This window comes from Archocentrus centrarchus, chromosome 16 (assembly GCF_007364275.1).
Source record: "Archocentrus centrarchus isolate MPI-CPG fArcCen1 chromosome 16, fArcCen1, whole genome shotgun sequence".
In the NCBI taxonomy this organism is placed as follows: domain Eukaryota; kingdom Metazoa; phylum Chordata; class Actinopteri; order Cichliformes; family Cichlidae; genus Archocentrus; species Archocentrus centrarchus.
The window spans coordinates 34157073-34218020 of record NC_044361.1 but is presented as its reverse complement, the minus strand read 5'-3'; the positions used below and the strand labels follow the sequence as shown (position 1 = coordinate 34218020).

At 41.3% G+C, this 60948-nt stretch overlaps 3 protein-coding genes and 1 long non-coding RNA gene across 5 annotated transcripts in view; 2 read left to right on the top strand and 2 right to left on the bottom strand.

The window, feature by feature from the left end:
* Positions 1-443: 443 nt before the first annotated feature.
* On the bottom strand, positions 444-15482 carry LOC115794159 (von Willebrand factor A domain-containing protein 8-like). Of its 2 annotated transcripts, XM_030749483.1 has the most exons (4): positions 15455-15482; positions 7491-7599; positions 901-1027; positions 444-762 (listed from the first exon to the last, which is right to left on the bottom strand). In XM_030749483.1, exons 1-4 carry the CDS (start codon positions 15478-15480, stop codon positions 740-742), a joined length of 285 nt encoding a protein of 94 aa, XP_030605343.1. In that variant the 5' UTR covers positions 15481-15482; the 3' UTR covers positions 444-739. The 2 variants fall into 2 exon arrangements, 1 of the variants encoding a protein (XP_030605343.1); XR_004021162.1 differs by lacking the exon at positions 15455-15482 and adding an exon at positions 14845-14939 and having other exon boundaries at positions 444-1027.
* Positions 15483-22583: 7101 nt separating this feature from the next.
* On the bottom strand, positions 22584-23077 carry LOC115794160 (uncharacterized). Its single transcript, XR_004021163.1, has 3 exons — positions 23029-23077; positions 22753-22817; positions 22584-22674 (listed from the first exon to the last, which is right to left on the bottom strand). It is a non-coding gene; the product is annotated as an uncharacterized LOC115794160 (long non-coding RNA).
* A 20006-nt stretch (positions 23078-43083) lies between these two features.
* cmtm7 (CKLF-like MARVEL transmembrane domain containing 7) lies at positions 43084-55923 on the top strand. The gene is made up of 5 exons (XM_030749482.1): positions 43084-43302; positions 44928-45104; positions 47401-47499; positions 47800-47878; positions 48398-55923. The coding sequence occupies exons 1-5, from the start codon at positions 43189-43191 to the stop codon at positions 48403-48405; spliced, it is 477 nt and encodes a 158-aa protein (XP_030605342.1). The 5' UTR covers positions 43084-43188; the 3' UTR covers positions 48406-55923.
* A 4993-nt stretch (positions 55924-60916) lies between these two features.
* The window catches only part of LOC115794234 (HEPACAM family member 2-like), a 3349-nt gene continuing 3317 nt past the window's right edge, over positions 60917-60948 (top strand). Inside the window, exon 1 of the mRNA XM_030749609.1 lies at positions 60917-60948. This exon is cut by the window's right edge and continues 91 nt beyond it. The gene's annotated coding sequence lies outside the window, so the exon portion shown is untranslated.

The following is a 60948-nucleotide window of genomic DNA, read 5'->3' as shown; positions in this document are numbered from 1 at the left end:
AAGTCATCACAAGGACAGTGAAGTCAAAACAGGAACCAGGAACTCAAATGACGCGAGGATGGAGCAGAGGACCAGGACAGAAACACGGAGCTGGAAACGAGCGTCTCAGTGAGACAGCAAAGCTGTCACATGTTCAGGTTAGGCTCGAGTCAGTGATATCAGAGCATCGACTCACTGTGTGCACTGAGAGAGAGAAAAGCAGCTCCATCGCAGATGCAGGCTTTCATAAAGAGCTCGACAGTCCAAACAGCAAAAGTCCTGATTCAGGAAAACACAAAGATGATGTAGCACCTATGTCACTATAAGACAGATATGAGCTACTGAACCAGTTCTAGGTTCGAAGGAGCAGTGGAGCAAGGCACAGTGAAGAGACCAGAACCAGAAACCCTTAAATGGAACTTTTAATAAAACAAAAAGCATTTAACAAAAACATTCATAACTAATCTTAAGTAGGTCACACATTGCTTAGAATTCCTATTGAACATTAACAGAAGCCACTTTAATTTAAGATAATAACATGAGAACAGGACATCGTTCAAGGTTAAAATTCAGAATATCTCAGATTCATTTCAGTTCAGTTCAATAGTTCAATTCAGAAAAATGGAAAATCCTGAATCCTGTTGCCATAAAGCAGGAAAAAACAAAAGCACAGCAAATTGTTTCTCTATGAGCAATATCAAACCCTGTGCTGTTGATCCGGTTGCTGTAGTTGTCTAAGCTCCAGTCTCATGGGTCAGGCTCACCATCCGATATCCTGTGAGTCTGCAGCCACCACACAAAGAAGAGAGAGAGAAATCCAGGCCTTCCCAACATCTTCCCAACAATAAAACACACACACACACACACACACACACACACACACACACACACACACACACACACACACACACACACACACACCCTCTGGGTCCAGCTCTCCCCTGCGTTTATAGACAGCCTTCTCTCCAGTTAGTCCATCTATGATTTCAGTGTCGTCCAGTTCTCCCAGAGCCTGGTTCTTTAACCACTGCCGCTCCTTCCCTTTAGCCTGAAAACACACATGCACAAAATTAGAATAAACAAAATGTGTCTGTGGAAGATGATTTTGTCTTAATGGAGGTTTTTAAAGATGACAGACTGAGAGACAAGGCCATTACAAGAAGATCTTCTAGTAGATACAGAGTGATCACACTAAAAGGAGCTCAAAGTCTCTCAAATACCAACAGCTAGCACCTTTCCTCACACCCACACCCACCGAACAAAAGAGGCTAAGGTTTGCTTTGAACCTCTGGCCCCATTTCTTGGGATGGCACTCCACTTTTTACCGTGGTCACTGTGGAAGGAGGAAGGTGCGAGGAAGAACAACCTCACTCCCTGTCCTGTCCTCATCTTTCCCTCTGAGGAAGGAGAGCTCCTTTAGGGAGAAGACGTCTAACAAAAGAAGGGAGCCACCGTGCCTCTCCCCACTCTCTTTAGGTCACTCACACAGGCAGTAGTGTGTGAGGATATTTGGTTTCACGTCTTGAGATTTTCTTTACCTAGCGATTGACGTGCGAGCACACAAAGGAACAAAGATTTGCCAACACATGACACAGGTCTTATGACTTCACATCATTGATAAGCAGTGACAAATGTAACAACAGCTGTCACCTTTCTGTAGATAATCAGTTGTGTGCTAGTGAACCCAATGTACACATAACTTACTGTGTACAGCACAAACAAAGGCAACGTGAGCCAAGTGAGAAGAAATGCATGTCCTATATATGTAGTATTGTGGCAGCCAGTTAAAAGCTTTTCCCTCAGATCTGGCAACATACACAGCTTAGAGCTGTACATAAGTTTAAGGCAGTACTCATGAGGATGCTTCCATAAAGAAATGCCATTAAAAGGTTTGACTTATACCAGCCACACCATCTTGTCTCTGAGGACAGTTTTTTACAGTCCTTCTCGAGGCGAGCCTACACACTCAGAATCTTCAAAAGCCTCCTGCCACTTATTTGGGTAGTTATTTTGTAGCATTATTTAATTTCATTTTCATTTTAAAGCTCAATGAGACATAAGACTGCATGTATAGAATCACCATTTCAATCTGGTTAAGAAAAAAATGCTTTAAAAGTTTGTCTTTGTCCCAAAATAACATTTTAGTTTGTTTCATTTTACCGGCTGAACATTATACTTCATCCTCATGTTTGTGTGCGGTAGAATTCGGCCACATATCTGCCTCTCTCCTATGATGTCTCTGTCTGTTTTTTAAGATCTTATTAGGCCTTTGTGGTTTGGGGCTTTTATGATGATGTGCAAAAACAAAAGAAAGTCGTAAGTGCTTTTGAACAGTGTGTAGACACATATAAGAGTGTGTCTTTGCTAGTAATAATAACCTCTTATAGGACAATGAAGATCTGAGGATGTTCATGTATTCAATTCAATTTTATTTATATAGCGCGAGGGCTGCAACTAAAGATTATTCTGGTAGTCGAGTAATCTGTCATTTTTTTTTAACAATTAGTCGATTAGTCAACGATTATTTCAATCTTAACTCACCTTTAACTCACAATTAAAATAATGACCCATAAAAATACGAGTTTGAAACTAATCAAATGTATTTTTAACATTAACGTGACCATTACAATAAATATCAAATAAAAAATGCATATTAAAGTAAATGCAATTTTTATTTATTTTATTTTATTCTGTGCTTAATTGTTACATTTAGTGTTGATATGTGTGTGTGACAGACATGATTATTGGACATTTTTGAAAATACGGAACAAATCGCATCCTGTATCGGTTCAATACAGGACGTAACATTTAATTGCCAAATAAAGGACGATTCCATATTTTACGGGAAGGGTGGCAACCCTACTGATATTTGAACATATGGTTTTAGCAGGATTATGGATTATGCTTTTTACGTTCATGTTTTTGTTGGATTATGTTTTTGTTGTGTATGCTTTTTACGTGATTTCTGCAAACCCATTAGTGAATGGCACTCTATATGCATTAAATGCATGATATAGAAGTGTAACTTTTCTGGAATATATGCAAAACTTATCACTTATCGATCTAATAAGGCCTGGTTTAGCGTTCTGTGTTGGTCCTACATACATAACCAAAAATCCTCTCTGAACCTAATCTGACATGCACCTCGAGAAATGTAACTACAGGTTCACAAAGACTTTGATTAGGCTTCAGAGGTGCTTCCTGGTTACACAGGCCCCGTCACTCAATTAACAATGGGAGCAGCTTTTAGCTGTTAGCATTAGCTTGCTAATTAGCATTAGCATTTCTGCCTAGAACCCTGCTTGGGTTATTTGTTTGAATATTAATATGTTATGCTGTCTCTATGGTGATTGTGGCACCATAGAATCTCTGCACATTCTGTATAATGGTAAATTCTATTCCATTCTATTCTATACTGCACTGGATATGACAGTAAGAGGAACTCAAATCAGAATCAAAGAGATTCATTCTGCGACATCACAAGGAGATAATGTCACAGTGTTTGATCTGAGAGTGCATAAAGAGGTTCAACAGCCAGAATAAGTGATCTTCGACGGCAGAAACTCAGAGCAAAACAGACGCTTGAAAACATTGACGTAAACTCCAGAAGGTTATTACTCTGAAGCTTCAAGTATGTCAAACAAACAGGAGCAAACGGTTGTCAGACCTGAGACAACAAATATGCAGATGCATGAAAATGATGATGGATGGGAAAGTCTCGGCCCTGAAAACTGGGAAGATGATTATGACCCCGAACAGGACAGGCCCCTGTATGAAAGTCCAAGCGATGAGATGACAAATCTGAAACAACGGCTCCTGGACTCTCAGAAGCAGGTGGAACTTTTTCAGAAGAAATGGATAGCTGCCATTAATAGAGGGTCGAATATCCAGTCAGAGTTAGGCCTCCTCAAATGGTCACACAATAACTATGTAGAGGCTACAAACGAACAAACTAATGATCTTAAAAACAAACTTAAAGAATCTGAGAGTAAAGTCAAGGATCTTCAGAAGCGTTTCTTTGGAAAGAGAAATTTAGAGGATCAAACTGATGTGAGAAACCAACAGCAGGAATTAAAGAAACTTCAAATGGATTTCAAGAACCTTAAAACAAATTCAGAGGAGAGGATTGAAGACCTGAAAACCCAACTCCAGTACTCTGAAAATAAAGGCAAGGAACTTCATGAGAAATGGGAGGCTGCCTCTGACAAAGCTGAACAACACAAGTTTCAGTTGGATCAGCTTCAAAAGGAGTTCAAAACCAACCAAACAAATTCGGACAAAACCATTTGCGGCTTGAAAAAACAGCTGCAAATGCTTCAAAAGCAGCTCCAAAAAAACAAAGAAAATACAGAGAAAACTATTGATGACCTGAAAAAGCAGCTGGCAGAGGCTCGTGATAACAGGCCAGAGAACAACAGTGACACAGTCCCTGTTGTTCCCATAAATGCCAAACTGGGGGAGGTGAACAAAAACCTGCCGGAACAAAGTAGCCAACCTGCTGCAGAACTGTGTGCGGAGCCTTCCAACCAAGCCACAGACCTGAAATCTGCCAAAGAGGCTGACCTTGAAGTCAAGAGCAGCAAACAACAAGAGCAGATCCAGCAGAAGCTCCAGCAGCAGCTCCAGGAAGCTCAGAGAGAGCTGGAGGAACAGGCAACTCAACGCAGACAGGAGAGAGAGCAATTCCAGTCTGAGATGGAAGAGCTAAAGTTCCAGCTCGCTAGCTACAAGGACCTTCATGCTTCCTACCTCAAAATCATGAAGGAAGAGAAGGAAGAAAAGAGCCACATGGCAACTCAACTGGAAAAAGCAAAGGCAGAGAAGGAACTGCTGCAGGAGACCGTGGAGCGTCTGCAAGAGTCTGCCCAAGAAAAACACGGCACAGAGAAAGGCAAGGAAGAAAAAGGAGACTCACTGCTTGATAGTGTGAAATCTTTGCAGGAGTCTTTAAAAACAAAGCAAGAAAAAGAGAAGATCCTTACCACCAAGCTGGATGAGCCCGAGGCACATCCTACGATGGAGGCAGAGAAACCCAAAAAGAAGAAAAAGAAGCGCAATTGGTTCCTTCGGCTATTCACTAGAAACGCTTCATAATAATCTGATTTACTGTCCTAAAAATCACATTTATATACAGCTAAATATGTCAGTGAACTCCTCAGAGGTACGGTAAGAAATCATTCCTTTTTTCCATCACGCACCCCCCAACCGGCCGCAGCAGATGGCTGCCCCTCCCTGAGCCTGGTTCTGCTGGAGGTTTCTTCCTATTAAAGGGAGTTTTTCCTCCCCACTGTCGCCAAGGGCTTGCTCAGAGGGGATCTTCTGATTGTTGGGGGGCTCTTTAAACCAACCACTGATCAGTTCACTGGCATTAAATTTCAGACTCAACAAATATGTAAACGGAAGACTCCTCATATTTGCTGAGTCACCTTTGGTTGTATATGAATATGATTTTTAGGCCACTGAGACCAAATTTAAAATAAAAAAAAAAAAAAAAAATGAAAGTGTCTGTGTAAATGTTTTCATATATACTGTAAAAAAATACAAACATGTGAAAAAAGAAAAACATCCTCTTTCAATTCAAAGGTTTTACATGTCAGGATATTATAAAAAAAAAAAACCCTCTGGTCTTTTTTAGGTTGAAAACTTAAATCCAAGTTCAAATTAACAGCATGACATTACACTGTGTTGTTATTTATTAAACTACACTAAAATGCAGGGTCATAATAAGTATATCCTTATCATTTCCACGGCAATTAAGTGGAAAAGTGACAGCCAGGAGCTGATAGTCAAATGCACTTGATTAACTGCTCACCACAAATTGTGAGCACACCTATGAAAGTAGACCTTTATTGGCAGTTTGCTGCTCTGCGGCCTGCGGTCCATCACGCTGCAGTGAGAAAGATTATGTCTCCTCCTCATCCTGGCCACATTTAGTGTAGGTGTAGCATATTAAGAGTTAAGTCTCAAGAAATAATATAAGTAGGCGTCTTTGGCACAGTGGCATCTCAAAATTTTCAAATCTGGTCCAGAAGAAAACGTAATTGAATAGGCCTGAAACGGACTGTTATTACTGATCCAAGTCAGGACTTTTTCAAATCCAATTTTCCCCCATTACCACAAAGCGAGGATTAGACAACAAGCACTCATTTTATTCATGAAGAAACTGAGTTTTTCCCAAAAGCAGTCACAAAAATTGTCTCTCCAGAAATACAGTAGACTGCTGTTACTACTTTTTGGTGCTTTAGGGTCTTTGCTTCAGTGCACCTAATTTGAAATATAATATTGGACATGACAAAGTGTCAGTTTCAGTTTTTTGTATGTTAACTGAGACCTGCTGTGTGAGATTTGGCACTTAAATATGTCTCATTATTGGTCCTCCAAAAAAGGCCAGGATCCATTTGCCTCATTGATAACTTAAAAAATGATTTGATTCCTAAGACACTGAATCAGTCAGAGAATTTGTGGTGAGGTAGGACTGATTTCCTACTTTGAGAAGTTTCACAATACTGGCTGAGGCGTTTGTATCAGGCAAGCCAGTCTATTGTTAAGAGGTAAATGGAGAGGGTTTCCCCGAGGAAAGCTCCAGCAGATGGAAACAATACACTATCAGTTTATTGAACACTTGCCATCTACAGATGTGTGTGTGTGTGTGTGTGTGTGTGTGTGTCCTTAAATGACTCTTCAGGAATGGCAAAAAAGAAAAATTAGATGACTTCACAGCATCTCGCCTGCTGGGCTTTGATGTCATCTCCATCATCTTTCCAGTGAGAAACAAATCCAGGGCAACAAGGACAAACACAAACAACAACCAAACTCATGCTCAAAGCCCACCTGGATGGAAAACACACACACACACAAACACCACATGCAAAGAGAGCTTCACACCTGGATAGAAGAATAATGGAGCATGGCTCAGCGTCACCGCTCTGTAATCATCATTGCTGCATGATTCCCCTCTCGTCACGTGCCCACGAACGCACACAAACAAGCACACCAGTGCCGCTCAGCCCAAGACGCCCAAACAAAGGGTGGAAAGTGGAAACCTAAATAATGAAATGCAGACAATACCATGTCCTGGATTTTTTTTTAACCACCACTCCCTGTGATCTTAGTCCACATTCTCTTTAACAAATCAGCGGGCTCCTGGGGACAGCGCCCCCTCTGTCCTTGCACATAACCACATGTGAGGATATATGAGGTCAACCAATTGTCTTCCACCGACTTCACGACCCCATGACTTTTTTCAATGCCCAACAGAAAGTCTGAGCTGGTAAACTGACCTGACCAAGGAGGGCCTGCCATTACAAACAACTGTTTAAACCAGAAAATGGACACTTGGCTTTAAATATTTTAGTCATTTAATGATATTGGGACTGGGCAATAAACTGTTTAATGATAAAATTAAAAAAAGCTACAGGAGGCAAAATCTGTGATTAACCAGAAAGCTGCAAAATACTGATGCATCCAAAAAGGAATCTTGTGTAAAACACAGTGTTAAATGTGCTGCTGACCTGTAAACTGTCCAGGATGATGCGCAGTGACTGAACTTGTCTCCTCACGGCGCTGGAGAAGCGCTCGTATGTAGCGGCGTCGTATTCGCTCACATCAATCTCCTTCAACCTGAAATAAAAGGTCAGACAAACACAGAAGGGGGAAAAAGTTTTAACTAGGACTTCACCTGATATGTTTTAGACAAAGCTATTTAAGTCCACAACATGCTGGATATGTTTTGTTTTTCTGTTTCATAGCTCATTAACAGATGTGCACAGATGTGTCCTTTGTTTCATAATGGTGCACATAAGCACAGAGGACATAAGTTTATTTGTAATAGTTCTTACACTCTTCAGCTCACTAAGAGCATCTCTGTCAGACACCACCCCTCAGCTGGTGTGTGGACTGCCCGTGGAGCACTAATTTCGAGTTTTCTTGTGCAGTGATTTTGGCTGTGTGTTTTAGTATGAGTACCAAACCAAAGCAAGTAAAGTAGAAGTGTTCTGTTCACCCCCACGCTCTGAGATGTGGCTTCTCTTTTAATGAGAACAAGTTTAGCCAGGTTTAGCCTGAGCTAGTCTCTCACCAGAATGACGATGACATGCTGGACATCAGCCTTGGACGTTCATGGTTTGTCAAAGTATGAGCAGGAGGGTCTGCCGTCAGCCCAGTGCGCCACTGTTGCTGCACCAGCCGGTCAAGACGACACGTCGCTTTTTTTTCTCTGTTTTGCCACACAGCACAGAAGCTGCAGGTGGAGTGGCCCTCTCCTCTGCCAACTGTCACCGTTCATGGGGTTTTTCCTTCCCCCAGAGCCCACGATGGTCAAAAACCCATGTTTAAATATTTTGTCTCCAAGCTAACAGCTTCATGGAGCAAACCACTGTCTCCCTGAGGCACTGTGACCAGCTATCGACAGTATCTGGAGCTGGATGGTGTGGAGGAGACCGGCTTAGTCAACCCACCTCCTACAGAGCTGTCTGGAACCTGTCCCACTACTACAATGTAGGTGCCCCCTCAACTCTTCTGTCCAAGTGCTGCAGATTCTCTGTATTACAGCTGGACGAGATTTATCGGGTTCAGGTGGACACTGCCAAGAGCTCTGTTACTCTGCTCCAGACGTACCAGGTGATGTGCCTGTAGGAGCTCAGGTCACTGGTTCCCCGAGACAGCCCACTGGCACTGCTCCTTAATGAGGTCAGAGTGACTGAGGATTACACTCTCTGTGCATCCTGCTCTCCTTGGGTAGAGTGATGGCTTCAACAGTAGTGGCAAGGTGGCATCTCTGGCTGACCCTCTCTGGTGTCCAGACAGGGACAGGTCCATTTATTTGGATGAATCAGTGTCTGCTGACAGGCTATTTGGGCAATCTCTTAAAGCCAATGAGGCTAAATTTGAACTCCCCAGCTGTGATATGAAACCCAAGCTTGCAGCTAGCTCTTGCAGGCCTCCTCTGCCCTCCACCAAGAGAGTGGTGCCCACTGCTGCTGCAGGTGCTCTGCTAACGAGAGCACAGCTTCCAGGCCAAGTTCCACGCCAGTCAACTCCAACTGCGAGCCCAACAAACAGGAGGAAGAAGCCTCAGTCCTCCTATCTGTGGGACTGAGTAGGGAGGGGCTCCAACGGCAGGAAGATGCAGCATCCCCTCATCTGTTGCTGTCTAAATTCTGTTCAGGTTGTCAGTCCTTCAAGGTGTTTCCCAACAAAGTCTCCCAAGCACAAACCCCCTGCCTCAGGTTGTAAGTACCAGTCCAGGTGGGCTCATTCTCTATTTGGTAAAGACTTGTTGAATTTCAAACTATATATTTATACAATTTATTTTGTTCAAATCATTCAAAACATGGTGGGAGTTGTTAGTGAAGCGGTACAGGGGTTCATCTGACAGCCTGTGTGTCAAAATGCTCAGAATCACTGATAAAATGTAGTAAAATGTAACCTTCAGGAGCCTCTGTGACATCTTTGCAGAAGAAACTGATCAAGTGTTGTTTTTGTTTTATTAAACAAATGCCATTAAAAATAAGGTATATACATGAAAGGCTGAATACTTGCTGAATGTAGCAGAATAATGCCATTATCTCTTAACAAATTAACTGTTTAATACACTGCAAGAAGCCAGCGAGATAAAGAAAGAGTGAAAATAGAGACAGCCCCCCCCCCCCTCCCCCAAAAGCCATGCTTATCAGTATAATGCAGTGTGCAGGTACTTAAGTATCGCTGACACACACAGACAAAGAAGTGTGGTGAGGGTCCTGCATCCACCACGTCTGCAAAGCTGGTGTGTGTATGTACGTAGGAGAGAAAAGGTAGGGATGTGGGTGAAATCCTCTGCCACGCGTATGAAACTTTTGGTGGCAATTAGACCGTGAACGCCGCAGAGATTCAAAGCAGGGACTGGAAAACCAAGGCAGGGATGGTGGTACGCCCTTAACTTAAGTATCACAAGTTGCAACAAATCTGTGTGCGTGAGCAGATTCAGAAAAATACCGTTTAGACTGTAGTGGCATCAGCCATGCAATCGAAACACATCCTGAGTTCATGCACGAACACACACGAACACACGCACACACACACACACACACACATGCTCAGAAGACATTTATTCTTTTAATGAACGCAGTTTTAACATGCTCAGCATTTAGAAATGATCTGTGATCACTCATGTTGTTTGGTGAAACCTAGTAGTGAAAGTGTTGCTTATTAGAATATATTTAAATAAACAGGTATGCGAAAGCTTAGCCTTAACATGTGAATCCCTTAATTTTCCTTTAATTCACTCTGAGTCTCTTTCTACTCTTTTGGAAAATAATGGCAGAAATTATGATTATTTAGTTTAAAGGCCTTTATCACGTGTGTACACACCTGATCTGAGGCCATCATAAACTTGTTTGGAGAGTACAAAGAAAAGAAGGTAAGAAAAAAATGGATAAATCCTGGAATTTTTTAAAGAAAGCTCGGTTTATGCACAGGTATGCATGTCTGCTCTGTTTGTGAATAAGGTCCCAATGAAACAGTAATCAGCCTTCCTCCAATTATATAGAGAAATGATACTTAAACTCAGATCCTTCACGCCAGTCTAGTCTACCACTCTTAACTATGCAAATAAACGTAAATATACTAAAATAAATGTGATGTGCATTGTTTGCACCCAAGGGAAGATCATCCTAGAAACAATTCATTTAGCTGCCCTCGTGAATATAAACTGGCAGCTGATGATAATGTCAATAAGTTGCTCTTTTGAATATGCTTCAGTGTATTCTTGTCACATTGAGCTACACTTGATTTATACACACACAGCCTATTTGTTTGTCTCTTTGTATTCACACCACATCGAGTCAGCCCCAAAACAGGCACAGCGCCTTCCTCCACACATTCCTGCATGTGTGTGTGTATACGTGCATCAGTGTGAGGGCGCATGAAAGTGGATGTGGTGAGCAGACACTCTGGCCAGTGGCCGTAGCTATTTCCTGCAAATTCCTGAACCTTGACTTATACAGGAGAGAGTAAGGGAGCGTTTTTACTAAATACAGTGGAGACGGCACACTCAGAGTTCACACACAACAACAACAACGACCGTGAAAACAAAGACTTAAGGCTGCCACTCCCTGCAGCTACACAAGCTGGACAAACAGGAGGCCTCCATTCACAACACCTCCTGTTCCAAAGACCAAGAGCTTTATTTCCATATGTATATCCACTTTATTTTTGATTTAGTTTAATTAGAGAAAAGGAACAAGGTTACACTAGTGTTAAACAGCACAGCGTTTTATGGCTGCCTGGCTAACAACTGGCACATTTTGTGATTAAAAAAAAAAAAAGTATGAAATATAGTCCTTATGAAACAACTTGTTTAAATCTTGAGTGACCTTTTTTTTGTGGACTCTGATATTTAGGAAACCTCATTCTTGTGTATTTGCTTTAACTAAATTTAACTACAATGTAACTATTTGCAAATCAGTCTCATTGAAGCCGATGTAAAGCCAACACAGAGAATAACTGAGAAAGGGCCAGTTTGGAGCTCCCTTTGTTATATTTTTTGTTTCATAATGCAGCAAACATTTTGAGTGTATGGCTGCACCACAGACAGACCTGTCTGCAGGCCAGACCTGACATGCTGCGGTCTGATATCAGTGCTGTTGTAATACATGCAGAATGTGATTTGGCACAGTCTTGCTGAAATTTAAAAAAAGGATTGCCAAAAAGACATCTGGATGGCAACATCTGTTTCAGCATCAATGGTGCATTCACAAACATGCAAGTTCGTCATGCCAGGTGCACAAAATCCCACCAATACCTTCATGGATGCTGGCTTTGGACAGCAAGCGGTACAACCCCACACCTATTTAAGCCAAAGGATTCTTCTTCCATGATTTCCAAAAGGAAACTCAGATTTTGACACGATGGCTCGAAAAGTTTTGGATGAATTCTGATAAAACTTTGTAGGGGTGCAGAGTGGGGTCATGATAACAATCCATTCAAATCTGGCTTACATTCACCAAAGTCCTCATGGTCAACTTTATCGGTCCAAAATGGACAAAAAGCTCTTCTAACTTAGAAACTATGATTCTTACAAGTGTGGCGTGTATTGCCAACATACAGAACGTACCGTATAAAGATTTGAAATATGTCACATTTGACCTCTGACCTCTCCTTCAAGGTCAAATAAGGTCAAACTTTCATAAAACGCCTTTCATCTTTAAAACTCAGCTTAAAATTCTGCTGCCTTTGTTTGCTTTGGCAACATTTAGGAAATGAATATGGGGATCCTAATTATCACATTATAGTTTGCATATAAATGTCATGTCACGTTTGACCTCTGACCTCCCTTTTACATCTGCCTTTCTTTCAAGTTGATCCCCGTGGGGTTCCATCTTTAAAGAAATGATTGTCGACATACAGAGAATGAGCTGCATAGTTAGTTAGAAACATACTGAAGTATAATATTGTATAAGCTCAAGTTCTTCATGTCCACTAATTTACAAATCAGTACCCATTATCCACAACCTGCTCCTACATAATGTTGGTGTAATAAAAGTTAACATCTGCACTACAAACTTCTAAAAAAGTAAATAAATATATGTGAATATATAAAACACTATTTCCTTAAAAATAAATAGTGCCCAGAGAGTGAGCTGCCTTGGTGGAGGTTTTAGCTTTTCTTGCACTTGAGGAGGCAGCTATGAACTGTGCTTACAGACGGTGGTTTTCACTACAGAATCGTATACTCAATACTCCTGCTTTTGAACATGTCCCTGTGTACAGAGATGTATCTGAATTCTTTGAATCATTCAATTATATTATGCACTGTAGATGAGAAAATCCCTAAATTGGTATTAAATTGGTGAACTAATACTGCACTGTGAAACAATGCCCATCATTATTTCTGAAATAATCAAATTCTGTTTTTATTTATATTTCATGTAGTTTAAAAACTTTTTGGGGAAAGAGTTTTTTTCAAGCTCGTTTTTTTCCCCCTACCTACATTTGTTTTTGCTTGCTTGCACGCGTGTGTTACACCTTTAGGAACAACGATGGTCTGTTCTCTGGGCAACACACTTAATTGTTTATTTCCTGTGAAATACAACAGGACACAACAGTAAGCACCTGTGTTCATTGACATAGCTTACACTGACATCGGCTACAGAGCATCTTGTTCTGCTTATGCAAAAACAACTTATCCACGGGTTTCTGGAAGAGCACACGTAGGCTGCCATGACAGACTGCTACTTCTGCTGTTCGGTTTTATACTTCCGGTTACCCAAAGTTACAGCCAGAGTTAATGACAAAATTCGGTTACTTTGTGCTGTAACAGGCGGCTTTATTAGTTGGAACATGAGCTCGGATTCAACTTGTGCTGTTGTCGGTTGTCGCTACATCAGTCTGTACATTTTTTCAAATTATTTTATTCTGTAAATTTGTTCTTTTTCCCCCAAATTATACTACCCAGTTGCACATGCTATTACTGTATTTTCTCCATATGTTTTAAGTTTTCCTTTAATGTACAGCCTCTTTTTTTTTACGTTATTTTATTTATAGTGTGACACTACAGCACACAGCCTACACAAAGCTTAAACAATGCCTGCCTTCATGTAAACACGTAGCAGTTAGCAAGATGACAGCTGCGTGTCTCCCCGATCACGGCTTTCGGCCAGTCCAGTGTTTCTGTTTCAGTGATCTGAACACTCTGATATCCAGATAATTGATATACCTTCCACAGAATAGCTGCAGCATCACTACATGATTTCCCTAATCCGCGATACAGGAACAGCTGACTGTCTCCACCGCTCCACTTTCCCTTAGCATGACCCATGCTAAGGGATGCTTAGCTTGGCCGATGCGCTGGCTCGGCTCTACAGCTGCTTTAAGGAAAACAACGTTGTCTTGTTTGTTAAGCATTACTTTATCGATTTTATTGCTTTGAAGGTAATCTGCTGCTCTTATAATTACGCGATTTCCCCGCCATCAACACCTTCGGAAAAAACAAGGTAACTGATAATGTCGATGTAGCTGACAATCAGGCCATAATTTCATGTCATTTACACAAGTGATGGGTGAGGCACTGTTACCTCGCTGCTTTTTAAAACATCCTTGCAATATCTCTACCTCCGATGTTGTACCATTTAGGCCAGGTAAAAGAAACTGCAGTGTTAAAATGTTCAACTGAACGGCAAGTGTGTAAGCCCGCAACCGTGAACAACAGCGCAAACGGAAGTAAACAACCGGTTTCCGCTATGAATTATGGGTAGTGGCGCGAAGTCACGAATACTGTGGATAAGAAAACAGTCAAATTACAGATACAAAATTATTAAATGAAAATCGCCATCTTCACGTTTATCATCTCTTAACACATTTGTCTCGAACAATATTAAATACAAACTCTTATTTTCAAAACATCAACGTATATTGAGGATTCCCTTTCTGTGCTCCTATCTTGGCTGGGATGCAGGAATCGGCGTCCTGTCTCTCTGGCCTGTGATTGGTCAAAACCGCTACAAGCGCGGGCTGTACTACGGCTCGTAATTACCCTCAGCCTCCCCCAATCATGCACAGATAACAATATACAACACTTCTCTTTTTATACAAGTTCACACGGCTCATTTAAACATTCGTTCTTGTCTCTTGTCTTGTTCCTGACCGTGTTTCATCAAACACTTCCTCACTCACTTTCAGTCTAATTAGTGTGGTTGGCATTCGCGCTGTGAGCGTTAGCATTAGCGGCGTTAGCGGTAGCGGCGTTAGCATTACACACTCGGTGTCATCCCAAAGTCACAGTCACAATCATTTCACAGACATTCTCTAGCACAGTCAGTCTAAGGCTTTACATGTTGGGTCATTCTCAGTTCCTATCATGTTTACTCAGATTACTGGATACCTTACCTGTGAGACACAACAGTAAGCACCTGTGTTCATTAACATAGCTTACACTGACGTCGGCTACAGAGCATCTTGTTCTGCTAGTCCCGTCAGCTTCCTTGTGCCCACAGCGCCCTCTGTCGAACAGACACTTCACCCAAGTAAACAGAACTACACAGTTACACAAAGATACTGAGTGATTTTCAACATGTTTTAAAAGAAAGTCCTTAGCTGATTAATTTTGAGTGGGGGGCAAGATATTTCACTCTAGTTCATTTTCCTAATGTCCTTTGTAACACATAGTGCTACACGCACGCGCGCGTGTGTGTGTGTGTGTGTGTCACATGTACTCAAGGGTTTCTGGAAAGATCATAGTGTGAGTGATGCTTAACCTAAAGCTAAGTAAACATGACTGTGGACATACATTGGGAAGGTATAGAAAAAAGCTTGTGGCATGGAAAAAAAAATCAAGCAGCCCTTTATTTTCTCTGTCTATGCTCACCTGTTAGAGTGTTAGAGGGCGGTGCACCCTGCAGTTGTTTGGAGCACCGTGCCTGCAGTGGCAGACGGCCCACACGTGCAAACACTTTCCAACACTGCACAGCTAGTATCAAACATATTTCAAACATATTACCTTTCTTTGAAGGCCTTTTCAGCCATTTCTCGAGCTGCCTTGCGGACCTCTTTTGGAACTGCATCCTTCTCCGCCTGTGAAACCTGGTAGACCTTGTGCCCTTCATCCAGGCGATAGGGGCCCCCTTTGCCACCCAGCCCTGCGGTGTCTCTGCCACCTGCAGAGAAAGCGACTGAAGCATTACAAAGGCACTTTAATTTACCCGTCATGATCTAAAAACATTCATTTCACCCAGAGTTTCCTGATTAGCAATAAATGTTGGCACAAAAGCACGACCATATCTCACAAATGTAGAACAGATCATTTATTTTTAATCATTATAAATGACTATATAAAAGTTGTCAATTTTCCCATTGACTGACTATATATTAACTGACTGTTTCACCACTACAACTGATCATTTTGGCAGCTGCCTTCTGTATTTTTATTACCACCATCTGCACTGTCAAAAGGACCTATTGTACTTATTTGCAACCTTCTACTCTTAGAGTTGTCTGTGTCTATTTATCATATACTGGGCATTGATACAACCCCTCAGCTCATCCTCTGTTTCTCTCTTCAAGGTGATCCATTCTCTTCCAGTCATGTTGAAAAATGTTAGCAGAAGAAGAAGTAGCCAGAAAATGTGTAGGAGGAAACAACGGTACCAATCACAGTTGTTACGGGGTGCAGTGAGACGACATGCAGTTACATTTTCCAGGGAGGTCAAGTTACAGTGTAAGTTATAGCAAAGGCTTTTAGAAGGGTCTGCAGATTTATACTTCTGTGATTTAATGCACAGGTATAAATCCCACTTAAGGGATATCCACTCTCACTTTAATCATAATGACCCATCATACAGGACAGGAGAAAGACTGTTTGAAACCAGAGTGTTTAGAGCAGTCCAGAGCCTCAGCTTTTGGCTTACACTCAATGTCAATGTCTATTCAGCTATCCTAAAAAACCTTACACGATAGCTGAATAGACACTGACCTTATCTCAAATCTTGGCCAACATTGTAATAGTGCATCTACGTATAAGATTAAAAAAGAAAAAGCTAAGTAGGAGGAGTTCCTTGCCTATGGCCATCTAATCATTATGGAGAAAAGGCAGCACATCTCTGCCCTCAAATCAAATCCACAGCTTTTTACACGCAATCGCATCACAGTTTACAACCAGCATTTGGACAACACGGTCAGAAACAATCATTACCTGTGCCTCCTTGTCCAGTTAGATGAACATATATGGTTGAACATACAGAGCTTTCTTTAATAACTACTAAGATGGACTTGAATTACAACATAAACATGGTTAAAAAGCTGTCTTAGCGCTCAGTATTTTAGATGCCATTTTTTTAGTCATGACAAATGAGCTTTATTTACATATTTGCCAGAATAGACTTTACAACTGTTACAACAAGCAAACATGTACATTATGCTACACATCTACAAGACACTTCTACAGATGCTTTAAACTTTAAGGGAGCGAGCACGTGTATGCATGTATATGGGTGAAGCTGGAGAGCTTGCTTCAGTAAGCCAAGGCCAGGCAGGCCTGACATATAGATATAAAAACAATATTGTAGGAATAAGTGGAAGGCTGAATGACTCTAATTGTGATTATGCAGGATACCCACAGACACCAATCTAGCACCACGCGCACAGAAAGATAATAACTGATGTCTCCTGTTGATCTCTTGATGCACGGATGATGCCAACCGTACTGTAATGGAGTGATGTCAGACCGATGAGAGAACATGCCACGCTCACCTGCATACACACACACAGCTCATTGTGTGATTTTCCAGAATTATACAGTAGAGGTATGAGCTGTCATGGCAGGATCTTTAAACCACCTCCAACACACACTGAACAGGCAGATTTCCGTCTTTTTCATTTCACATTTTAGTCAAAAGCCTCACTGTTACGCTCTTTAACCATGTCATAAAAACAAGGTACTTGGCATGAATATGCAAACAGGTACGCTCCTATAGAGCTGATGCACGTACACAGTTGGGCAAAGCAGCAGATATAGAGAGCCTTCTAGAACAAACTCAGTAGAGCCCGTGTTGTTTGCAAAGACCGAGCACAGGGAGAGTCTGTCCAAGTCTGACCTACAGTGGACTCAAGGTGCCCCGCTATAGAGGGCATGACTACTGACGAATCTAGGCCAGAAACAGGCAGTGTGTGCATTGCAGGTGTGCAGGTGTATGTGACTCTCTTAATGACTATAATCTCAGTGAAAGGCAGTTGTGACAGTCCTTTACAGCAGCCACTGCAGAAAACAGTCAGGACTTTATGATTGGTCTCCTTGATACCGTTTTTTCAGTCCATGTTACGTCTTCTTCCTGCGCGCTCTGTGCAACAAACACAGATCTGCAGATAATGCGCTCTGCATGTGGACGACTACATTATGAGAAGAATTTTTGTGTCTGTGCGCTAGGGGTTGCACGACTTAAGATTTTTTAAGGTCGAAGTCAACACGATAAAAGTCGAGTCAACAGCGACTAGTCGCTATGACGTCATACGAACTCGAGACACGATGCTTTGCAGTAACTTACAGGCTTTATTACCCACATTCACAGATAAAACATTTGTCGTGAGAATCTGTTCCCCCTGTGTCGGGAGAGCGCAGCCAGAGAGGCGGATCCGACAGTCTTCACGACGCTTCTGATCAATTTCTGGGTAAAAGTCTTTTACAGTGTTTATTCCTCTCAACAAGAACAACAACTCCTGTGAACATGAAAACATTTACTCTTTATTTGCCAAAGTTACACTGGGGGAACCAAATATTTCAGCCATCCAGAATATTGTGTTCCCCCTCCATGACATGGGAACAAATTAATTTACCAGCAAGTCTTTTACAGTGTCGTTTTACCGAGAAATCGATCAGAAGCGCCGTGAAGACAGTCCGATCCACCTCTCTGCCTGCAGTTCGTCCGACACAGTCCGACACAGGGGGAACAGATTTTCCCGAGGAAACAGATTTTCGCACAACACCGGAACAGCTAAGGACCTTCTGCTGAGTTTTGCCAAATGGGGTTAATCTGTCCTGATTGCTGGCCCACCACTCCAGCCATGGTGGGAATCTGCGGTAACAACAGCAAAAAAAAAAATCACGGACCTCTTCAGCAGCAGTGGAGACGTGTGCTGCTGATCTCCTGTCACTTTGATAATGTGGCCCAAAAAGGTGCTCAAAATCCTTTTAAGTGAATGTGCATCACGGTCGTACTTTTGTTGTACTTCAGCACAGCTTTGCAGATTTGGTACGTAATGGTAGTTGAACCAGAAGAGTCATCTTTAGTAAAATACTTCCACACTGATGATTTTCTAGTTGTTTGCGAAGACTCGGCCTGCTCCTCGTCCTCGTCCTCCAACTGTTTGGAATCCATTTTGTCACCAGCACTCACGTGACTGCGACTAGTCGATGTGAAATTTAAAAACTCGCGAGATTTCCTAGAATCGACTACTCGACAAGTCGACTAGTTCATGCGACCCCTACTGTGCGCACATGTGGGCAACTAAACAATGCTGTCTCAGTGCTCTGGTCTGAATGTTCTGACCTACACTCAGGGTCAAACCTATTGCATCATCAGCACAATGACCAGCCATTCATACACACCCACCCTGGGTACAGCTGGGTCATGAATTACGGAGCTGAAAATACTTCCTTTAACACAAAATCAGTACTCTTTCAGATAATATATTCTGCCAGTGTGAGACAAGCCTTTGGGATTGTTTACAATAGTATTTTTAAACTAGTGCTGCCCCTCTGTGGTGTGGAGAAAAACTGCAGGCTGCAAACATTTCTAGTCACATGTGGGATTCTATATAGATCCTTCTCAATGACCCATGGAAGGTCTTCAAAGAAATCTGTGGTATTACCTGCATGGGTCTGCCATCCTCTGACCCAATCATATTCCTCCATTCCATCAGCGAGCGCTGCAAAGTGTCTAATCCTGTCTCCCAGAGACGGATGTACCCGCCCATATCCACTGTGACCACACCTCCAGAACCAAGAGCCGCTATGAGCACATCACAGTCCGACACCTTGGACAACCAGGTGGTGTAGGGGGACACAGTCATTGCCCTGCCAATAGGGAAAGGTCACAACACAGAAACTTAGAGACGAGCTGGATGTGGAGTTTTATAACTGATTTACATAGACAGGATCCATTATGTTTTTTTTCCAGCTCTTTTCCTTTCCAGATCCCATGGAACTGTACTATTCACAGTCCTTATGTATGGTATGCTAGGCCTGCAGGGTGTGAGATCATCCTCTGTCTGAAACCAGCTGTTTTAGCTCTTTCATCCCTTTAAATCAGCTTTCTTTGGATTGGCAGCCCCTCGTAAATAGATGATTTGATCAGCAAGTGGGTGGGGCTTCTGTACTCACATCCAGAGCAGTGTACTGAGATGACAGTATTCATATATGCTGACTTCATTTTGTTTTGGAAACCTTGGCAATGTTTAACATCTACCATTTTCAGAGGACATGTGAAAGAAATGAGGGGGGAAAAGCATCATATGTCCTCTTTAAAAAAGTTTGAGAACATGCAGAGACCCTATATTAGCATTTTTTATTTATTTTTCTCAGTGCAGTACTGTCACTGACCTCTAGCTGGTGCCAGAGGATGTAAAGTTATGTTCTTATTCTGAAAGTATTGCAGAATGAGGTGCAGCAAAAAAACAGCTGTCCTCTGTTTACCTTGGAACAGGAATATATTTGAGCTTGGAGTTCAGGTCCGTCACCTCCAGGTACTCAAAGGAGGAGTGACAAAGAAAAACAGTTAAAACCATTCTTTATGTTGTAGAAAAAAACTTGTGATTTCCAAAAACCTTCAAATAAAGTGAACTCTGACCTTTGGGGTACACTTCTTTTAGGGGCACTTTGTTGGGTGGAAGAGCCCGAACCACCTGATTGGCTGAGAGCAGACCGACACAGTTCTCCCGTTTGGCCGTGCTGGTCCGAAACCCTCCTCTGAAGAACGTGTGAGCCCCGCCGTCACCGCTCTTCATCGCTGACAGGTCGACGGGCCTTTTAAAGCTGTACACTTCATTGGGGGACTTGACGGGAAAAGAAATTCAACATACTGAAAATACTGAAAACTTACTGAATACTGAAAACATCTCATATATTAATGTCTAATACTCTCTGTAACCAGAAAAGATGAACAAGAAACTGGAAACAGATTTATTAATGTGCTGAGTTCAAATTTGGCAACACACTAAAAATGAGCCTACGGCTTTCACCACAATCCTCATCCTCTCACCATGAGGTCTGGGAATCCAACTACGAGCCGTGCGTAGGGATCTGTGTCAGCCAGCACACGGTTCGGGGAAACAATCTTCTGGTTCAGAGCGGCACTCAGGTTCTCGTTGGGTAGTTGCTCACATGACACCATCTGGGGTGCCGACAGCTCGCCTGGAAAGATGGACAGAGTGAGTTTGGTGGAATTTACTACAAGGAGTGGGTCCTTAATTTTCCTAGGGGGCCACAACAGTCCCAGTCTCTCAGTGGGAAAAATGAATTGCCCACCCCTGTACTAAAGTGCTACTGCATCTTTGTACCTCATGTGAATGATGCAGAAAGTTTGTCTACTATATCAGCGACATCATTCACAATCCGCTGCCATTACACCTATGAGCTAAACGTAACTCGACTCATTCTCACTAACTTTGACCTTTTAAAATGTATTTATTTACAGCCATTTGATAGATAAACTACAAGCTCAGAGAGGCCAGGCTATTATCAGTTTATTTTTCTCTGCGTCAGTCTGCATGTTGAGTGCTACACAGCATCAGGATAGACCACGAGTACCTGTTAAGCCTTGTTTAGAACTGTGGGATGGCCACCCTGCAGTCATGTGAAATAAAAGTATATCTGATGGAAGTGTAGTATTCTGGTCATCATATGAATAAAATTTGGTATGAAATGAGGAAATATTTAAAGCTCATTGTCCCTGTGACCTAACCAGATTCAAAATGTGCAAACTTTAATGAACACGTAAGAGCAGAGAGGAGACGTTTTTGTTAGTTTCTTGGTGCTTTTTTTTGTCCTTTAATCCACTTTAAAATGTAAGAAATATATTGTTGGAGAAAAAAAACAAGTATATCACAGGGATATTTCACGTATTTAAGCAGACACTTTGAAACAGAGCTTACAAATTAAAGGTGGTATACTTGAGCAACAGCCCAAGATACTAGCTTTTCAATTATTTACTGAAACAAATATCAGTTAATATTCTTGAGTGGAAAAAGTAAGCACATATTTGGCCTCCAGATGCTAGTATTTTTTATCTTTTTACATAATTACCCACCAGGTACTGACGTCAGCTTTCTAAAATTTATGACCACAAGAAGTCAAAACTGTAGTGACACTTGTAGTAAACAAAACAACTTAATGCTTGACTGACATGTTCAGGCTCGAGGCCTTCATCAGGGAGGGTCACCAGGGTCATGATGACTGTGATAACCCTGAAGATCAACACATATCAGCTTGGGGTCATCATTGCTAAAGGGCACTGCCTAATGCAGGTTTGTCAAACGATGATGCTGTTGTGGCATCTAACTCTAATCTAACTGAGATCTGAGCTTCGGACAGGCGGTCCCATAATCACTCATTATTATTTTCATTCCTCTGTGGATTTTTGATTGTGTTTAATTAAAAACTCAATTTTTCACTTCAACGTCCAAACAGATGGCCTCTCATCATCTTCACCCTTTAACACGATGCATAATTACTAATTGAAACAATGAACGCTGCTCCCTGAAACTGTAAATAAACTACAAAAACCAGAATAGTACAGCACTTTTATTAATATGCACGGTATATGAACATGTTTGCTCACCAAATTGAAAAAGAAGTAATTTTCATGCAATGTACTTTGTATCTGACATGCTTGGAAATGTCTTTATTATATATATACCTGAGGTAGCTCCATGGTCTGAGCTGACGGAGTCCTCGCTGATGCTGTGGAGCTGACACACTCCAGAGTCTTCAGCTGCCATGTGCGTGGGCTCGGTCAGCAGGAAGCGCCTATGTAGCCACATATGCAGTATTATATTATAATTCGATTTAAAGACCTTGACAGATATTTGAGATCAATTACTTACTTATTAGTGTTGCTTTCCAGTAGCAGCCAGCGGTCCTCGGCCACCAGGAAGACAGACTTCAGGTTGATGGGAAGGGAGATGGAGTGAACCTGTCCCTCCAGCACATCCAGGACCTCCAGCTGGTTGCTGCACATGCAAACGCAGCGATCAGCCACTGATACCACAGGACACTTGTTGTGTAACACTGTCAGAGCTGTAGCTTACCCATCCTCCTTATAGAACAGAAGCCAGTTTTTGTGGGCGAAGTCACGACACATTTTATGCCCCGCCTGCAGACAACAATCACATTAATTTCATGGAATAACTCGAGTCATTGAAAAGGTTTTTCATAATGCAGTCTAGTTCATTATCAAACGTTTACCGTCCTTTCTGTAAACTGTGTGAAAATAAATAAGTCATAAAAATAAAGTATGAACAGCGAAGCATTTATGAGACACGAGCCGGTTTGGATTCGTCTCTGGAGACGCTGAATCCTCTGACCTGTTGTTCCTTACTGTTCCACCAGCTCGACGCTCTGCTGGAGGACCCATCGCTGTCCGGGGACATCACCAGCCTCCGCACGGCACCTGTCACCAAGTCCAAATGGAGCACCGTGTTACTCTAGCAAAAAGCAAAAAAGAAGAATTAAAACAGGAGAATACAACTGGATTTAGAGCAAGATGACCATTAAGATATGCCTATCAGAAAAAGGTGTGTTTCTATTGTATTATATTACATGTACATACATACAGTATGTATGTACAGTAGTATTTTTGTGAATTTAGTGGACTTATTTTGATACTTACTTGATTTTCTGTAGCAATCACTGCTTTGTTCCAGTTGGACACTGTTATCTAACGATCATGATCCTGTCTGCTCAGGTAAAACTGGTACCTCTTAACTGTTACTGTTACCAAATCACAACAGCTCAAAAAGCTTTGAAAGAATTCTGATTAAACTGTAGGGGTGCAGAGTGGGGTCATGTTAAAACATATTAAAATCTGGCTCACATCTACCAAGGTCTTCAAGGTCAACTTCAGGACTTTTTGGTGTAAAATGGACAAAAAGCCTTACAACTTAGAAACTATGATTCTTACAAGTGTGGCCTGTATTGTCAACAATGCACAAGATTTATGATATCAGGTCACATTTGACCTCTAACCTCTTCTTCAAGCATAAGGAGGAGTTTAAGAAGTAAAACACTTCACACTCGGTTCAGAAGTGCACAGTGGGAATATGTGGTGTGTGATTAATGACCCCCATTGCAGCCTGCTTATCTCCCTGTCATTAGCGCTGCTGTGTCTAAGCAGGCAGCTTCCCATTAGGATGGCATTCACTTCTTTACCACAAGGCACCACTGCAGGACCGTCCAACAGTGGTCCATCTACAGAGCTTTGAAAGAAGGCTTCCTGGCAGATGATACAACCACACTGCTCCAGTTCTACTGGTCACTCATTAGTTTGTTGGCACTGTAACTTGTTTCATTTGTCTGTAATTTTTATGTAAATATTTTATCTTTATTTTATTTTACCTTTATTTCGTTTGACTCTATTTGTGTTTTAGTCAGTGAAGCTCTTTTAACTGTGCCAGCATAAGATTAAAGATTTGTTTTCTCTGTATACAGTAAGAGTGGGTATAATTTTAGAAGTGCCGTCGTGTCATGGATATCATTCTTCTGTCACTTCCTTTAATCTCTTTCAATCATAGGATTCAGCGTCTAGTTTACTACTGTGCACCGATTTCATCATAAATCTCTGTGAGTGACTGGCTCTGACATTCTTGATGTAATCTTTTATTGAGTTCTAATTATTAAGTGATTAAGCGTCAGAGCTGCTGCTACCTGCTTAGGTAAGGTGGTGGGTCAGGGGGGAGGTTTGTCCAGCTGAGGACAAGGTCCAGCCTATCAAAATGATTCTACTAAAAATGTGTTTTCAATGTTTGGGATCTTCTCCAAAAAGTTAAATGCATTTCATATGAAATGTTCTCTCCCAAACCCTAACAATCCCCTAGTGAGGTGGGCAACATTTTTACAGACTCATCACTTAAAGATCTGACACATAAAAGGTGCCAAAGATGAAATTACAAATGCCCCTTAATGCTGTTTAACTGTATAGCTGAATACAGCTGTGCCCTCTTCCTCTATCTTGTGTCCTAAAATGCTCCCACAGGTAACAATTACATACAGTATAGACAAGAGTACCTCAAGGACTGATGCAAAAGGTTTCAAATGAGTTAATTTAAGATAATAGCACGAGAACAGGACATCGTTCAATATAAAAACTGAGAATATCTCAGATTCATTTCAGTTCAGTTCAATAGTTCAATTCAGAAAAATGGAAAATCCTGAATCCTGCTGCCATAAAGCAGCAAAACAAAAGCACAGCAAATTGTTTCTCTATGAGCAATATCAAACCCTGTGCTGTTGATCTGTAGTGTCTAAGCTCCAGTCTCATGGGTCAGGCTCACCATCCGATATCCTGTGAGTCTGCAGCCACCACACAAAGAAGAGAGAGAGAGAGAGAAATCCAGGCCTTCCCAACATCTTCCCAACAATAAAAAACACACACACACAGACACACACACACACAGACACACACACACTGGCCCAAACCTCTCTGTTTATTGTTCCCAGAGTCTCAACAGTTGCTGTTTTCCTTTGGGTGGGAAAACCTCCGTATTTCCAGAGAAACATGAAAATGTTCTCGATGCTCCGCGGCTACATCACTCCTCTGGAGTCGCTAATTGTTGTCCTTTCAAACTCTAATTGCGCTCACGAGAAGAGGAAGGAAGGGCACGTTAAAGGGGCATTCCCACAATTCACTTTTTGTTTAGTGAATTTAATGTTAATGTTTCAAACTTCTCTTATGAATTATTTGTAACATGAATTATATCATTATAACTTTATAACACCATAACTATTATAACACTATAACTTACTATTTAATGTCACTTATTGTGATGTTTTTCTATTGCATTATTGCAATATTTGTAACCTGGGTTACAAAGACAAAGACAAGTGTGAAATCAGGTAGAGGTGGTCACTGTGCCCTCTGTCTCTCTCACTTCTTCTCTCAACTGGGAGGAAATGATCACTTTACTTAAGACACTTTTCACTTCCTGAGTTTGATGTTGGGCTATTTGAAGGTTATATTTGTGTGTGTCTGTGTGCAGCCCGAGGATGTGGCAGCAGTGTTTGTCTCTTATTCTGTGTGCGATCGTCTCAGGTAAGAGCCTTTATTCTGGCTTCAAGCAGGATTTTAAAGGAGGCACTTCGGGGAATCGCTCTGTCGCTGCAGTGCAGTTATAAGACTCATCAGAGCAGAGAGAGCCTGACTTTCAGAGCTGGATGATCCTTTAACTCTTATTCACTTAGAGATGATTGCTGAAGTGACAGACAGCCCCTTTAACACAGAGACTTTAACGAGTGGCTGACAAAAACGACTGGCTTCGTATTTCTGTTTCACTACTGAAAGACACAGAGGCTGGTGGTGAACACCACAGCACAGAGGTTAGACAGAGGCAGGAAACAATGTGTGGCAACAAAAAGGTCAAAGTTCACCACAGGGTGAAGCAGCCCAAACTGCAGTACACCTCCATAAGCAGCAGGAAAATCACTGACATACTCCAGAGATTTAAATGAGGCCACAGATCAATAAACAGATCATCTTTGGACCAGAAGCATCAAGAGATTAAACAGTTTTAATGAAAGACTGAGTTCAAACATGAAACCTAACCATCCAGATACGTTCTGCCAGGTTCTGTCTCGGCCGGGTGGAAGCTGACCGTCTCTCCTGTGGTCACAGTCTCCAGAGGAGAGGATGCTGTCCTCGGCTGTGTCTTCACCCCCAAACAGCAGGACTATTCAGGGATGATCACTGTTAAATGGAGGACATCACACGCTCCCCCTTTCTTTGAGTGTTCAGTTAAAAATGAGTCAACTGAAGGAGACAAACTCTGTGCATCTGCTGATTTAAAATACTCCCTGAAAGGAGATCCTCGACAGGGGAATGCATCGCTCCTCATCAGGAAGGTACAGCTGACCGATAACAGGGCGTACTTCTGCCGAGTGGAGCTCGATGGGCGGTGGGGTGTTAAAGAAGCAAAGACAGAGCTTTATGTTGAAGGTAAGGTTGCTCCGTGTTCATTAAATTTATAATGTGTCAAATTTTTCTGTGGTGCAAAAACTGCAGTGAAACATCCAGAGACATTGACCTTCTCACTCTGCCACAGTGTGGTTACTACAGGGAGAGTGAACCATAACCATTTACTGTTTCAGACCGAAAAAGAAAAACACACAGTTGACCTCTGACCTGGTGTGCAGCGTTTTCTCATCCAGCAACAACATCACACAGTTTTAGTGAGGAGCTGTGGCAGATTTAAAAGTAATTCCAGATAAAATGGTTGAAGAGTTGGTTTCTGGTTTCGAGAAACGAATCATCTGGTGTTACTCTCTGGACCCAAACTGCATCCTCGGGAACAGAATCTAAAAACAAAACAAACCCAAACCTTTTCTGTGGTGAGAAAAATAAAACTGTCAGCAGAAAACTCCATAACTCTAAACATAATATACATGAGGGGAAAACTCATAGACAGATAATTAGCACAAAACAGTCAGGATGATGCAAACTAAGGCTTTGGCTTCAATTCATATAGCATCAAATGAGAACAATAGCTGCCTCAAGACTAAATGCACACAGAGGTAAACAGGAAAATGGGAAACACCAGGGTACACAGCAGAAACTAATCAGGGAAATACGGCACACATGACACTATCAAAATAAAACAGGAAGTGAGTAAACATGGGAACATCTCACAGTGATGGAGACTTAACAATACACGAGGAACACTGAGGAGGTCTGAAAAGCTGAAAGAAGGAATACAAAACTAACAAACATATAATCACAAACAGAAACTAAACAACAAAACTAACTCAAAATGCAGGATTACTATAAATTCCAAAACTCAACATGCAAAAGAAACAAAAGCACTGGAATAATCCATGAAACTTAAATTGAAAATAATAATAAAAAAATCAATAGAAGTAGAAAATCCCAAACTCAAAAACAGTGGGTCAAAAACTTTTTTGACTTTTTTTTAACTAACTTTCTGCATTCCCGCATCAATGATCACATCAGTTTGGAGTGGAAGCCACATCAGTCCAATTCAATCCAATCCAATCCAATCCAATCCAATCCAATCCAATCCAGTCCAATCCAGTCCAATCCAATCCAATCCAATCCAATCCAATCCAATTCAATCCAATCCAATCCAATCCAATCCAATCCAATCCAGTCCAATCCAGTCCAGTCCAATCCAATCCAATCCAATCCAATCCAATCCAATCCAATCCAATCCAATCCAATCCAATCCAGTCCAATCCAGTCCAGTCCAATCCAGTCCAATCCAGTCCAGTCCAATCCAATCCAATTCAATCCAATCCAACTTTATTTAAAGAGTATGAAGGAATTTAAATAATAAGAGTGTGTATGAGCTGTTGCTCTTTGATCCTTTAGGTTTCTGCGTGTTGACACAAACAGGAATAAGAAGTCCAATTATTAAATTTAATAAAGCCATTTCAAACAGTTTACAGATATCTGGACCAGACTGCATGCTGTGAGATGGCATGAAGTCCTGGCACATTCTAATTCAGCTTACAGTTTCATATAGTCACAGCATATCAGTCTTGATTACATCATTTACAAAACAGAATGTGGAAAACAGAGAAATTCAACAACAGGGTGACCTCGAAGTCTCCATTTCTATCATTGTTTAGTCTTCATCAGTGTACAGTCAGAATACAAAGTTCATGATGACACAAAACATTATAAGCTTCTGTATTTTTAATCAGTTAAGTTATTCTTCCAATCAAAGACAAATTTTTCAGGGAAGTAAATGTAAGATATATATGTGGCATATATCATGAATATTCCTACAATTCCCCCTTTTGACCTCAGAGTTTCTGAGGTCAACTTCACCAGCCTGACCTCAGGTGGTCAGCCTGTATTGATGTTAAGAGCCAGAAGAGGATTCCTGTGAAAACTAATCTCATACTATGGTGATTGCAGACAGAGTTTAATAATGTCATATTTATAATGGATGTACCTACTTTCTATAATTTCTTATGGCCTGAAAAACAAAAGAAAACAAGCATTAGCCTTTCATATATCAGTGTTGTTTAGTGAAGTGGATTAGCTTTTAAATTTAATCAGTCCAAAGTAAATTCTGCATATAAATTGGCCCACATGACAAACAGTAACATGAAACAGTCACTATCTAATAATTTTCCTCAAATTCATTAAAAATGTGGATTGTATCCCTTCAGGATCAAATCCAGTTCCAGTCGATGAAAATCTTCCTGCAAACATAAAGAAATGATCACTGATCAGTGCACAGGTAACAGTTATATATGCAGCCTTCTTTCAGCCTTCAGCACAGCCTGCTCATATTCACCAAAGCCATGGATGTTCAAACCACAGTAGTCAGCACTCGTCTCTGAGATGCATTCCTGAACTTCTTTAGACATCAGCTGTTCACATCTGGCCGTCATCCTGGTTAGTTTCCTGTTAAATGTTTTTGTTGGTTTTTGGGTTTGTTTGTGTGTTTTTTTTCTGTTGTTTTTGTTTTTGTGGTTTGGGAGCAGGCACCATCTCTATGGGGAAGGGTTTTTAACAGTTCTGTAGTGGAAGTGTTATTGTTAGTGATCAATCTGATAATTAATTGGAAAGAAAATGGTGCTAAAAGGTTGTCAGAGTGATCCAAAGCATAAACAGTGTTTATTAAAGAAATTGTCTAAAAATTGAAATAAGTATACATTAATTCAAAATATGAACATAATACAATAGGCTGCAAACGTTATATAACTTAAAATCATCAACTAAATTCCATCTGTGCTTTACACACAGACACCGAACAGGTAACATAAGAAGAAGAATTAATAAATAGAAATATATCTTTTCTAATAGTTTTAGCAGAGGGGGCTTAAAGGGGAGGAGCTAAATAAGCTAAATAATACAAGCTGAATGAGGGGCTGCACTGAGGCACAATGTGAGATAGAGAAGGCTTATTTTCAACTGTGAATCATGCAAAGCTGCTCTGGCACTAATTAGCAGTGTGTGTGGGGCAGCAGTAGAGTTTACAGGATCGAGTTTCTGTTGTTAAATAACACAAATAACCTGATATGTTCTGTTCTTGTCCGCCGTCATGATGTTTGCTCCTGCAGCAGAGAATGGTCCTCAGCAGGTCTCAGACAGTCCAGCTGAAGGAGAAGAGCTGCAGACGGTTTATTCAGAGGCTGCCTGTGATGTATGAACCTAGAGATGTCCTACCAACTAAACTGGTGACTAAACTGTCAGATCTGGGGATACCACGCTCCACCTGTCTTTGGATCAAGGACTTCCTGACAGACCGTTCCCAGAGGGTAAGAGTAGGTCCCCACCTCTCTTCAGCCATCAGCCTCAGCACCGGCTCTCCACAGGGCTGTGTGCTGAGTCCCCTACTCTTCACCCTCTACACACATGACTGCACCTCCATACATGTCAAGTCAAGTCAAGTCAAGTCAAGTTTATTTATAAAGCACATTTAAAACAACGACGTTGACCAAAGTGCTGTACAAGATCTGTAACCCCAAGGACTATACTAAATAAAAATAAAAATATATAAATAAATAAATAAAATAATAAAATAAAAATAAATAAATAAAAACATTAAGAACAATAAATAACATAAGAAAATTAAAAATTAAAACGTTTAAAACAAGTACCATAAAATACCATAAAACAATCATCTAAAAGGAGGTAGCACTGCAGCCAAATGCCAAGGAAAAGAAATGTGTTTTTAATAGAGATTTAAATGTGTGTATCGTCTGAGCTGTGCGGATATGGAGAGGTAGATCGTTCCATAGCTTTGGTGCTGCTGCTGCAAAAGCTCGATCACCTCTCTGTTTTAGTCTAGTTTTAGGCCTCTGTAAGAGCAGCTGGTTCGATGACCTCAGAGCTCTTACAGGGGTGTGACAGTGAAGCAGCTCAGACAGATACAAAGGTGCCAGTCCGTTTAAGGCTTTAAAAGTAAGCAATAAAATCTTAAAATCGATTCTAAAACGGACAGGGAGCCAGTGAAGGGATGACAGGACTGGGGTAATGTGTTCATGCTTTTTTAAACCGGTTAAAAGACGAGCTGCCGCATTCTGGACTACCTGCAGGCGGCGCACAGATGATTGATCTATGCCAAAGTACAGAGAATTACAGTAGTCCAGGCGGGAAGTAATAAAAGCATGAATAACTTTTTCCAGGTCCTGCTGTGGGAGATAAGGTTTTACCTTGGCAATGACTCTGAGTTGGTAAAAACTGATTTTGGTAACAGCACTTACTTGCTTCTCCATTTTAAAACTACTATCTAAAATGACACCCAGATTTTTCACAGCATCACGACAGTGAGGAGCCAAATGACTCGGAGTGCCAGAGGAGTAGCTTGAGGGGTCAAATTTACCAAAGCATATGACCTCGGTTTTGCTTTCATTAAGATTTAGGAAATTGTTTCTCATCCAGGACTTGATGTCACTTAGACAGTTCAGCAGGGGTTCCCATGGATCTCTGCTGTTCAGTTTGATGGGCATATACACCTGGATGTCGTCAGCAAAACAGTGGAAACAAATATTATGTTTCCTAAAAATCGACATGCCAGTAACTGCATCATTAAGTTTGCGGATGACACCACTGTGGTGGGGCTCATATCAGGCGGGGATGAGTCAGCATACCGGGACGAGGTGCAGCGGCTGTCAAGGTGGTGCAGTGAGAATAACTTGATCCTGAACACCACTAAGACAAAGGAGATGGTAGTAGACTTTAGGAGGACAACACATGTCATTCAACCTCTGTTCATCGAGGGGGATGAAGTGGAGCTGGTTTCAGATTTTAGGTTCCTGGGAGTACATCTGCAGGATGATTTGACCTGGAGTATCAATACGACCAGCATTGTCAGGAAGGCCCAACAGAGACTGCATTTCCTGAGGGTTCTTAGGAGCAACTATCTGACCCAGAATCTGCTGGTGTCCTTCTACCGTTGCTGTGTAGAGAGCATCCTGACCTACTGTCTGTGCGTGTGGTTCAACAGCTGCACAGCAGCAGACAGGAAAACACTCCAGCGAATCATCAACACGGCTCAAAAGATCATAGGCTGTCCCCTGCCCTCCCTCCAGGAACTGTTCAATGCCCGCTGCCAGAGGAGGGCACAGAACATCCTCCAGGACCCCTCACACCCTGGACACTCCTTGTTTCAGCTACTGCCATCAGGCAGACGTTTCAGGACAATGAAGGCCAGAACAAACAGACTGAGGAACAGCTTTTATGCCAGGGCTATCATTGAACTGAACTCTGTGTGGTTTGGACAGTGATGTGGGGTGGTAGTGCTGACTGTGTGCGTGCGTTGGTGTGTGTATTGGGGCTAGATTCGTCTGTTAATTTACTATTGTGCACTGTATTTTAGTAATCATTTTTATCACTCATATTTTTATTATTTTATTATTTATTGTCTGAGGCACCTAGAAAGGAATGCATTTTAAATTTCGTTGTGCAACTTCTGTGTACAATGACAATAAAGATTCTGATTCTGATTCTGATTCTGATTCAATACTTACCACCAGAGGGGCAGACCGCCACTAGGGCATACAGGGGTTCTGATAGCAACAGTAGGATAATAAAAAAATGAGTGAACCAGCAAGAAGTTGTCCTCCATGCTCTGTGTGTCGAGTAATAATGTTTACTTAGTGACACTATAAGGGAGCAACATAACACTGCCATACCCAGTTCCACTTCCGGTGAGGAGTAAAAAATTGAAACCTGCAAACTCGACAAGAGTTCACTTAAAAAAAAACAACATATTTTTTTCTTTTTTTAAAAATGTGGTTCTTTGTTCTTCATTCGGCTTTTGCAATTCTTATTTCTTTTTGCTTTTAATTATCTTTATTAAGAATAAGAATACCTTTATTGATCCCAGAGGGAAATTAACATTTCTGAATAGCCTATCTGCTATTTGTATGAAAACTGAAAAGCCTGCTGGCTGTGGGTAATGATTTTCTGTGTCTCTTTTATGACGATATAATTTTTTTGTTATGCCATTTTTTCACAGGGGACTTTTTGCTCACTATAATTTTATTAATATATTAGCTTTATCGCTTCATTTATTTTCTCCAGTTTTCCTATGCTTTCTTACCTTTGGTTCAGTAAAACTCCATCAGATATTTAACTGAAGCATTTAAAAGCTGTTTGGAGTTGATTTTAAATGTTCTGCTCAGGCTGGAACTGAACCATTGTTTTCAGTATTGATCAGTCTATTGATTGTTTTATAGATTTACTCAAAATTAAATTGTTTTGAAAGAGAAATGTGTTAAAATGCTGTCATGATACCCCACAGTGTTTGCTTTAATAAAGCAAGAAACTAAAAACAGAAGTAAACATTAAAGACTATCTTGAACAGATGAAGAAGAAAAATCACGCTAAGGAAGCTGAAACTTGGAAACGTTTTAGAGAATAAAATTCTCTCAGCTGCGCTCATACTCAGTGTTAGATGATTCAGTTATTAACAATCAAATCGATATTGGGAGGTGTCTGCCAACAGGTCTCCAAAAGCTGGCCATTCAGAAGAAAGTGGGTGTTTAGGGAGGGTGAGTTTAAAGAGTGAGGAGCTAAAACAGCTGATGACGTGCCACAGACGATAGAAGAGGTGAACATTTTCGCTGTTGTTGGGGTTTTAGTGAATGCTTTATGAACACGATGATAATGCTAAGGGTAAATTGCAGGAAATAAGCATAAGAGAATTAATTAATAAGTAGTAGCTGAAGCAATAATTATAGACAGAGCTGTAGAGAGCACACAGATGAGGGAATTGGGGCTAAGCAAGGGCCAGCAGACCGATGAGGAGGCAGGCAGTTTGTCAGACTGTCCTTCACAGTCTCAGAAAAATGTGTTTTTCCTTTGTGCATCCTTGACCATTTTGCCACAACATGTATATCTATGTCTAAGGAGGGGGAGTAGATGTCACCGTGCTCTTATTACTCAGAATAAAACAGCCATGTCATGATTAGGGAAACACGGGGGCGAGTAGGCAGGTGTTTCCTCTTTCAGGGAACTTTCACAGCTGATTGGAGGAAGCTTGTGCCAAGAGGCTGGGACCAGCCTGTGGACCATTGAGGGAAGGCCAAGTCTAAACCACGGCCTCTCCCCATCTGTTGAACCGATAGGTTTGCACTTAGAGGTAGTATAAAGTGTTAAGTTTAGCATAGAAAACTCATTCTTTTCGGGGACGTGTCACAGCAAACTGTTTTTACGGCCTGTGATTTTCTGAACCGAGGGAGTCCATGTGCATGTAAAAGGTACTGCAGGGGGCCACAGTAATAACAGAAATTCTGTTTTGTTTTTTGTTATTAAACCTTTATTTAGATAAAATGTTTGAGAACCAGTCCTCATTTACAAACATGAAATTACTCACAAATATGCATAGTTAGATATTTACATAAATGTAATTATTTACATAAAAATTGAATCAAAATGGGTAATCGGAGGTGTTTAGTTTGTGATATTACTCATTACTCTGACCTAAATTTACTGCTCTTGTTTAGAAGTTTTTGTCCCAGTGGTGAGTGGGTCAAATACTGGCATTAGCACTTTGGGTAGTATCAGCAATTTATAGCCAACAGCCTTTGCTGTTTATGTTTTTAAATCAAATTTTCAAGGAAATAATGACTTTCACTAACCGTGTGATACCTGTTAATTAGCACTAATTAACAAGTATCACTGTCTGCCCACACAGTTTATGTATGGAGACTAACACTCCACCCTCTCGTCCAAATACGGTCACTTCTGGTTCCATAAACCACCATGGTGGTGGCCAGTGGGTGATGTCACAGAGGCTACATCCATCTTTTATACACAGTCTGTGTTTGCTCTCCAGTAACAGTGAAATATAAATTCAAACCTGGTGAATTAAAGCCTCAAACGCATTCTGTAGGTTTTGTGTTTGCTCAGGTTTATTAGGGTAGTTTTTCTGTAATTCTTTTGTTTGTCTTCCATAACTTGAAACACGACATTTATGTTTACCTGATTATTTCAGTTCTTGTCTCTGTTGTGATGTGAAACCTGAAGTGGAAAACCATCACTGGTCGGCCTCAGCAGCAGCAGGAGAGGAGCTTCAGGAGGTTTATTCAGAGGTCACCATGCCCGCCTCTATTTCCTGTGAGTCCTGTTTGAGAAAGAAATTGTTTTCTGAAATTATGTTTTTCTCATTAAACTTGATTGATTTAAAATTGATTTTTGGAGCTGATCAATCTTTCTGTTATTCCTATTTTTCATATATTTTGTTCATTTTTTTTGCTCTGGTTCAGTTATTATTTTCACTTCAAGACATAAAAATATTTAAGAAATTGAATTCAGTCTTGTGTGCTTTTTCAAATCAACAAACCATCATCTAAAGGTCACAGCTGCAGTTCCTCTGCAGTCCAGCAGGGTCCAAGCAGAACCTGCTTTGGTCACTGTCGCTATTTTTCCTCTTAATAGCAGCTGTACCAACCTCTGGTGTAAGTGAGTGAAATTTAAGGATTTTCTGTGTGTGTGTGTGTGTGTGTGTGTGTGTGTGTGTGTGTGTGTGTGTGTGTGTGTGTGTGTTTGTGTGTGTGTGTTGCTCCCATACACAGTCAATGGATGCAAATGTAGAGAATTCCTCTGTTTCTTCTGCTCCAGCAGGGGGAGCCAGAGATCGATGTAAACCTCGGCCTCACAGCGTCTGTGCACTGGTTTGTTGCCAGTTTCTCCATCAGAGTTTGTTGTCATTGGAGGACTCTGATCTGTCAAACACCATGTATCAAATGGTGCTTTATTTTAAAGTTTTAGGGTGTCTGGACCTCTTTAGTTCAGTGAAATGAAAGGTTCATGCTCGTGAGCACACAGAGGATGGATTACTCTCTAAAGACCACAGGGCCCGATGGGATCAGGGGGCTCATGGAAACTCAAAGGGCTCAGCCAAAACAATTGGCTGTCCCTCTTACTGTTGCTGATCCGAGTTCAGTGTTAGAGAAAATGTGGTAACATTTTAGATCACAGGGTCAGGACTCAGTAGCACTGAAACTCTGAGTATGGAGAGGATCCTGCCCAAAGCAAAGGGACCGGAGCAGGAGACGACACCCCCGTGTACAGGCATGCATAAGACCCCCATCTACCCTGAACACAGACCAGCCACAAACCAAACAGTACTTGTTTTTTGTGCCCAGCTCTTTTTGAGTCTTCCTGGTTGCTTTGGTGTCATTTATGTATATTTTGGTGATTGTATGCCTTGTTTTACTGATTTTATGTCATTGTTTTAGAACTTGTGTCACATTTGATGACTCTCTCTCCTTTAAGTGGCTTTTTGTCATGTTCTGCTGGATTTGTGCTGCATTTACTTCATATTTGACTGATTTCATGTCATATTTAGCTGGTTTCACATCAACTTTTGCTGGTTTTGTGTCCCACTTTGCAGATTTTCTCACATTTTGGTCAATTTATGACCCATTTTAGTGGTTTTTAGATCAGATTGACATCATTTTTTTACCCAAGAATACTCAAATGCAAACCTGTAGACCGACTAACATTTAGCACAATGTATTTACAGCAGAGCAAGAACTAAAGTGTAGGAAACATTCACCAAGGTTTGGTATGAGGCAGCTGTGGGGAGGATGGCAGAGAGTGGGCAGACATTGAGATTGGTCAAAATCCTTTCTTCCTAACAAAGGTCAGAGGGAATACTCCAAGGAAACAGGGAAAGATCCAGTAAGATCCAGGGATGCAGCAGGAAGAAGTAGGAGGGAGAGACAGAGAAGCAAAGTGTTCAGAGGATAAAACCTAAACACACTCACTCAACAAGAGTCTGTTGTTACCACATGAAGTAGATGCAACTATCTAGTGAAGACTGAACGAACTGATCCTTAAATACGCAGGTTTGATGAGGGAATGACCAGCAGGTGAGTGCAGGTGAAGCAATCATGCACCTAAAGAGAGAGGGAGGAGGGAGGAAGAGAGGAGGCAGGTACTGCTGACTATGACACGGATTGAAGTGGTTTTATTTTGGTAGTTTTGCTTTTGAGGATCATCACGAGAATCACTTGGTCACAGTAGGTTAAATTAGCTTTGAGATAAAAACCCAAAACCCTCAGTGGTTTAGAAAGAGCGGGTGTTGTGGTACAGTGTGAGGCTTGACTGCGGTTTGATTCCGAGACACTCACATGTTGGGTTGATGTGAAACCCAACATGTGAGTTATCTGATCAGTTTAGCTGTTTCTGGCCGGCGGGTTTAAAACTTTAACTCCAGAAGCTGCTGAAGCTCTTGGCTTCACTTCCTGCTGGTGCACGTGTGTGTGTGTGTGTGTGTGTGTGTGTGTGTGTGTGTGTGTATCGGTATCTGTTTAACCACCTCATGGCCACAGGATGTGGTTTACAGCGTGAAGCAGCAGTTGTTACGTCTCTATGGGAACATGAAAGGTGTTAAAAAACACCTCCGATGCTGGAAAATGAGTTGTTGTCTTTGTTGCTCTTCCACCGTCTGCAGCAGCTCTTTTTGGTGCAGAATGTGTGCTGCATTGGACCACAGACTGTCCATAAAGAAGAATATATTGGTGCTGGAACTGGTTTAGAGCTGCAGTGCTTTGTGTGCAGGATGCTTTCATGCTGTGCTTTCAGCAACACAAGCTTACAAACACCCACATGTGGGCCAGCTTTACCTACTTTACCTGCCTTCTGCCATCAGGACAGCGTATCTTCTGAACCACAAACACAGAAGAACAAAAATCTACGTATTGTTTAAAGCGAAGCTCCGACACTCTGAGCATCATCGTTTTTTTTCTGTAATCCTTCAGAACCGGTTAACACAGGAGATTCATTAAAGGGCCACTTTTAGTAATTTGACTCACTGATAATAAAGTTTTTCTGCGCCCCATGCTTTTATTCAAAAAGGATCAATGTCTGATGGACAGATTTGATGTATATGCATAAAAGAAGGATTATTTTACTGAACTTTAGTTTTAAAAAATCGCCATGTTGGTTGGATGAGAGGCTGGCACAAAAGGTTATTACATGGATCGCTTTTTTATCGAGCTGCACCTAGACTGCTCAGGAGCATCGCACAGACACGGATACCTGCTCATCAGTGCTCAGTGACATCCAAATCAAATCCTCGAATCTCACTCCCCAAAGCTGGAGCTCAGACTTCTTGGATGGTGTGTTAGTTCAGTTAACCCCCACAGCAGCCATCCTATAGGTCAGATAACTGGATAAAGGCTTCAGCAGCACAAAAATGGCTCCACTCCTTATTATAAAAAGTTGAAACCTTAACAAGTAAAAGGTTGTAAAAAAAAAACGGCACCCCCTCGCAGTTGTTAGGGTGAAATTAGCTATGGAGACCAAACAGTTTCTGCATCAGGCTGTGAACATGTTTATTTCTGCTGGACAGTTTTAATATGGGAATCTGTGTGGGCTGACTCACTGTGGAGCCCCACACAGGTCCATCAGAGAGACTTCAGCCACTGAGACTTCAGCACTGGCTTCAGTTTTAGCCCTGCAGGTTGCTGCTCAAGCACAAGTCAGTTGAAGCTGCACTGGTGTGAATGCGCATCACTGAACTTCACCATCAGATTAAGTCTCAGGCTGTGACATCTCTGTGCAGATGTTCACATGGCACAGGAAGTTAAAGCTCTGTGTGGTTGTTGTGTCATTTTCTGTTCCATAATAGTTGGTGTGTTTCTTAGTGTGTTTTTGGACCAACGATGCAAGAAAGATCCCTTTTTTGGAGGTACAAATATTATGATATAAAAAATGTGAAGGTTTTGGGGACAGCCTAACTGGGGCTTTTTTTCTTTTTTGACCCCCACCCCCACTCACATGCATTGCCAGAAAACAAAAAGCCCACTGTGGGAGTAATCTTATGTATGTGAGCAATGAAAGGGCAGTCATCATTTTCTATTGCAGTAGCATGTGGTGACTTTTACAGAAAGTGAGGCAGAGGAGGTGACACCCCCGCCCACCAAAAGACTCACGCTGTTGCAGGCAGCTCTGCTCTCAGAGCCAAATTCAGCTCATGTGACTCACTCTGACTTTAACCAATTTAGAGGCAGAGCCCAAAGGAAGAAGGGCGCTGATGTAATCGGTCACTTTCAAAGCGCTAATGTCACAACTTCCGTGACTGACAGGTTCAGTTTTACCATGTTAAACCCAGTTACACTGTGGTAGCAACATCAACGCCATCTTATATTGTATTTGTTTAAAATTTGAAAAATGAAGTTTTATCAGTTTAAGTACTAACAACTAGCACTGAGTTCCTTTAATGCTGCAGAAACCTTAAAAAACTGGACACGTTCTGAAGCTTCTGCACTCCTGTCCCGTTAGCCTGTCGTACAGTATCACATACCTTATAACGAGGATCAGGAAAGGAAGCGTGCATCAGGATCTAGCAGGCATATAACCAACAAACAGTTGCCGTCTGCAGCAAACGTGTTAATGCACATGCTGTCACTGGATGTCAAAGCTTTTCCATGTTTTAAAACTATGTTGTGCAGAACTTTTGACACAAGTATAATTCCATAATCTTCACTTTTGTGCACTCCTTCCTGCCTGATGGTGGAGGTGCTACAATTGATAGTAGTTATCAATAATTTTCCACATTTTCACTTTGTGTTATTGGTAAATTTTGCATAAAAATATCAAAAGTGAAGCTTTTTATTCTGCAGAAAGAGCTGCTGTCCTTTCAGCTCGCCCAGGCTTCATTAACGGGACCACATCCTTGTGAAAATGACAGAAACTATTGATTCCAATGGCTCCAAGTCAAGCTAGCATCCAGAGACAACAGCTAATGCAGATGCAAAATGGCAGCAATTTGCAGGCTGGATACAAACAGGCAACATGACATCTTTTCCAGGACTGAATGATGTTTTAGACCTCAAACAACCTGTTTGGCATGTCTGAATGTCCACAGTGTGCTCTGTGGGACCACAGGCCGCCCACACAGACGCAGCAGTCTGAAACACAGTTTGTTCTACAGAGCCGGGCTCTGAATGGGACTCAGAGGAGCATCTATTGTAGCCGCTGCTAAGCTGCACTGGTTCAAAGTGCTGACCCGAGCTGTGCTGATGTTTTTCAGTGCACAAGTCTTTCTCTCCTCTAGGTTTAGTATTTCTGTGGCTGCAGTTTGAATTATTAATAAGAGCTCTGAGAGCGTTTTAGTCAAAAATTCAGGAGACTCATCCGGCCGCTCAGCACAGAGCATCAAACCTTCAATCTGAAAAATAAAAATCCATGAAACAAACAAAAACAGCCTGATACCAGCTAACTGTGAGTCTGCAGATTATTTCTTAACAGACCCAAAATTAAATAAATGATTTACTATTTTTATTATAAATTATGTATGATTAATGTAAAAAAGAAAGACTGATTCTCTGTTGCAGCAACATTACAAACAATGCTGAGAAAAGTTAGGATTTTTTAAAAATGCAGCATTCGATATAAAAGCACTAATTTGACTTTTAACATTTTTACATGGCTGCTACGATGTTCTGCAGAAAAGTCTGTGTGGTTGTTTTGCAGTCACATCAGCAGCCGGTAATCTTGCAGCTCACCAAACTAGAGCCAACAGCAGTTTGCCGACACATGCTCACTTACACTTCACTGTAACAGGCTTTCTGGGAGGAGCAGTTTGCAGCCGAGTGTGAAGCAGCGGGAATAAGAATTAGCACCTCCAACTCTGAGGCCATGGTCCTCAGCCGGAAAAGGGTGGAGTGCCCACTCTGGGTCAGGGACAAGTTGCTGCCCTAGGTGGAGTTTAACTGTCTCGGGGTCTTGATCATAAGTAAGGGGAAAAGGGAGAAGGTTGACAGATGCAGTGTCTGAAGTTACATGTATACTTTACCGGTCAATTGTGGTGAAGAGACAGCTGAGTGTGAAAGCAATTTACAGGTTGATGTACGTTCCCACCCTCACCTGTGGCCACCAACTCTGAGTAGTGACTGAAAGAACGAGATCGTGGATACAAGAGGCAGAAATGAGCTTCCTCCAAACAGTGGCTGGCCTCTCCCTTAGAGAGAGGGTGAGGGGTGCAGCCACTCGAGAGGGGCTCAGAGTAGAGCCGCTGCTCCTCCACATCGAAAGGAGCCAGTTGAGGTGGTTCGGCCATCAGACTAGGGTTCCTCCTGGATGATTCTTCCTGAGCAATGTGTTCTGGGCATGTACTAACAGGAGAGGGCCCCAGAGCAGACCCAGGACACGCTGGAAAGATTATGTCTCTTGGCTGGCCTGGGAATGCCTCAGTGTTCCCCCGGATAAGCTGGTGACTAAGTAGGGGGAGGTCTGGGCCTCTCTGTTTAGCCTGCTGCCCCTGCATCCCAACCCCAGATAAGCTGAAGATGGATGGATGGATGGATGGATGGACCAAGCTGCTCCAAAGAACCTCTCAGCTCTACATTGTGCATGATAGACATTTATCATTTATTATCTGGACTGCTGTACCATGAAACAGCAGCATGTTCTAAGCACAGGAGGAAGCTAGCTACCCCAGGGAGTGTATGCTGTTAAATGGATGATTTAGCACCTCAACGGTGCAGCGACTCAACTGTAGCTCCAACATTTACATTTCAGTAATGTACAGAGCTCATAGTGAACACGGTGATATTAAGACATAGAAACTGTACACAGGGCTGTGCTTAAATGTGCTCCCACCTCAGTCGCATCTCACGAACTGGGATTTATCTACTACAGAGCCAATACACGTCCACATGTACATGGATGTAGTTCCATGTAATTGCACTTAGATGAGGTGGAGGCCTGTGACGGAGCACTGGGATTCCTTAAAGCTCTTACCTGGCACTGCCTTTGGATGGTCTGCTTTTGTCCTTCCTGCTATGCTCATATTAACAAAGTTACTTAGGTTCACCACCATCATACATACTGAAGTACATCATCAGGAAAGTGGGGGAGATTACTGTCTTCAGCTTATTTGTTCCATGTGTCCATAAAGCTCATGTTGAAATTGGAAAAAAGTTTAAATCTGCAGCTCTCTCCCTCAGCTCCCACGCTTTAAAAACAGTATTTTAATGTCAGGTGTCATATTTTCCTGGCTAAATGAAGCTTAAATATGAAATATTCTAACAGAAAACAGAGAAGATGGTCCCTGTCTCTGCTGCTGAGCTCCTGATGGAGCGGATCTTTGTGTGTGTGTGTGTGTGTGCTAGAACAGCCTGCTCTGTGTCTGTGTGTGTGTGTGTGTATCTGTGTGTGTGTTCACTTTAAAGGGAAATGTCCTGACAGCAGCTCTCTGTTGTGCTGCTGCTCGGGGAACATTCCTGTGTTTGGGCCGAGCCTCTCTGGAAGCTGCTGCAGTGCTTCCTGACAGAGACCACACCTCTACTCAGCACCCACAGCGCAACCCTGACACACCAGCCACCCAAAAAAACTGCTCACACACACACACACGCACACAGGATGTTTCCTCCAAAATAAAGGCCTCACAACAAGCCAGAGTCAGAGCATTTTTCAGTCGGAAAACAAAATAAAATCCAGAGTTATGCTGCAGAAATTAAGATTAAAAATGAACTTTTTACTCATAAACATCTGAATGCTACTATTGGTTCTGGATTAACTACATAATATTTCTGTCCCGTCTATCTTGGTTTTTGATTTTTGTTATAAATTTATAACAAGAGGCGTCGGCAGTGAGACTCCCATGTTAAAATCTTACAGCAAAAATAAACATGTTTACAGCCTGATACATAAACTACTTTGAGCTCTGTAGCTAATTTCCCCTTTCATAACATTTTTGTTTTATCTATGTCTCCTTCCCCTCAGGCCCAACAGGTCGTGGCAGATGGCTGCCCATCCTGGAGCCTGGTCACGTGCAACAACAACAACAACAACAACAACAACAACACCACATCACATTTGTAGGGGGTTATGAAATGGACATAATACATATGAAAATGAAAATAAAAATATATATATATATATATATATATATATATATATATATATATATATATATATATATATATATGCTAATAATTGCTGTATGTGTGACAATGTTTGTGCAAAGTTTCGCTGAGATTGTACCACCTGCAAACGAGGAGCTTGTGTTTATACAGACACACACTGCGATTGTTGTGCTGTTACTGAGCACTGAGCAGGAGGTAACTGAGTCTCTGTGATGCTTCCATACAGTCTGTGTCACTCATGAAGCCAGGCTTTAAACATGGAGTTAAAACCAGAGGGCCAAACCGTGGTTATGTCCATCTTTTATTTACAGTCTATGTAACTAACCAATTAATATTTCAGGCTCTTTTTAAAAAAAATAAAAAATAAAATAAATGAAAACACAAAACAGGTGAAAATTTGCTTGCTTATATGCAATTAATGCTTGCTTATATGCAGTTACTAAAAAATATCTGAAGGCACATTAAAGTGCAGTAGATGATTTTGGGAGGAGAGCGTGTTTTTTTCGGTGCTTTTATGGTGAAATGCGTCCCGGAAGCGGTCGTGTCGATCAGCCGCGTGTTGACGTCAGTGAGGAGCAGACGGACTGTAACACGTCGGACGGTCGACGGTGACTTTCAGCTGCGGTTAAACTCGTTTAAACGTCTCCTTTTCCGTGTTGTTTACCGGCACCATGTCGCACACCGTCATCACTACGACCACAACAATGACCAGGACATCCGGGGAGAGCGGCCTGAACCTGGGCTACACCCGGACCATCCCGGGGCTGCTCAAGATCGGACAGCTGGTAAGAGGCGGTCCAGGCGGAAAAATACCGGGATATAACCGGGACGTTATCCCATTTAAACCGGGTTTCTGGGACACTTGACAGTTTTTCTAATGTGGGATAGGTGTAGATGTAAGAAACTTTAACTGTGAAGTATCTAAATGATAGTTTTTGATATCGATCGGGATGTGATGCTCGGAGAGGAAAGTGATCGATTCCTAATGGAGAAGGATTGATTTTCATGAAAACTTCAATTTCCTGCCATTGATCTAAGTCCAGCCAGGGACGGCACAGAGAAAACAGGATGGGGGGCACAGAGAAGCAATGTCCCCCCGGGGCTCTCAGAGGACCCCTCAGCAGTTTGATCTGCCTGCATATGTAAATCAGATGGAGGGCAGAAGGCAGAGACTCAGATGAATATTTCCCACACTAACGGAGTTCCAGGGTTATCTCTGTGGTTCAGAGCATCTCCTGGTGGACTCTCTCAGCCATTTCTCCATGAAAACTCCTGTAATTTAAACCTGTTAAGCTCCATGAAGTGTGACAGATGTGACAGATTAATTTAAGTCTAAAAACCAAATGTTGATTTTTCAGTCAATCTGGTATCAACCATCGACTTAAATGCTCCGCATATACACTCCTCCATCACTGGTCACTTTATTAGGTACACCATTTTAGCACTGGGTTGGATCCTTTTGCCTTCAGAGCTGCTTTAATTCCTCATGGCTCAGATCCAGCGCGGTGCTGCAGACCTTCCTCAGAGATTATGGTCCATGTTGACATGAGAGCATCTCACAGCTGCTCCTGCCTAGTTGACTGCATCCACAATGTGACTTACCTGTTCCACCACATGCCAAAGGTGCTCTACTGGACTGAGATCTGCTGGCTGTGGAGGCCGTCTGTTTACAGTTCAAGAAACCAGTCTGAGATGATCCGAGCTTTGTGTCATGGTGAGCTATCCAGCTGGAAGCAGCCATCAGAAGATGGTGCACTGTGGTCACAAAGGGATGGACATGGTCAGCAACAACACTCAGGATTGCTGTGGATGTTAAACGATGCTCAGTTGGTACTAAGGAAATATCCCCCATGCCATCGCACCAGCAGCAGGAGCCTGAGCCACTGATACAAGGCAGGATGGAGCCATGCTTTCCTGCTGTTTATGCCAAATTCTGACCCTGTCATCTGAATATTATGCTCTTCTGCATACTCTGGTTGTAACGAGTAGTTGTTTGCGTCATTGTTTCCTTCCTGCCAGCTCAAAGAAGTCTGCCTTAGAAACAGCTGATCCTGTGCTCGAGAACGGGCAGCACGGGCTCGAGAACACTTCTGAAAACCATCGACAGTGAACGCAGCTCATCCGTTTATTTCTTAATGCCAAAACATGTTCTCCACGGACTCCCAACAGCACGGCTCTGTAGAGCTGCTGGAAATGAGGAGCTGGGCTCAAATTCAAAACAAGCAGATCTTTAAAAAAATATTAGGTTCAACATTTCAACTCAGTTTTTATTGCATTAATTTTATTGGACATGTTTACACTGATGCTCGGCTCTCTTGGAGCTCGTAGACTTTCAGCAGCCTGACGTCACAGTCGCACCTTCAGGGTTTAAGCACGCCTGACTGTCTTTGTGCGTTTTCTGTTCTCCCAGATCTCCCTGCTCATCGCCTTCCTGTGCGTCCGCTGCGCTCGCGGTTGGCCGAGCTGGCCGACTTTCCAGTACTTTGAAGTGGTGACGCTGTGGTTCTTCGTCGCCTTCCTCATCTTCTTCCTCATGCACCTGTTCAGGCTGCAGGCGAAGATGCCTTGCATCAACTGGCCTCTTACGGTAAGAGGAGAAACACTTCCATCTGTGTGTTAGCGTTTCGATTCAGGACTGTTTAGTTCATTAATTTCCTCAGTCTCACTTCTGCATTTCAGTCAAACTTCTGCACCAAAGATTTGAATGCTTGATTCTCAGCGTTGCATAACAGGAAGCTTCGAAATGCTTTGGTCAGATGTTCTGGGATTGTTATGGGGTTTAAAGAAGGAAGAAAGCTTCTGTAGTGAAAAGCTTCTCGATGAGCTATGTGTGGATGTTTATAGCGCCGCAAAAGCCCCTCATCAGCCTTCAACCTCGAATAGTCATCCACTTACATCTTGTATAAATGTATACTACGTCACTTATTTGCATATAAATAGTCACTAAACTCAGTCACTTTATTTCTGTAAATACTCAGCCACTTTATATCTGTAATACTCAGTTATTCTATATTGTGAATACTCAGTCACTTATATCTATAAGTACTCAGCCACCTTATACTCCTTGCACTATATTTTTCATTCCAACCATCCCGTTAGTGTCATTCAGATTCTTTTTTTTTTTTTTTTTTCTTTTCACATATTAATTCTTATATTTCTTGTCTCTTATGTTACTGTTGCCCTTGATGCTCTGCTTGCCCTCAATTGCCCCTTGGGGATGAATAAAGTTTTCTGAATCTGAATCTGAGCTCCCTGATGACTTGGCCGTGAACACAGATGAGTTTCAGATTTATTAAAACTGAGATCATTGTCATTGAATCTTTTGAGAGTGCTTTACTTCTGTTCCCACACACCAGCTGACCAGATAGATATTAACCCAAATTATGTTGGGTGACCAATTTTTAGCATTTTTTCCATCAGTCAGAAAAAAAACACCTCACATGATCAGTTTATTAGCATCCTGGGACCGCGACATCGACCTAAAGCTCCTTTTAGTCGTTTTGGCTCAAACCTGTTGGGTTTACAACATTTACAACAAATTAAAGTCTGATTAATTAATTGCCTAGCTCTACCTCCACAGGATATCCGGGGCAAGACTTCCTTTTTCTGTTTGGTGCCTACTGAATCCAGAGAAATGTAAAAAAGCTAAGTTGTCAGATGGTAGCTGATACTTATCCAGTGCATTTTGCCAAATTTGCTCTCTATGGACTGCATGCAACAGTAAACAGTACTTGGACTTCAAACTGAAACCAGAAAGCTTCTAGTAGCAAAAATCCTGTCTCTTTCTTACAGATCCTCCATAATCATAGATAGAATCTGTTTATAGAGATTAAATTTAATTTGACCAAGAGAGGTTCTTTTTCTTCTGCTTTTGGCTGCTCCCTTTAGAGGGCACCACAGCGGATCATCTGCCTCCATCTCAGCCTATCCCAGCATCCTCCTCTGTCACTCCAACCCTCTGCATATCCTCCTTCACTACATCCATGAACCTCCTCTGAGGTCTTCCTCTTTTCCTCCTGCCTGGCTTCAACGTTCTTTGTCCAGTATATCCACTCTCCCTCCTCTGCACCATACACAGATCTGTTTAGTAGCGGTCACTCCGCATCTTGAAAATGCAGTAGCTGCTCATCCCCATCGTGCTATCATCACTTCACGGCTCCCTAAAGATCAGGTTGCTATTGTGGTGGTCCTCAATATCATTCAGTTTCCTCTCCATTGAACGTTGGACTGCAGCCAGTGATGGTGGTCCTGGTTCGGTTCTGGCGGTCACTCTAACCAGAACCTTCAGCAGGTGGAAAAGTTTTTATTGAGCCACTGTGCTGAGCTCACAGAGTATGTGACTGCAGGAAGAAAGACGTGCTGGAGAGGCAGCTGAGTACATCGATCAGTAATTTGTTCTAATGTACTTCCCCGGATACACTTCATACACAGGATTATTTATTAATGGATCTATGAAAATGCCTGCGAGTGAAGCCCGACCTCAAAACCACAACTGAGCGAATGTTTGTGTCCTGGTTTAGACTTTGGTTTCATAACTGTCCCTCCACAGGTTTCCATTCTGCTACTTTCCACCTCAGGCCTCCATGAAAACATTTGTGCAGAGTTTCCATCACGTGAAGTTTGTGCTCACTGTGAATGAGACCTGACTGTGCAGCTTTCCACTACAGAGGAAATTAGATCAAGGCTCAGAGCTTTCTCATATTTCCTCTGTAGTCGAGTGCCAGTCATTAGTGACTTTACTCCAGCTGAATCACAGAGGTGTTCACCAGCCCACAGAGTGCAGAAACATCTGTCCAGAGGAAGTCAATGACAGATGCTAAGAAAGCTGCTTAGAAATGTTGTGTCTCTTCAGTAAAACCTTTATTGTTCCTCTGCTGTTTCAGGAGTTCTTTCATTACTCTGTGGGATGTGTCCTCATTCTCATCGCCTCCATCGTCGCCTCGGTGAAGAGCTCTGGAGTTTCGGCACTGGTGGCTGGATCGGTACGTAGGAACGTAGGGTGACTCTCTCCCAGCTCTGGTAGCAGACCAGGAAACTGAGGCGGCGTGATAACATTCCCCTTTTTCCTGCTTCTGTTAATCTGTCCTGATTACACAGGAATTCACATTAAGGGTTTTCCTGATACCATCTGAGAAATCAGTTCCTATGAACCCTCGCGTTTCTTCATCTGAAGGGATCTATTTAAGTTTTTCTGATCTCAGCTGGTAAACATGAATAACTTTACTTTGAAAGGAGTTTGTCTTTGTGAGGCTGGCATGCTAACATGCTGTGTGTGTTTGCAGGTGTTTGGATTCATAGCAACTTTCCTGATGGCCGTTAATTTGTGGACATCTTACAGTGTGGCCTGTGGGCCTCAGTCTGGTAGGTCCTGTCCTTTAACTGCACTTTCATTTGCTTTAAGGAGCTCTGGATGCACAGCACAGGGCCTTCACCTCCTTCTGGGTTTTTAGCTTGTTTCATGCTGGCATTGATTTTGGTCCAAGTGTCTCCAGCACCGAATGAGGCTCTCGCCTTTTTAACACACTGCAGATCCAAACCTCCAGAAACTATTCAGTCATCATTCTCGGCCTCTCCAGCTTTTTATTAGCACTGTTCAGTTTTTGAAAACACACACTGCACAGTGCAGCCAACGGGCTCACAGTGATTGTATTTGAACACTTAGGCCACCACGCAGCTACGTTTTAACGTTGTGGATGGGAAAGTCTCCATTCCATTCCCGTATCTGGTTATATGATTCAGTGAAGAATGCTAATCAGTTAAAGGGCTTCAGACATAATATTAGTTTTGTTTTTTCAAACAGTTTGAGGCAGACCCACATGATAGAAAGTATTTTCACTGCTCCGAGAATCTAACTTTCTCTCCCATCATGCCTTTCTGCAGCGGTGTAAAAAGCGAGCCGTCGTGGAGGAACCAGATGGCTGTGTTGGCAGTTTGCTGTGTCCTGATCCATGTTTTCTGCCAAGCAACCACCTGAATAGATCGATCTGATTGGATTATGAATCATACTGCAGGGGGAGCACTGATGGAGGAAGGCTGCCTGAGGCGTAAACATCCCCGATCATCATGCTCCACCCAGACAGGACAGTAGTTAGTGTTATTTTTCATTTCTCATTGAATCAGGCCTCTACAGTCACATTGTCATGTTAAAGGTGCTCTGTGTCACATTTTAACCATCAGTAATCATCATCAGTGAATGACAGCACGGTGCAAACAGTCACCCGAAGCTGCCGTCTTTACTAGATTTCCCATCATTCCCATTATTATAAAATGTTTTTATTTTCTTTAAGCTTTTTTTTTTTAGAGAAGTGTAGGCTCTAAAACAATAGTGCCCTCTTACTGTTGTGTGCCATAAATCAGTTTAAATGAAGTCTAAATTTATGCAGGTCTGACTACAGCCTCGCCTCGCTGTCGCATTTCCTCGGTGGTTTACAGCACCTGGCTTATTCTGCTCGATGCGTTCTTATTTTTCAAAACAAATTTCCCTTCATTCCGACTTTTCTATTCCACTTTGAAACTTCCTGAAGCTCTGCGGAAGCAGTTCGGACCACGGATGTATTAAAATTACAGTGGTTTTCCTTTAAAATATTAGTAATTCAAATATTCTTATCATTCAAACATGAACAATCTAATATTTGTCAAAGATTTGCATGCTAATGTAGTTGTTAGCATGCTAAAACGTTACTCAGGGGATACAAAACAACAGCATGCTAACAAACGACAGCATGCTAACACATAAATGAAGCCAAACAGGTAAACCTAGAATGTTAACATGCTAATAAAGCAAACAACACAAAAACCATGAAAAAAATGCCTAATTTTTCTCCAGAGTAAAAGCACGCATGCTGGAAATCTTTACCCTCAGCCTAAAGAGCCGATGGGTACTGCCGTCATCCCGCCGGGCGGCTGAGTTTCAACTTTGCAAACACGATAACTTGAGAGCGACGCATTGACTTCTAATCTCGGACGCCTTAGTTCTGATAATTAATGGCGATCGCAGACAGTGACAGTATTTTTAGTGGCTTATATTTATTATGATTTTTAGTATTTTTTCATTCCTGGCTCTTACTCAGCCATTTGTAAGTGACTGAGGCTCACACGCACCCCATGAAGATCTACTGAGACCTGTAATTATGTGTTATAGAGTTTGTGCTTCCAGGGGGATTCGTGCCACCTAAAGATACAGCTGCCAGGACACCAAGGGGGACGCTGAGGGGGACACTGGCAGCTGAGAGTATTTATTTTTTATTTTTTTATTGTCAGAAACCCCCATGTGCAGAATTAACCTATTATTTAGATTCTACTGAAATAACTTCAGTTCATTTTTGCCTGCTGTATTTTTCTTATAATTTCTTTTTGGGTCATGTTAAGTTTGTCCCTCATTTTAAGAGATTCAAGGAAATAAAGGGTCCCACAGATGTTGAACGCTGGGGCAAAACGTGACCTTTTTACAACTGCGTGCATACAAATAAGTTAGAGTCCCGCTGGGTTTTTACAACACAAATTTTAATGGTTTCAAAAAAACTCTGATATAATATATTGACCAGTATTAGAATGGTGTTATAGTTTATTAACACTGCAAAAAGGAAACTGTAAGAAACTGACAGAAAATTGTTGATAAAAATCTTCATTTAATGACAAAATGAAAACAATCTTTGAATTGATTGATGTAATAATCAGATTATGTGAGTAGAAGCGCTGAGCTCATTCATTTATTTTGGTTATCTATCTAAAAGAAGTGATGGGTGCAAAGTTTCCGTGACCCACAGACACCTCTGCAGGAAATAAACCTGAAAGTTCTCTTCAAGTACGGCTTGAACTGAATAGTCTGAAGCAAATGGACCATTTTATTTTTTAACCATATGCTGTGAGGTGCTTTTAAAGATTTAGGTCTTTTATAGGAAGCTCTGATGTTGAAGATTACAGTTGCAGACACTGATGAATACATTATAGGGTTATGTTGGTGTGCAGGATTTATTGACAATAAGAGAAATGAAGAACAGCACTAAGAGCGTCATTCAAACAGTATTTTCAGTACTGTGTTACAAAGGAAGAATGTCTCATTGATTTTAATATTTCATGGATAAAATACTGCTATGTTTTTCTGAAGTGTGACTCCCATAAAGCGTCTCATTAATTCACCACAGTCAGAGTTTAGAAACGTTTCAGCTGCCACGGGTTCAGTATGGCATAAAATGTTGAATATGATCATTTTGCTTTCAAGTTTTCATTCAGCTCTCCTTGGTGCTTAAAAAAACAGACTCTTAGCCATTTGACTTTATAATTCAGTCTGAATTTTGTATTTTGTATTTGTCGTGCACCCAAGAAGCACATTGGTAATTATTTTAAAAGATGGCAAAAAAAGAGAGAGAGTACAATATCCGGATTATACTTACAAAGAAAAATATATGGAAACTCTGTCAGGGGATCGTATGGAAGAATCACTGGTGTGGAAATTCGTCTGTGTGAATTAATAAATTAATGAATCAAAACTGAATCATAAACTGGATTTGTAAAACTTTAGTGCAGATTACCAAAATATTCACACAGTTTAATGATCAAAATCATGAATTCATGGATCAGAAAACAGATTTCATTCAATGAATTAATGATATGAATTAAAATGCACTAAAGAGATTAAAAGTGAATATATAGATTAATGGAGTTGCATGGAGAGATGAGGAAATATTGGTAAGAAATATTAAAGATCATTAATTATAGACTGTTTGGAGTTATAAAGAAACTGATATGCTAAACTCTGTTTGGGTCAAATTTTGGATTTCACATAATTGTAATGCTAATGAAAGCACAGAGTGAAAACAATGCTGTAAGTGTTTGGTATGCTGCACTTAGAGAAGAGCATTTTAGTCATTTTACAATTCTCTGACTGTTAAAGCACAACATTTCTCTAATACCTCTCCCAGCCTGTTTATCTTTGCTTGTTATAGTATTCTGATCACAATTATTAATCTGTGCTTTCATTTAGTGAGAGCAAACTTTTATTAAGCTACACACAGCGATTTCCACAGCCGACGACCCCCACAGCTCTGCAGCTTTAAACCACATTTAGTATCTCTGCTCCTTTAGTTCTACAAACATTTCTGATGGATGAAGTTATGTGGAAAATGGCGCTTTGACCAACTGGAAAAGACGACATTAGTGCTACAGCCGCTAGTTTGAGAAATTAGCCACCTGATACGGTTTTCTGAATATGAAAATTTGAATATGAAGGACTGTTACAAATCTAGCCGGACAGTTTAATAGACCTCAATAGTCTTTAATAGTCTAGAACCATCAAAGGTGCTGGTAGGCCAATGTTAGCCTGTTTTGTCCTTTTAAATGTGTTTTTAGCTGGAAAACATTAGCTTCCCGCTAAATGATTTCTGCTACAGAGTTATTGCTAAGGAAACGTGTTCAGTCATATTTTGTATTTGAGTAAATTAAAACCATTTCAAATGCATATTATCAAATACATGTTATTTAGTGGAGAGGGTAGTTCTGTCATAGCTGTAGCTAACAAGCGTGACTCCTGCTGTATCACAGTAAGCTTACAGTAATGATAATTAAAGCCAACCCTGCTAACGTGTCTGTGTTTAGATGAAAACAGCTGGTCATCTTACTAGTCTTTAAATATACTGATAATTTAACAAAGTGCCATTTATTATTAGATTTTTTTTAAATATTTTTTTTATTTATAATTCCAGTTTACAGGTTTATGAATAATTTACTGCTGTAAATTTCTTGGGGAAAAAGCTTTTTAATTTTTCCACTGAGAAATCTTTGTAGAACTAAAACTTGTACTCTCTTTAAATCTGTCATAACCTTACAATAAGAAGCCTCTCTGGTGTACTTAGAAATTTTTCTGCCATTTGTTGTTTAAAGAAAAATCTGTAAGGTATGAACCCAACGTTTGATCTGCAGCGATAATCCTGAGATTACTGCCTTAATATTGATTAGATGCCAAAAATCTTAGTGTGATGCTTCTGATTGTGCACTGAATGTGTCTTAAATTTCCTCTGAGGTAGCCCAGAGGACCAAATGAAGGATTCACATCTAATTGGATTTGAACTGAATGTTTAACTGGAAGTTCAGGTTTACAGATTTGTTTCTAATACATTTAAATTCATATTATTGTCTTACTTCAGGTGCATCTCTTGGAGCCTCTACACACTGTGTGATATCAGCGGTCTTAACAGGTTCACTGCTAGATGGGTCTATTAAAACCATGAATGTGAACCATCATGGTTAACTGGTTAATATAACACCGTTTGTCACTGGATCATTGGTGAAATGCATGTATTAAGCTTAACCCTAGAACACTAACCTGAAGTTTATCACTTTCACTTTCACGTTGGTGGAAAAACACCCGGTGTTACTGTTCTAGGGATTTTTAGCATTAGATGGTGCTGAATTGTAAAAAGCATAATTAGGTTGGGGTGGCATGGTGGCACAGTGGTTAGCACCGTTTCCTCACTGCATGAAGGTTCAAATCCACTGTCCTGTTGGAGTTTGATGTTCTCCCCGTGTCTATGTGGGCTCTCTCTGGGCTTCCTCCCTCAGTCCAAAGAATACGTGGGGTTGGGTTAAATGGTGTTTCTAAATTAGCTGGTGACCTGGCCAGGGTGCTGGGTCTACTTCTGCGGGGTTTAAATGATCGTGTGAAAATGCAGCAAATCTGAGTTCCTCAAAAGTTTCTCACTTCTGCTGTGAAAATGCAGTTTAATGTGGACCTGGTCTGACCTAGTTTCTCGGGTGGGTCTCAGCAAATATAATGCTGTTTTCTCAGCAGCCTCTGAAAGGTGTCCCGCGGTGCGCTGGCTGTGGCAGCATCAGGAATAACGGTCCTGTTCTGAGACCTGGTTCAGGTTTTAGTCTGCATTAAGCTGGAGGGAGCAGAAGTGACGTCCCTCTGGAACCTTTGTGTTCTTCCACTTCTGCTCGCTTTGTTTGGTTCAGGGACTAACTGAGAGGTTTGGGGTTCAAACATGCCCCTTCACAGCAGTAACATTACTTACTGACTCACTGCCGTACCTGAGACAACAGGCCATAGACTCCTGACAGCCAAAGACCTCTTTACCTGAGACAGCCCAAAGTCACACACTGTGTACGGGTCTTCAGTTTTACACCCATTAATGTCACCGCTCTTCATAAGCTAAACTTTATTTCATGTTGCGATGCTCCAAGATGTTCACTCGCTGTGTATTTGCTGCTTCACTGTGCTGCCTTTTTGATTTGTGTCTGGACCAGCTTGATTTGTAAGAGTTTTATTTTCATATGTGATGCACTGATAAAACTTCTAATATGCTAAACTGACTTTAGCAGGCAGTTAAATGATCTTCAACAATGTTCATCACTTAATGGACATCTATAGACAAACAGAAATTAAAATCTATAAGATTCACATTTGATTTTTCTATTATTTGTATTGTTAAACTTTTTGTAAAGCTATGTTTTCCGATCAGTGTTCAGTTTTGGATCAAATTCAGACATTTTTATTGGCCCGTGTCCTTTTTTTAAACCCTAAAACTCGGGTTTATAGTTCTGTGTGGAGGTTTTGCATGGATCCAGAACTAATGTGTAAAGAAGTCAGAGTTTGGGCCTTTATATCAGTTTCCTGAAGGACCTTTGAACTGTTTACAGTCATTTTCTTGCCACAAGAACTCTGATCATTGTGACTGATTCTGGCTCTAGGATAGACAAAAACCATACTGTTTACATTATTTATTTTTGCTTGTGTGTATTTTCTGATGCTTAATGATGCTTTTCTCACCAATGCAAAGTGACCTGATGTACGGCTGCGTGCCCACTGGGAGACAAACATTGATGAGAATGGTTGGCAGTTAACCTTGAATCAGGACCAACTACTAATACAGCTACAGTCAGGTTTTAGTTACTGTGCTTCTCATTAAATTTGCTATGGGGAGAATACAGAAAATGGGCAGCGAGACTGACAAATTACAGTCTGAAGACCTCGTTTCAGGGAGCAATAAGCTACATTTTTCCTGACTTGTAGTGCACCCAGTCCATATCCAGGCCAAGATTTGTTTATACCAATTTCTGCCATCCGGTTTAGTGGAAAGCAACCAAAGCTCAGTCACAATTGGCCAATAACACCTGGAGGCTTCTGGTAGAAAAATGTTGTCTCTTCTCTGCTGATGTCACATATTCATATACAGAATGTGTTCATAGGAATTCAGTTTGATTCAGAAAGCTTTTTTCAAAATCAATATGAACTTCATCACATTAAGAAATAATCTACAGCCTGTTTTGACTTTACTGGAGAAGACTCAGAGTAACTGCCTGAAGTCTGTAGTTTTACACACTAAAACATTTCAGTCCAAGTACAGAAACTTTTAGTCCCAGGATCCATTTTTCATGGTGCAAAAACATTTGTTCAAACTGCCGATTGTCTGTGTTTCTGCTACAGTTGAAGTATTACATAGAATATCAGTCAGCTCATGTGGTAAAAACATGCTGTTTTTTTATTTTGTTAATACATACAGACTTTAAAAAATTCCCTTTGAACTGACCTGAGATCCTGGTTCCTGCTGTGGAAACACCAAGTTCCTCTAAGGGTTCCTAGATCCTGGTGAAAAGACTGTAATGAACTTTGAATGTTTAAATCATGGTACACGATCCAAAACCAAGAAAAGATTATTTCTTTCCTTTTTTGCAAATCTAGATGAATCTCCAAAAAGATTTTCAGCACTAAAGAAAATTTTTATTATTTTTTGACGACAGCTGATTCAAAGGTCAGGAAATAAAAGTCATCCACTTTTATCTTCATTCTTTATCTGGAGATCATATTATTATTATTTACATTAAAAGCTGCTTAAAAATGTGCATTTTTAAATTTCTTCCCGTAACAAATTTCCTGAGTTCCTGATTGAGTTGCTTTTGGTCTCCGTTCACTGTTCTAGATCAGGACGAGGAAAAGCTGTCAAATGAAAAACAAAACAAACCACAGTGTGAGGAACCCAGTGGAAACGGTCACCCTGGTAGTTTAGATTATTTAGTTTTTCTCCAAAGTGCCTTAATGTTCTGTTGGTGTATAAACTGGTCACTTGGTTTCTGTGAGAACAAACTGAAGAACGTGGAACCATATTCAGCGTGAGGTTGAGGCTGGTCTTAAAGTTTGTGCTGCTGAGGTGAAGAAATGAAGTGATTGTATTATATATTACAGAAGAAAAGATGTCTACAGTATATAAGACACATCACAAAGAGCTCACGTGACCCGAGTTGTTTTCTACATTTTTAAAGTGTGTTTAAACTACAAGTTGTGATTTATTGCATGTTGTGAATTAAAGGCTCATTGCACCATTTCTGTCTTTGTGCTGTTTCATAGACCATAATGAACAATACATGAACATGCCATAAAAGAATATAATAAATACATGAGGAGCATGTAGTGCAAAAAATATTTTTAATTAGAAATTTAAAAAGATACATTTTTATAATGTTTTTGTTTGTTTTCTCTCATATAAGAAAGTTTTATGCTTGTTTTTGATGTTTAAAATGTGTCTATTAGAAAATTAAAATCCCTGAAAACATGATCGAGGTGTATCATTTATAAGTGACTGAAGCTTACTGCGGTTTGGTATTTTACTGTAGCTTCCCTGTAGGTGGAACAAAACTGGGTTGAACACCTAAAATACATTAAATTTGAATTAAATGTGGAAGATTTTGAAATGTAAAGCACATTTTGAAGATACAGGAGAACATTATCATCAGCATGTGGAGAAAGTCAGAATCTTTTGCAAACATTAGAAAGATAAAGAGTCCTGAAGTTGATCCCTGTGGAACGCCTCCTATGGTTCTGATACATGAGGAATATCAAGTGTTAAAAAGGTCTTCATAAAATAATAGTTTGAACAGAAAAGGACTTCAAAAATGAGGAGCTTAAGTATTAAAATTTACTCTTTTTTGCTTAAAATTGAGAATAACTGGGAAATATTAAAAGTTGTTAAAAAGTTTAAATTTTGCTGTGCAGTGAAGACCAAGTGATGTCATGTAAACTGAATCCTGCTGCAGCTCCAATTTAGTTGTATTCCTCCTTAAATTAGTCTTAATGTTGGTTATTAAAATTGTTTTAAAGCATTCTGCACTCACTTCATGGATGCATGCTGTCATTTCCAGCACCAATCATTACTATTAATATTATAGACCGATGCACCAGAAGGAAAACCAAAATGTTTGCCCCGCCCATGGTGGCTGACTGAAATATGTGTCATAAACTACATCACTCTCTGTGTTAACAAAGGTCTCACATGGTTTGATTATGTTGATGTTTGTTCAAATGTTACAACTAAAAAAACAACAAAAACACCATTGAAACACTCACTTTTATATGAGACATCCTGCATATACTGTATGCATGTATCTATGTGAGTCCCTCCCACATGACATCATGACCTGACCCACTGAGGAAGGAAATGCTTTCTGGGCTGTGTTTAAGCCCAGAGTGTGAACATGAGGAAGCTCTGTTTCCATTGGTTGGAGCAGATAAACAGCAGGTGACACAATGAGACATGAGAGGAAGTTATTAAAGAGCTGCAGCTGTGAAAAAGTATAAAACATGAAGTAAACATGAGGTTTCTGTGACTTTAACACATCAGCATGAGGAAGGTTTCCTTTTCCTCATCAGTCACCTGATCAATTTGTCTATTTTTAGTTCCTTCAGGAGTCGATCTTCTTCACAAATTGTTTTTAACTTTTGTGTTTCCACTATTTTTGTTTTATTTTTCATTCATGTGTTTATTTAGATTAGAAAGTGAATAAAATCCTTAGAGACTCGGTTGTTGGTCAAGAAAAATCTCACCCAAACACACAGTGTGGTTTCTCCCCAGTGGCAGGTTTTCCTGAGCTCACCTTTGTGTTTCTGGACTCTCAGTCAGAATAAATAACAGACTGAACGGCGTCCCAGCTGCTGTGGCTGTGATGGGACACATCCCTTCAGTCTGACTGGATGGTTAAAAACTGCACACTGTTTGGCTGAAGCAGGGCAGCGTGTGATGGGAGTCATCGCTGCCTCGGCCCCTGGAGGCTCCCTTATCTCCTGAACTCTGCTGCTGCTGATCTGCTGCTCCAACTTAAACTGCAGAGAAGAAAAAGCTCTGAAACTCTGAAAGTTTGAGGTTTAACTTCACTGAGTTGATCTAACTCTGAGCTTTAGTTCTCCTCATTTATGCCGACTATTGTGCTGCATCCACTCGAGCAGCAAAAACATTGAAGTTCCAAAATCTGCAGTTCCTCAAATGTCCACTTGAGTGAGTCAGACCCCCGAGACCCCCATCTTAAAACGTCCGACTTCAACATGTTTACAACCTACAAAAAAACAGGTTTGTTCTCTAGAGCTAATGTCCCCCCTCATAACAACTGTACAGGCAGTGATTTTGTTTTTTATACTTCCCCTGTTAAAATAAGGTGTGCATTATCAGGGGCGGGGCCTCTCTGACTGACAGGTGGATGAGCATACAGGTAGCTGCCAGCTGTCTGCTCGGCTTCACCTCAGCTAACTGGAGTCCCTGAACTGGACCTCTGGACTGTGTTTGTGTTTATATGACCAATAATACGGCCTGCTGTGTGGTTAACTGCACTAACAGAACCATGAAGACAAACGAAGGTAAAATAATTTAGTTCAGAAACAGATGAATCCATGCTGGTCATGAATGTTTCTCTGCAGTCTGAGATCTCAGCGTCTTTAAGCAGCTTTAACAAACTGAGTCAAACTGCTGAACTCTGACACTCTGAGACCAACCACATGTTGATATGTTTATGATATAATGACCCATAACATTTGCAAATGATTACATATGTCATTCAGAGGCTTCATTTGAATAAACTGAAGCTCACTGAGACTCACTGGACTTTAGACTAATGTTGTTCACATCAGCTAACCAAAGTTCATGTTTGTATTAATCCAGGTGATAATCAAAATCAGTGACAGTCATAATTTTTCTCAACATGCTGAGATCAGGGTTTGACTCAGTTTGTTAAAGCTGCTAACAGACAGCAGAAAAAGCCGTTCAAAACCCACTGTGGATTTATTTCTCAAATACGTGACATCATAGAGACCAACCTCCACTTGGATCCAATAAACAAAGGTTTGTGATGATGTCACACTGAGGACGGGACAGCTCAGTGCTGCTGCTGAGAGGGAACCTCAGCAGGTCAGGATGAGAGGTCAGGAGCTGAGGTGGACTATGGCTCCCTCTGGGGGTGGCAGAGAAGACTGCAGACAAATAAAACACGGCCTGTGTGTGTGTGTGTGTGTGTGTGTGTGTGTGTGTGTGTGTGTATCTGCTGATCTCTGGCCCTGTTATTTTATCTGTAATAATGTAAGCCCTAGGTCTGTGTTGTTGTTCTCAGGGCTCATACAGATGTTACACAGATGTTCTGTTCTATTAAACAGTGTTTTAGACGTGAAACGCTGAAATTCTTGGCAAACACAGAAAGAAATGAAGAGGGTAAATACTTAAACTGTACCTGCATCTGTTCAAAAACATTACAGTCCAGTCTCAGCAGTTTTCTCTCAGCCTAACACAATAGCTTTTAATTCCTGCACCTAACCAGGCATTTAATTAACATCCATTTTCTTCCACTTGATCCAATCCAGAGATGCAGGGAGCTGCAGCCTAAAGGTGGGGTACACCCTGGACAGGTCACCAGTCTATTGTGGGGCTGACACAGAAAACCATGTCCTCCTACGGCCAATTCAGACTCACTGCTCAACCTCACCTGTGCACATGGGACTGTGGGAGGAAGCCAGAATACTCAGAGAGAACCTGCACACTCCAGAGGGATTCAAACCCAGGACCTCCATGCTGTGAGGCAACACTGCTAACAGCTGCTCCACTGTGCTGCCCACATTTTTAATGAGTAACTTATTTCAAAGTGAAACATTTTCATTTCGTACACATGAACATGAATCAGTACAGATGAGACTGGGCCAATGAAACGTTGTGTTCAGGGACTCTGAAATAATGTCGGGAGATTTGTGTTGAGGACAAAAATGAATAAAGTTTGAGACAGTTTGACAAACAGCAGCCAGACTGTGCTGAACATTAAATGTGGGATGGCAGCTGCTGGTGGCTGAAAAAAATGCTAATTTAAGACCAAACAAAACACAATTTTCATTATCTATAAATCTGAACTTCACCCACAAATGTCACAACTAATAACGACCATCTTTGCACTTTGACTCTTTATAACTCTGCAAAGATCCACAAACTTCTTTCTTTGCTTCTATAGTCGGTATATTTGCACAGTGAAAGTGAGTGGTGTAAAATGTTAACACAATTAGCCGTGATTATAAATGATGCAGAAGAGGTCAGTAAGGACAGGAGGTGGAAAACTGAGGGTGAACCACAGGGATGAAGCCCAGTCCTGGTCAATTTATATCTTCATCACAGCCTCATTTTCTCCTGTTCCTTTGAGCTCTTCCTCTTTTCCTCCTGCCTGGCAGCTCCAGTAAATCCACTCTCCCTCTTCTGCACACGTCCAAACCGTCTCAGCCTCTCTGACTTTGAGATGTCCCTCTGATGGACTCATTTCTAATCCTCTCCATCCTGGTGCATCATAGCAGGTGATGTTTTTAACCTTTATGAACACACCAAGTTGATCCTCAATGAAATAAAGTTCCTGTCTCATTGATCTCTGTGGTTTGGAGGAACGATAAACTCTGTGGATAACTTTGTTCTCTCAGGTACAGAGCATTTCTACACATGCAAGCTAGCTCCTCTCTGCCTCTCATTTAAAGTGCAGCTCCAGCATCCAGGAGGTGAATCTGATGTCTCACACCTTATTTTCCACATCCTGTCTCTCAGGAATCTTCTTTACAGGAATCCATGTGGTTCAGTTCAGAGTGCACACGGTGCTGCCTCTCACTGGGAAACTGAAGGAGGAGCCATTCCTGTGACAGAGATGGCCTCCATCACTCAAGATCATCTTTCAGCTGAGCTCAAAGTGAACGAATGAAAATCCAAACACAGATTTACTATCAGCTTCCATCTCTGCTGTTCCTGCTGATGAAGAACAGTCAGGATGGGATGGATGGAGAGTCTGAAGACAAAATCCTCCAGAGGAAACAAAAGTAGTTGCATTTTATGACCTTAATAAAACATCATTAAAAAATAGGAAAGTTCAGTATTTTAATATAAAAAGAGAGTCATGTTTTATTTTTTAAATTTGTGTGTTAAAAAAATAAATGTTTCTTTGCTGCCCTTAAGGAGGACTAACACTGAAGTTTCCTGTATTTTACACATTTCCGGAGATATTTTTAAGCCACAAACATGTTTTGCAACCTCACAGCTGGTTATTAAAAAACTTCTTGAAAGATAAAAGCAGGAAGTTCAGCACTGACCACAGAGACATTAAACTCACCATCTCAGTCAGTCAGTGTCTTTCTGAGCACTGCTGCAGTTTGATTCACATTT

Bases quoted from the DNA above. Each gene is read 5' to 3' on its own strand.
- LOC115794159 (XM_030749483.1), bottom strand. From the start codon at position 15,480: ATGGCTGAAAAGGCCTTCAAAGAAAG. The intron at 7,600-15,454 runs GTAATATGTTTG...CTTTTATTTCAG, and splicing joins GAAAAGGCCTTCAAAGAAAG to GTTGAAGGAGATTGATGTGA. The intron at 763-900 runs GTGTGTGTGTGT...TGGTGGCTGCAG, and splicing joins GGGAGAGCTGGACCCAGAGG to ACTCACAGGATATCGGATGG.
- cmtm7 (XM_030749482.1), top strand. From the start codon at position 43,189: ATGTCGCACACCGTCATCACTACGACCACAACAATGACCAGGACATCC. The intron at 45,105-47,400 runs GTAAGAGGAGAA...CTGCTGTTTCAG, and splicing joins GCATCAACTGGCCTCTTACG to GAGTTCTTTCATTACTCTGT. The intron at 47,500-47,799 runs GTACGTAGGAAC...GTGTGTTTGCAG, and splicing joins CGGCACTGGTGGCTGGATCG to GTGTTTGGATTCATAGCAAC.